Here is a 65,614-nt window from a genome sequence, read left to right as displayed (position 1 = left end):
TACTTGATTTTAAATAACATGAACTTATGACCTTATCTTTTGTAGAAAGTTCTACTCCTGAGTACAGCAGAAATATGCTGGCACTGTAGAGGATTATAAATATGAATCCAGACAGTAGCACAGCTTCCCATTGTTTGGGGTCAAGAGAGGAAAATTTAAAGGGATAGTTTGTGGTGTTTTTTTTTTTCAGGTCTGTTTTAAATCAAAATTGAGGTGCATGTAAGGACATTACAATGGGTCTGGGTCATTATACATTTTCCTGCTCTGCACATCAACCCCGAAGTTTGTAATCCAGAAACTGAAGCTGGAATTTATTGGAAGTTCTTTCCAGGAGATTTTACTCTGTTATAGCAGCAAAGGGACGACAATTGTCAGGCGTTTACATACTTTAAGAAAGCAAATTTGAAATGACTTAAGTGGAAGTTCTCAACTGTGGGAAACAACATCAAAAGGTATAAGAAACAGGATACGATATAAGGGTAGCACACAGAGAATTAGTTAACAATAAGATAACACATGGTTAAGCAACAGTCTTCTTACTGTTTGTTATGGTGAACTGATCTAAGCATCTACTGACTATTATAACTGCTGCTGCCACCCATCCTTATGCTGTTTACATCCTCCATTATAACATTTTTCAATTCAATTTTATTTATATAGCGCTTTTACCAATAGTCATTGTCTCAAAGCAGCAAATGACATGTTCATATATGCATATTTTTATTCTTATTCTTGGTACATTTTACTCTATTTGCAATTTTCATTTTATTTTAGCATGTATTTGTTTTAACTACCTTACACTAATTTTTATTTTTCTGGTCACTGGTTGTCATGTAAGCATTTCACTGCATGATGTTGATGATTGTGTATGAAACAAATAAAATGGAAAAATAAAATAAAATTAGCATTTAAAATAGTACTATATTTATGTGATAATGGTAATTAATAAAAACAACTATTAATAATGGGTTTGTTCATTAAAATTACTGTACTGTTAACTCTAATTGCAAATTTTATATTTTTCCCTTAATTGTAACATTGTAAATAAATATTAGTAATAAATATTGTAACATTGTAAATAAATATTAGTAATAAATATAGGCCTACTGGATAAATAAAGTGCAGGTACATATTGAATAATACAACAGGAAAGACAGGAAAATAGCCTAGTGTCTATCGGACACTACTGTACACACAAAAAGAAAAATACAAAACAGATGTTACACAGCTGCAAACCCAAAATGTCCAGGAAATGCCTTACTCATCCTCTTTCTTCGCACATCAAAAAATAAAACTTAAAAAATCAAGCATGATATTTTGCAACTTTAAAATGATATAGGTATGAAATAAACCATTTAACATACAGATTTTAATAAGTACTCACATATATTAATATGAATAGATCTGCAAATTAGGATTAACCAGACTGCCTGTAGTTACCAGGGTGTGCCCTAAGTCTCCTGGGATAGGCTCCAACATTTTTAGACAATACATTCCTGTTTAAATATTATTACAAAATTTATATACAAGATATTATATGCTCATTTATATTTAAAGGACACTTTAAGTAAAAGAGTTCTTCAAGGGTTCCTCAAGGGATTCTTTCTGTAACTTTTTTAATGGGTACTTTGTAAAAGGAAAGCAGCCTTTTTTATGATTCTACATAGGTCTAAAGCTTCCCAACAAAAGAAAAAACTTTCAGGCATTCTAGATTAGATTTTTGAACAGTGTAGTTAATCTTCTTCGATGACTAGATGTAGAGGTACTGTACAGTTAAATTTCAGAACTTAATGTAAGCCATCACAACATTTTTAACAGTTTGCTTTGTAGTCAGTTTTTCAATATGTTTCAAGAGATTTCACAATGTTTCAACGCTCTGGATCCATCAACCACCCCCTCCAGGATAAAGCAACAACTTTATGATTTAAATAAACAAACTGATGTTTGGTATTTGTAGGAAAAACTCCATGAATCCAGTGGGTCCTTACAAACTGAAAACAATTTAGGTGATTAGAAGTCATTCAGATGATTGATTGGATACCCTGCAATGGGTTGGCACCTCATCCAGGGTTTTTCCCCTTCTTGTGCCATACTGTAAATTTCCTGGGTAGCCTCCAGGCTCTCCGCACCCCTCTAGATAAGAGGATGGTTAAATGATTCATTTGAAGCTGCATTACAGATATTAACACTACTGAATGGTTTACATATGCGCTTCATTTTTTACACAAACTTCAGTGCATATATAGTGATAGTTTCAGGACATTGGAGAAATAGATTTTGCAAAAAGTAATATATTAAACATAATTCTTTCCAGCTAAATATGATACATTTTAATTCCTATAGGCTAAAATGTTGATATATTTCATTTTCTTACTAGGTCCTTTCCGTTCTTTACTCTTTCTCTATATATACATGGTTTTTATCTGAACAAGTATTTTTAACAGGTTTGCTCAACCCACTGTATGCGATTTTATTATGAGCCTTCCAGTTACGCCAGCTCAAAGCTATCCACATCAATACTAAACAGTTCTACATACCACTACAGTACAATCCACCCTTAAATAACATGAGATGTTTTTCTTAGCTGATGACTACATTTCATCTTTTCAATCATGGTAGAAAGGTTTTTAACAATTGTGATTTGTCTTCAACCATTCAATTTAATTCAATTTTATTCGTTTAACGCTTTTAACAATTGTCATTGTCGCAAAGCAGCTTTACACAATCAAAAGAATTACTTACATTTGTATGAAATGTGAATGTGTATAAATTAAAATGATAAGACTGTCCCTGATGAGTAAGCCGAGGAGGATAGCGACAGTGGCAAGGGAAAACTCCCTGAGATGGCAGCAGGAAAAACCTTGAGAGGAACCAGACTCAACAGGGAACCCATCCTCATTTGGGTGAAAACGGATAGCAGGGATTGATCTGCGTCATACTGTGTGAGACTGGAAGTTTAGCATAACAGGGGAAGGTTAAGTTAATATGGAGTCCAGTTCGTTATTGGAGGCTCAGGTAGACTGTAGGAAACTCCACTCCTAAACTGCATGAGTCCTCAGAGAACAGCTGTCAGCATCAGCCTAGGCCAGGACCGTCTTTGTGGAAAAGTGGAACCGTCTCCAGTCATCACAGGCATCCCAGGCAGATCACAAGGGGCATCCATGCGACAAGATCTCCAGCCAAAAGCGGGACACCAGGATGAGTCAGACAGGTCCAGGAAGCAGAGGGGGTCTGGATCACTGGCAGCTCAGGAGCGACATGTATAGCTCGACAGAGGGGCAGGGAGAGAGAAAGAGAGAGAGAGAGAGAGAACCATGATAAGCCACACCAAATTACAGTGGTACATCAGCATAAAAATATTCCACACTACAAATTTTCACCTTAGCATCGGCATATGATAAATTGTTTGGCAAATGAACGAATGAACCAAACTAAACATTGGCTAAGTCTCGTGTACGTCTGGAAGCTGTTTAGAACTTGTTTGCGTCAGTGAAAAGCCAAATGAACAGAGTTTATGTAATATTTTTTTGTATTTTGTGCAAGATTTAGTGAAGACATAGCACCACCTCATGGGTCCCAAGAATGTTGGCAACAATAGTAGCCAGAAGAAAAGCCAAGAAAAATCATAAATTAAGGTTAAGTGAGATTTAATGTCTATTTATTTTTATATTTTCATGGCCTTTCTAAATTTTTATTGTTTTTAGATATAAAAGTATGATTATAGTGTTGAAAATTGACACCTTGGTCAGACAAAGGGGGAAGTCATGCGCAAATTTGTGACAGATTATACACCACAAGATTTGACAGCGTACTGCGCATGCATCAAACTGTGGGCATCTTAAATTGTCCGCTGGGCAGAATTTAATTAGACTTTTGCACTTAGATATTTGCCAGAAGTTTACTCTGCACTCAAAATTAGACCAAAAAGTTGAGTAAAAGTGATTATGAAGGTTAGCCGCAGCAAGACGGAATACGTGTGTGAATGAGAGGAACCCAAGAGGAACGGTGAGGCTTCAGGGAGCAGAGGTAAAGAAGGTGCAGGACTTTAAGTACTTAGGGTCAACGGTCCAGAGCAATGGAGAGTGTGGAAAGGAGGTGAAGAGGCGGGTACAGGCAGGTTGGAATGGGTGGAGAAAAGTGTCAGGTGTGTTGTGCGATAAAAGAGTATCAGCGAGATTGAAAAAGGAAAGGTGTACAGGACAGTGGTGAGACCAGCAATGCTCTACGGCTTAGAGACAGTGGCGCTAAAGAAAAGACAGGAGGCAGAGTTGGAGGTAGCAGAGCTGAAGATGTTGAAGGTTCTCCTTGGGAGTAACAAGAATGAATAGGATCAAGAATGAGTTCATCACAGTATTTGGTGGTTTGGTGGCCAGATTGAGGTGGTTTGGACATGTTCAGAGGAGAGATTGTGAATATATCGGTACAAGGATGCTGAGGTTGGAACTGCCAGGCAGGAGGTCTAGAGGAAGACCAAAGAGGAGATTTATGGATGCAGTGAGACAGGACATGAAGTTAGTTGGTGTGAGAGAAGAGGATGCAGAGGATAGGGTTAGATGGAGGCAGATGATTCGTTGTGGCGACCCCTGAAAGGGAACAGCCGAAAAACAAAGAAGAAGTTGAGTAAAAGTGATGTTATGAAGAGTTATGTGCTGGATTTTATAATTTACTTTAAAATAAGTGATAATACTGCCATACAGGCAGACATGTACATGGGCTTCAACCTGAAATGATAATATCAATGATTACAGTACATTAAAGCTTATCAGATTAATCTTAGCTTTAACCTTTTAACTCTTTTACAAACTATTTTCCCGGGAATGACCGGTACTTATTTTTGGTGGGCTGGAATGGATTATGTGCTTTTACATTCTGGAGGAACGGATTAGATTCGTATGTCGAGGTAGCGCTGTATGACGAACACCATGGTGATCTTCCTACGATTTTCTGCACCGGTTCGGGTTCCAATTCAGGAATATGGGAAAGACACCTTTATGAGAAATGTTTCTGTAATATCATTTTGTGAAACATTTACTTCCTGCGCTGATCCAATAAATGGGAGGGGTGAAAAACCTAAAAGTTACCTCCTGCCACTTTAAATAAAAATCTGTAATCACCCGTTCAGTAGACTACCAATGAGCCGCGCAGATTCTGCGCAAGCGGGACGCAGTCAGTACGCTCATGAGCTCAGCGAGCAGCGGTACTCGCATGCAGCTGAACTGTACTGAGCACCTCCTCGCATTGCGCTGCGCTTCAGCTCGCGGCAGAGACCATGTAGTCCTGCTCACACTGAGGACACTGTAATGGCTACTCGCAGCATGCATGCGCTCACATAACACTGCTGTTTAACAATCCGACAACTATGCATCATGCATCTGACGCTTCTCTCCATTTTGCTCGTGAGCACCCTCGTTTCCGGGTTGCAGTCATCAGGGAGCACTGCAGCGCGCGGTGAGTACCGGAACGAAAAGTGCTGCTGTCACTCACACAGTTACAGCATGCTGGAGCGGCCGGCTAAACTCTCTCTCTCTCTCAGTGTGTGTGTCTGTATCTGTGTGTGTGTGTGTGTGTGTAGTTTTATTTTGGGTTGGGTTAGGGCAAGGACGTCCTGTATGTGGATGCTGCGGACAGTGCAGGAGCAAAGTGTCCTTAGTGAGGAAGGGAGGGAGACTTGATGCTTATCACAGCCACAATACATTTACCCTGTGTATGCAGCATGCATAAAACCTGTCCTGCAAAAATATGCATCAAATATGCATCAGTTCCACATATATACATTTATAAAACCTGTACCATCAATTAACCTGTTTTTATTGTTAAGAGATAAAACTAATCTGTAAAAAAGTTAATAACTGCAATGTTACTACTTCTAGTTATTATTATTATTATTACTACTATTATTATACCTGTATTATTGTGCATGTCGCCTTATCTGCAATCTTTGTTGTTGATTAATCTCCTCAAAAAGTGCGATGACTGTGCTGTTTTTGTTAATGTGTGAAATCATTTTTGCTTCTTAAATTGTTCTATATATTGTTCATCTATTATGACTCATAAGATTAACGGTGTGATCTTTGCTGTGTGTGTCAGTAGAGAATGAGTCTGTTGTGGATGTTGTGGATTCAGTGCGGGTGGAGCAGGATGCCACTGCACCATCTTCAACACACAATGGGAGCACCAAGGAGGCGGAGCACACTATCACGTACCCGTCTCGCCTCATTTACTACCTGAATGAGCAATCTGAGAGCACTTACCATAATCTGAACACTCAGGCCAAGATCCCGGGCCAGCAGGGCCAGGTGAGTGTGTGCATTATTGTCTTGTTTGAAATAATTGATGCAAATTTAATTTCCCGGTGCATTGTGGTATCTTTGTAAAAGCCTTGCTTAGATGTCAAGACTAGAGATATTGAAATAAGAGATTAGACTGCAGTATTTTTTTTTCCTCTTGGGGAAATCTGGCTTTTTTTCTGTTTGGTAGCTGGCAGCAGCTAATCTTCTTGGCAAGCTGCATGATGCAACGCTCAGTTTACTGCAACGCTGTAAAGTGTAGCTACGTTATGTTTAGATTTTGTGTTTCACTGGCTGTGTTAAATTCATCAGATGGGATTCTTGACTAAAAACACTTTCTTTTCCTGCTCACTTCTTTAGATCGTCCATTTGGCTCAAGCCAGTTTTCAGCTTGAGGCTTTTGGATCCAGATTCATACTAGACCTCATATTAAACAAGTGAGTATTAGCATGTATGGCCCTCTACTCCTAACTTACCGTTAAATCCTTGTTTTTATTCAAAGTGGTATTATGGCGTATTCTGTGTTGGTACATTTACTACACACATGAACTCATGCATGAGACATCTATTCTGTCTCATCTGTCTCATGCATGAGACAGTCTATTAGGTTTCACATTATCTCAGCTTGGTCAATACAAGACTGTCAATGTGCTGTGGCTCCACAGCTAAAAGACATGGTTATAGTTCAGACCTGCTGTGTTACAGGAACTGGCATTCAAATATGTCTGCACAGTGTACTGTTTGTTAGTTTTTATTGTACAGGGGTAAGTAAAAAAATTATCTACACTCGGGTTATATTAAAACTCCTGTTGGCCGCACTGTCTGATCAGCACTTTTGTTTCAAGGCTACCTTTTCACCAGTCACTGCTGTGCAGGTGTGAACATGCTACATCTGTACATTTGTAACGACTGTGAGAGCAAACATCTATGCCCCATGTGGTTTGACGGCGTACCTGGTGCTGAAACAACTCACGGAAGAGGATAAACAGAAGTGTTTGTATATCTACAAACTTAATTTAGACAGATACTCTAAGAAAGGTGAATGTTTCTTAAAGAGAATCATTACGAACCTGAGAGTAAATGGCAGAACATTGAATGGAAACATCCTCAATTGCATACCAAGAAAAAGCTTAAAAGTCAACAATCAGCTTGAAAAGTAATGCTTAAAGATTTTGGGGATTTTCAACGGCCAGTATTGAAACATTTTAAGGAAAAAGAAGAGCTGAAGCCTAAACCTTGGATTAAAGGCACAGGACTGCTATCCAAGGGTGTTGTGGTCTTGCATGATAATGCACACTTGTCCCCACTCTGTGGACACTTTGCCAAAACCTCATTTTGAGGTCTTAAAGCTGACTATAGTCCTGATCTTGCTCCATTAGACTTGCATGTGGTTCCCTGAATGCAGGCCTATGAGGAGAAGATTCACTTATGATGCAGAAGTGAAGACGGTGGTGCGTTCATGGTTTGCAGCTCGATCTAAAATCGAAAGCTTGTTGACAGATGGACAAAGTGCAGGTATATTGAAAACCATGGAGATTATGTCAAAAATGATGTATCCCCATAGTTTTAGGGTCAATCATAGCAGCCTGCAGTGTGTAAATAAGCGTGCTACCAAGCACTTCTGCTAAGAGACAGACACAGATTTGTGTTGCAATAGGAAAAGTTGTTTTATGTTGCAATAGGAAAAGTTACTCTGTAATTAAAAAGTGTTTTGTCCCTTTAAAAATAGCCCTGATTTTAGCAATGCAGTTGCAATATTTTTTAGTCATAATGTGAAGCTCTGCCGACTAAGCAGTATGCTTCTTACTTAAAGAATCCTTGATGTGGAGAGAGAAGTCTGAGTTAGACTCCATTATGGCTACATAATCACAGTGTTTGGTAATTTACAGATGCCACTCTGTGCTGAGATGACACTGAATCACTGAACATTGTAGTGTGTTTAGTGTTGAAAGTTGCAGTTCACCATGTAAGTGTCTTTAACGAGGCAGGCGCAGTGGATGCAGAGAAAAGACGGCACCCTCCATTGGCAGTTCCAGACTTGCATTCCTTACCTTCTTCTGTTTCCCATGTACTGTATAATATGCTGTTAGATGAATGGTTCATTAATAAACTGGAACTTTTAATGAGGTAGAAATGAAGTACAGGATCAATATTAGATGCTGCTGAAGACATGAATGATGATTTGTTCTTTCTTTACTTAAATGTCGCTCATATTCCATGCCCGTTATTTGTCAGAGCGAATGTGTGTGTGTGTGAGAGAGAGATGCTTTTTGCTGGTGTGAGGACTGCTGGCTCATGTCCTGAGACATTTTGAATCCTGCAATTGAATAGAGAATGAACCGTGTCAGTCCTTTGACTTAATTGATATGCAGAAGAGATGCTCTGAGGAAAGTGCTTTTTGATTCTCTGGTCTTTTTTTTTTTTCCTCAGGCTTTCTTGCATTTTTTTTTTAGTTATACACATGTATAGGAATTTGTTCCTGCATTTTATGAAAAGTTTGGAGGAGATGTAGTGAATAAGTGATATAATTATGACTTTATCATAATAATAATTAACATTACTATTTTGCTCTATTGTCACTTTGTCATAAATACAATTGTTCTTAGCATTGCACTAGTAACTGTAGGTAAGTTCTCACATTACCTTGTGTGTACTGACCGTATGTAAGATGCTGCCGGATGTCTGGAATTTCTTTCGGATCAATGAAGCGTGCATGCATCCATGCATCCATCCATTAGATATATGAAAAAAGGACAGATCTGCCATTTCCCACTTACAGGCTCACCTGTATTGTCTGTCAGTAGGTTCACGTAGTGGATGACAAATAAATCTTAGCGTGTGTATGTATAGTTTCTGAACACACTGCAGCAGCTGTCGAGGCTGTGCAGCAGCAATGATCTGATCTAAATATAGAAATCTCTGAACATGTATCCAGTGACTCCTGCTCTTATAGTGCTGCTCTGGCCTCCTCCCCTCACTGCACCTGTGCTGCACAATTCTGCTTAGTCCTACACATCGCGCCGCAGCGGGAACTGATATTACTATGCGTTCAGGCCTCTCTTCCGTCGAGAAACAGAGAAACTCTGAGCTGTTTTAGTTTTATAGCATGTAATTGGATCTTTCCTGATCCTGGTCCAGTCAGTGGAGCGGAGGGCTTTGTGTAGAATTAGAAGTGTGCCCGAAGTTAAAGTGGACGGTCTATTAATGCTGGTTTTTATGCATTTTTCCTGACACACAATGATAATTTCAGACATACTGTCCCATTTAATCCATTTTAAACCCGTAACACAGACAACAACAGCATCATCTCGTTCAGTCTTGTGCTCTCTTCCTCTTTTTACACTCACACACACATACTGTATGCACTTTGACCCTCAGGCTGCCGCAGAACTGATTCTCCTCACCAGCTTCCAACTTTAAAAACATCCTTAATCTGATCCAAATTGTCTAACACGCTCTACATTGGATACTTCGTATTTAAAGGCCACGATGTGTGAGGTCTATCTCTCATGCACACACATACACCCATTTTTTTTAAACGCATTTCTGCCCTGAAAACATTTACCCAAGGTTGAAGAAAAATGTATCTGGGTCCAAAAGTTCAAGTGAGAAGAAAGAGCTGGGTTTTTGTTTATGTGTGTGTGTGTGTATGTGCATGTGTGTGCGTGTACAGTATGTGCGTGCGGGTGCATTATGTGTGTGTGTGTTTGTGTGTGTTTGTTTGTACTCGCTGAGTCAGACACAGATGCCTGGGAGGAAGTGTTGGAGGACATAACAGCTGAAGGTGAATTCAGCACACAGCAGTCTCTGTATATTCCCGTCATTACTACATACCAGATGTAGCGTGGATGGTAATTCTCTCCTGGATTGGTTGTCATTTAGTTGGCTATGATGACTTCCTTGCTCGTCCCTTTTTATGATTTCCTGTCAGTCCCAGATTATTCCATGTTGTAGTAATGCAACTGCAAACTCCGAGATCTTCTGGATTAGATAGAGAAGCCCAGAATCTCATCAATGTAGGCGATGATGATTACTGAAAGCCTCTTTTCCATCCTTCACCTTCTCTGATTCAATCTAGCTTGTAAGCACATGGAGAAGGAGAATACACTGCAGCAGAAGGTGGATCGTTCTCCAGCCAGTGGTCGGACATGAATGAGTGTCCCAAATTAATGAGCTCACTGTAAGGGTCCACCAGAGGTCGCTGTGTTTTATTTGTAGTTTTTGTTGGCTGACTCAGTTTCCCAGCAGGCACCTCGGTCAGGTGATGCGAGTGCACACCTGAGCCGAGGTAGCCATTACTCCATCTATAAATAGCTGTTTAGACTGGGAAACTGGGTTGAGCATTTTTGGTATCACCACTGTCATTTGTGTGGGCATTTAGTTTTAGTTTTTGTTTTTTGTTTAGTTTATATTTTGATTTAAGTTGTGTTGACTTGGGCTCTCTTATTGGCAATGTTTCTGTGTATGTTCTGTGGGTCTTTGTGTGTGGAGCTGATTCAGTCCTGTCCTAGGTGTATGTATGTACTGTTTCTTGTCCCCTTGTTTTCATGTGTGTTTAGCTAGAACAGGTAAGTAGATAGGTGTGTGTTTGGCTAGAAGTGTGGGTAGCTAAAATCTAGGTTAAGCTAACTAGCATGCTTCTAGCCATAGCCCCTTTGTGTCTCTAGCTATTCTGTGTTTCCTGTCTCCCTAGTGTCCCAGTGAGCTTGGCCTTGGAATATCTCCTAGCCTAGCCACTGGGTGTCCCTTGTCTCTGTGTTTCTGTGCCCCAATTCCCTAGTGTGTGTTAAGCTATTAGGTAAGTGTAGCTTAGTGCATGTTGGGGCTGAAGACATGTTTAGCTAGGTGTATGTGTAGCTGACTGCCATGGTTAAGAGCAATCTTAACCATGTTTAGCTAAAAGCCATGCCTAGCTGACTGCCATGTCTTTAGCCCTAGTCCCCTCTCTCTCTCCAGTCTCTACGTGTCTCCCTTCTCTCTCTAGTGTCTCCCTCTAGTGTCCAGTTTCAGCTCCACGCATAGTTTGTGTGTACTGTTATGTGTTTGTCCTCCCTCTGCCTGTGTCCCGCCACAGGACGTGGCATGTGTCCCTCTGCCTGTGTCCCGCCACAGGACGTGGCATGTGTCCCTCTGCCTGTGTCCCGCCACAGGACGTGGCATGTGTCCCTCTGCCTGTGTCCCGCCACAGGACGTGGCATGTGTCCCTCTGCCTGTGTCCCGCCACAGGACGTGTCATGTGTCCCTCTGCCTGTGTCCCGCCACAGGGCGTGTCATGTGTCCCTCTGCCTGTGTCCCGCCACAGGGCGTGTCATGTGTCCCTCTGCCTGTGTCCCGCCACAGGGCGTGTCATGTGTCCCTCTGCCTGTGTCCCGCCACAGGGCGTGTCATGTGTCCCTCTGCCTGTGTCCCGCCACAGGGCGTGTCATGTGTCCCTCTGCCTGTGTCCCGCCACAGGGCGTGTCATGTGTCCCTCTGCCTGTGTCCCGCCACAGGGCGTGTCATGTGTCCCTCTGCCTGTGTCCCGCCACAGGGCGTGTCATGTGTCCCTCTGCCTGTGTCCCGCCACAGGGCGTGTCATGTGTCCCTCTGCCTGTGTCCCGCCACAGGGCGTGTCATGTGTCCCTCTGCCTGTGTCCCGCCACAGGGCGTGTCATGTGTCCCTCTGCCTGTGTCCCGCCACAGGGCGTGTCATGTGTCCCTCTGCCTGTGTCCCGCCACAGGGCGTGTCATGTGTCCCTCTGCCTGTGTCCCGCCACAGGGCGTGTCATGGAGTCTTTACGTATACTTTCCTGTTTACCGTCATTAAAAGACTCTTTTTTTGATTACACAACCCCTCTGCCTCTACGCCTGTTCCTTCCGCCCATGGCGTTCAACACCTGCCACTACACCCAGAGCGTGTCACTCACCTTATGACTGTAAACCTTGTTTCGGGGGAAGGCTTGTCACCTATTCCATTGGCATCAGGAGAGTCAGGAAACACATTGCATTTATCCAGGAAAACACTCTCCCAGTGAGTGGTGAGAGAAGCGGAACAGTTTTGTCTTTGCCAGACTTGATCTTTTAAAAAAGAGAGGTGTCAATGCAAACTTTGACACTTGTAAAACACTCAGCCATACTGTTCTTATCAGTGTAAGTGAAGAGAGACTCAAAGACGTAGAAGACTTTCTAATGGAGTGCGGGAATTTGCTGAACCCTGCTGTGTTGATGTTTTCTTCAGACAGAGTCTGCTGTCATAATGTGGCTACACAAATGCAAGTACGTGTTCTGGTTTCATTAAAACTGATGTAGCAAACCAACCAGAAAGCTAGGCAATGCTCAGAAGCCTAAGGTGGTTAAGTGAAGTAAAGCAGTTTATGGTCAAAACCCTAATCAGGATAGGCATACAGCAACTGCATGAAATAATTACAGAGACAGTGCTGGAGCCAGGCCTTCAAAGACTGTTTGCTGAGGTAGTAATTAGGGACTGTGAATGGGAATAGGAGTTTAACTGAAGTTCATGTGATGAGGTCATGGGCTGTTGTAGTCTGCATGGGCATGACAAACACACCTAATGTCTGGTATGTCAATGCTTTTAGGAGCACATTGATTTAGATTTACAGTACGTGTAGTAGCAGTAAGAGCTCTGGGGTGGTAGATCACTAGATCAACTCCTGGGATCTCCTGCTGTCAAATAAGCTTCTTTATGCACAGTCTGGTTATATAGACATACAGTAAATATAATAAACAATATTAAGGGGCTATACAGTTTTTGAAACAGTTTGTAGATCATATTCTACCATTAGAGGTTACCACCTACTAACCAGTTCTTCTCCTTTCCTTCATCCTTTCCTTTCCTTTCCACCATGATTGGTTAGTGTATTTATATGTACAGCATTATATAAGTTTTACATGCTTGCAGGATAACCAGCCTTGGATTACAAAGACTGCAGACATTTAAGATCTAAGAGAATTACATTTTGTACAATTTTTATACACTGATCAGCTATATCATTATAAAGCAAAAAATATGCCCAGTATCGTATGGGTTGCCCTTGGTTACCTGGGCAGCTCTGCCCACCGGGGCATGACTCCACAAGACCTCTTAGGATATGTCTGTGGTGTCTGGACATTACCAGTGGATCTTTTGGATGCTTTGGATAGCAAGGGCATGTTTATCTGGCAGATGGATCCTGGAAGCTGGGCTGGACTGAATTGGGTTTGGAATCTTTGCCTGCTGGGCCCAATTCAGTCCAGCCCAGCTTCCATGATCCATCTGCCAGATAAACATGCCCTTGCTATCCACAGCATCCAAAAGATCCACTGGTAATCCGTGACTGACTGTGGTGCAGTGTGTGTTCTGAAGCCTGTATATCGTGACCATAATTAAATTGTTTGCAAGTTGTACTGCATTGGCTTTCCCGTGGAATCGGACCTGATTTTGGTCTCCGCAGGTTCGGGTGAGACTTGGCTATACAATCCTATTCAAAGTTAAGCTGTTACAGTATGCCTTTTAGATCATAAATCAATAATACCTCTAATCTCAAAGATACCTTTGAACCTTTCCATAAAATATGCATGTTTGAAGTTCTACATGTGTTGCATTAGTGTGCAGGTACACACTGTTTTTGCTGCTGTCTGTTGTTGTATTTATAGGCGCAATTAAAAAAAAAAGTGGGCTGTGTATTTTTGTAAACTATGAATTACCTGTTTTATCAAAAATATTATAACAGTGTTTGATTGTTAATGAAAACATTGTTATAATGTTAACAACACCTCTACTTTGGTTCTGGCATTGCCTTGGCCGAGAGATGCTCTGCAGTATCATAACTCAGCAGAGGAAACACACAGCTGTAGGAAGTCGTAATACTTGTTTTCTGTCTGTGTTACAGTGACCTACTATCTTCCGATTATGTGGAGATTCACTATGAGGAAGGAAAACCCATAACATCCAAGGTAGTGCTTTATTTTTATAGCCTGTTGAGTTCATTTCATGTTTTTTTGGCTTGGACAATACGTTTTAAAGTTGTAACACTGTACATACGCTGTTTATTTAAAATGTATCATTATTACTGTACGTTGGTTTAAGAGAGAGAGTGTGTGAGAGAGAGAGTATGCAGATATATAAAATAAAGACGAAGACGATGAAGCCTCTGTAGCTTTGAGAAAATGGCCTAAGCACAGAAATAAGATCATATTCTTTACATTTTTGGCATCAACACAGGCATTTGTGGTATAGCTGCAAAAGTAAGGGGGCATAGCAAAGGGAAAACTCCATACCACGGTTTCTGTTGTAGAAATAACTACATTTGTGACTGATCTTGTTTTGAATGTTTATTTATGGTGGAGTATAGAGGGATAATCTATGATGCCAATCAATTGGTCAAGTATAAAACCTAGTTAACTGTTAAAAAAGACATTTATTCGGCTTTGAAAAAGATCAGATATTCTATGTACAGTATAATAAAAGCTGGTTGGCACTCTTTACAAGTGGAGTTAGGAATAGAGTACATTCATAAAACCAGAATGGATGAATTGTATGTTGTCAGGAAAATAATGTTTATGCATTGCATATGTGCTAATACTGGTCTCGGTAGGTGGTAATGTGAGCATAAGGGATTCTTATTCTGACCACGAAAATAGCAACTAAATGCAGGTGAAGACGAAAAGAAATTGGCTCTTGCACAACCGGGTACAACCTGAGACCGTAATGTATTACTCTGACTGATAAAAACCCTCGGTCTATATACTGTATAAACAGTATAGAGAGACTCTGAGAGACTAAATCAAAGCTCAGAACGAAAATGCATTAAAAAGAATGATGGCGAGAGAAACAAAGTGCTGAGTGAGATGAGAAGTAAATGACTAGTCACTGATTCAGCAGCGCCGCAGCTCAGGTCACATGACAACCAGACCTTGCTCTGCAGGAATAATGCAGTGTGGGAAATCCGGCTGTGTGGAAAGAGAAAATGGGTGACCTAAAGCAGAACAGAAGGGGGTTGTTATAGTGCGAGGTAAGAGAAGGTCAAATATGCATATCTGTTACGTCTTTATGCACAGGAAATATTCCACCCGTCCATCTATAGTGGGAACCTCGTGTGTGATTTATCATTGGATTTATGACCTCCGGTTAACATTCACACTCGCATTCACACACTTCGGTGTGTATATCTCTGTATATTTTCGAACCACTAAGTCACCGTGCCATCATCTAGGTAATATTTATTTTAATTAATAATCAGTGAACAATTACTGCATCACTCTGCCCTTATGTAGACCATCAGGCGTCTTAAGCTCGGGACGTTAAGAGCAACTCTACCATGTACGGCAGAAGAAAAGAAACTGCATTATGGAATATTCCAGGAGGAAGTGCTTCGTGCTTACATTACTCAATATGCAACTTATTGTAAGACTACTTACAGTTCTGTAACTTCATTACACACCACTATTTCAGTGCTGTGAGTATTTTGCCGTTTCACATTACCTTCACTGTGAGTTTTTCTTCACATTTCCCGTGTCCCTGGCTCTAGTTTGCTACTCCAGCCTCTCTGCTGAATCTGCTGCTCACAACCCGGCACATAAATCTGCTACACAGAACAATTGTCCGGAGAGGAATAAAGCAGCCTGCCTTCTACTCAGGCATGACTTTCTAATCACCGTTCTGTTTCCTGCTATTTTTACCCTGCTGTTCCTGCCTCAAAGAAAAACACACAAATAATATGAGCTACATCTTGATTTGAACAGTTTTATGGACAGTTATTGTGTGAGGGATTCATGATCTGTGAAAGATTGGGATGTAAGATTTGCAGGTGCCTGCAGTGTGAATTATTATTTTGTGTGTGTGTGTGCGTGCACGTGCATTCTCAGGGTGGGGAACATTGTTATTACCGTGGCCAAGTGAGGGGGAACGAGGTGTCTCGAGTAGCCATATCAACCTGTGATGGCTTACAGTGAGTATAAAAACTGCAGTTAGTCTTTATCAGAATTACTCTTTACATAAACCACTTCAAAAAGTGCTTTTGCTGCCTCTCAGTGCTATTTCTCTTCTCTTTCTATGGCTGCCAGTGGCATGTTTGATGATGGCGTTTATGTGTATTTTATTGAGCCTTTGAAACACTCTATTGTAAGTACTTTGTATAACCACTGACATTCTCAGAGAACTACAGTATGTAAGCATCTGCTACTACTGCTGTTTCATTACTGTATTTATCTTTACTAATATTCATTTGTTAATGTCGCTAATAGTTTTTCCAGCTGCTTCTAATGAACAGCTTGCTGCCTTTATGTACTACAGCAATGTGTTGCATTTTCAGTAATACACACAGAGTTATGGGTTATAAACATGGTTCAGTATGTCAGGAATAAAACACTTTGGGGGTGTGCGGTTATTGGAAAATAATCAGTGTGCAAAATGGAGACATTAAATACAATTTTCTACATCAATGCATCAAAATATTGAATTTCTTTCATATCACAGCAATCATATTTAATATTTAAATGTCCATGAAGCAGGTTAATTCCTGCTGGCAGTTAAATTATAACAATTATAACCAGACAGTGGTCCCCCTACCAGCCTCCCCTAACGTCTCTTAAGTTATTAGCTTCAAATCCTTTGTTTTAAAGTCTCTCTCATGGCAGAAACCATACTGAGCAATACAAGGGATAGGGAGAATATTAAAATCAGACCATATCAGTGATACAAAGCTTCAGAATATCAATAAGTACATTGTTTGTTTCTAGAACAGACAATAGACGTTTTTTTTTTAATCTGTTTATTATTATCAAAGATTATTTAGCACATCTGCCTTATAAATTCTTGTGAACGAGTGTAGAAACAACATATTATAATGAGCCTATTATTAAAACCTACAACTTGGCACTGCCATCAATGCTGACGTCATAGAAAACTAACCAGCACCATCTGACCAATCAGAATTGAGAATTCAACCATGCTGTGGTGTAGTTCCTATTGAAAAAAAAAAAAAACTCTAGTGTTCTTTGTAGAAACTTATTATTTGCATCATTTGTCCAAATTGCAATGTCTTTGCTTTAGGATGGAGCGGCCAGACCCCACAGACTGTACAGGACGCCTAGCTTTCTAAGCTCTCATGACCCTAAGGACACAGGTATACTCTAAAACACCTTGGAGATTTTAACATGCACAGTTAAAAACATGGGCGATGCTCATTCACTTCTATACTGTATAACTATATATATAGACAGTTCATAGGGTTCATTGTATTGCAAATAACAAAATAAAAAACACTTAAAATTGTGTCTGTCTTTGTTCCATTGGACCGAATGTGGGAAATATGGTAGCGTGTGTCAGAAAGCAGTAATTTGCTTCAAATAAGGTTTCCAAAAGTAGACAAAGTTGGCCAAAAGCAAGCTTGTGGCTCGTAAACATGAAGACATACAAATGCGCAGACCAAATAAAAAACACATCTAACTGGACATCTAACTTTGGGTTGTGGTACACAAGCATCCACATGTTTTCACAAACAGCATATTTAGTAATGCTGCACAGTAATATATGCTGCACATGTGCTCGTGCCCAGTGTTCCCAGTATAGGCGTTGGAGTGACCCAACTCTACGCTGAGGGTGAAACTTTTACAGAAGAAAAATAAATAAATGATGTATGTGTGTACAACCTAAATGGTTAGCTCTTGTTGGTTTACATGTTGCTTAGTTACGTATGTAGCATCCCACCAATGAGTCACTGAATTAGAAAAAAAAAAAAAAAACAGAATAAAAATAAAGATCAAAATAAAATTGCAGCAATGGAGCACATATTTAGCATGCTTGGTGATTTTATAAAATGTACCATATGTTTATAATTACATCTGTGTGTGTGTGTGTGTGTGTAGATGGGGAGGAGGACCAGCTGGATGACATGGCTTGGCTGCGGCGCAGGAAAAAGCGTGCTGTAAGGCTTGGTGGGGCCTTCCCCTGCAACCATGAGCTCACATAAACACAACAGAACTTTAGTCAGCGGAACATAGTATGTGGCATTCCCGAAAAAAAAGCTCGACTTGATTACGAGCTCTCTCTAACAGTACAAAACAGCCAGTGGACATCAGTCACCTGATATTGCACTCATTTAAACACATTGCTCTAGCATTGCTTTATGGGTTAATGATCAACCCTGATCAGCAGTACTGGTATATGTTCTGAATGGGATCTCATGAAACACAGTTGCAGCACGGGGTTAGCACCGTGGTCTTGCATCTCCAGCGTCGAGGGATCGATTCCCATCTCAGGTCTGTGTGCATGGAGTTTGCGTGTTCTCCTCCGGTTTCTTTCAAAGTCATGCACATTAGGTTAGTTGACATCCAGGATGTACCCCGCTTTGTGCCCTAAATCTTCTGGGATAGGTTCTTCTCCGTGACCAGGTAGACAGGATAAGTGATAAAGAAGATCAATCATGAATGAATGTCTGAAAAATAATCAATTATTTCAACATCTAGCAAAGTTTGAATACAACCAAAGTAAACATCTAAAGTTCTGGAACTCACTTAAACAGCCCTCATATATAGACAGTCTCGTAACTTTGTGGACTAGAACTTTAAAGAAGTGCTTGATCGTCTGCTCTCTGTCCTACACTCTCAGTATGCTATGTGACTTAAGTCGTACTGCTGCTGGGAAAGTCAGGATCATAAGATCAGCCTTGTGTCATTTTTTTATGCTTGGGTAAGGCTTTACCCAAAAATAGCTCCACACATGTTACACAGAAATGATGGTGAAATACTGTATGTGCAGCAACTGGAAATCCCTTTTATTAATTCTAGCTACTACATATTGTCATACACAAGACCAGCAGCAACCAGCTAAATGAGTGCACACATTCCCCGGACTGCAGAAATATTTAAAAGGCATTTTAGTAATGTTGTTTTTTTTTGGCTTTCATAGTATTAAAAAGGGGATCTGCTCTGGTTCATTCCTGTTACATCTCTTTCTTTTTCAGATGCCAAGGAATGTGTTTGAGGAAATGAAGTATATCGAGCTCATGATTGTCAGCGACCACAATATGGTTTGTGTTTGTTTGTTATATTGTGTTCCCATGGGTGGATAGTTGCCTTGGGGTGTTTGCGTGTGTAGGTGAATAAAGTTGGATGTGAGAAGTCACTCACTTGAGTTTACTCTCGAAGGGAACGGGATCCGGTTTATTATAACCACAGCCATTAGACTGGAATTCCTTCTGTGTGAGAGAAGTTTCTTGAGTTGGGTCTCCGTCTAGACACATGGGGTTTGTGGGCTGATAGTGGAAGGCACAATGGAAGCAGTGGCCACAGGAGGGCGCTCTGACCACTTTCTCAGATACATCACGTCTCTCATTTAGGGGAGCATCCAGCTTTACAATCCGTATAAATCTGCGACTGTAGAATTTTCCAAGTACACCCTAAATATTTTTTTTATTTTAAGTCTTTAAACGATTTAATACAGGAAAAAATCATTCAGAGAGGGTTGATAAGCTACAGCCATTAAACATTTAAAGGATTCTTGAGATTCTTTTTTCCAAGAGTGTAAAGTTCTTAAATCTTTTGGTTTGGACTCTGTGTCCCAGTTTTTTTTCCTTTAGAGGAGATCTTGTGGAGGATTTCTATTTAGAACCATACAACAGGGTTTAACATTTAGAAACACTACCAAAGAATTCTTTAATAGGCCCTTTTAACACAGTCACAGTTCAATATTCATTAGCTGGCTGTTTTAAATATAAGTTTTTTTTTAAACAGACAGTTTTTTTTATTCAAAATGTTATAATATTTTACTCCTTTTTAAATTTACACTTTATACTAATTGTCATATACTTTTCTTATTCTTATGATTGCTCTTTCCATTTATCATTATTTTGTGCCTATGCAAAACTCTAAATTCACATGCCATTCACCTACTGTACATTTAAATAGTGTTTTTAACTGTTACTGTTGTTGCCATTGTCATTGTTACTGTTATTATTGACACCACGCAAACACCTAGAGCTGCTTTCTAATCTTTATCTCTGATTTTTTTTTTTTATCTGACATGATTGGTGTAGTTTAAGAGACAAAAGACCAAACAACAAACACGTAACTTTGCAAAGTCTGTGGTCAACCTGGTGGATGCTGTAAGTTACTAGTACCGTTTATAAAATGCATGTTTTAGTTATGCAGCATGTGTAAAATAACACAAGTTCATATAAAATATATGTGTCATATAAAATGTTCAAAATCTATATACAGTAAAACCTTTTCTCTCGGTCTTTCTCTTTGTATATCATCTGATTCTTCCTGTTTTGTTGCTATATTACCTTTAACTTTCTGTCTTTCTCCCTGTCTATAGATCTTTACAGAACAATTGAATACACGTGTGGTTCTGGTTGCTATGGAAATATGGACAGATAAAGACCATATTCCAATCAGTGTGATGCCACTGGACTTGCTCCGAGACTTTGCCAAATACCGTCAGCAACACATCAGACAGCATGCAGATGCAGTGCACCTGTTCTCGTGAGTCCACCCGTTTCCATCCACTGTCTCTTATCAAACAGTCAGAGAGTTTTGTGTTCAATAGTACAGCCTATTGCATTAAAAAAACAAAAACATTTTGTGGTATAGGTTTAGAAATGATGGACTATTATATTTCAGATGCTGTGATCTTTTAAATAGTAAACTGCAATATTTGGCTCCCGTATATCGCTCTGACAAACATCTAAATTCCTCCCCGCTTGAAATTTTCCAAGTCAGTTTGTCACCAGCACATTCCTCAGCATCAGGAGTCTCCGAGCACATGTGCTTGCACACTCCTGTTATACTGTATTTTATGATGCACCCAGCGCTTTGCTACTGGATATTGAATATTGCTACGAATGCAAGTCATTAAGGTTATCAAATTAATATATTATATTCTGTCATTCAGCACAATAGCTTTGTTCTCTCCCACGGTCCTTGATCTCTGTTCACTGATGGACTCATTAGTAAAAAGAGCTCAGCCAAACCTTTTAAATATGCTGATCACACCAGAGTTATGGCTCTGATGTCAGGACATGATGAATTGGCATGCCCACAGGAGGTGGCCAGGGACTGTAACCTGACCTTATAGAAATAATCATAGACTGTTCAGAAGCCATAAAAACAGCCCATGATTTAAAGGCAAACCCAGTAAAATGCATAGACCGACATAGCAGCAAAATAACCCAAAAACTTCTCGGACTAGAATAGTTTAAGTAAGAAAGCAGCTGCTCTTAAAAATCTATTCGTGACATATACAAAATGTTTTGCAACTGCATATAACTGTCTGCACGGAGGTACAGTTGCTGATCAGTGTGCTGTACTCTCTATGTCAAGCACATCAAGAAAAAACTATAAAAGTCACCAATGAAGAGTTATCTGTCCCATGCAAAATTTTGTAAAACTCTAAATTTTATACCCCTACATTCCCGCAGATAATTTTAAACAATACAAGACATTTAAACAACGATTTCTTTACTCCAGCCATAATTGCACTTACAGTCAACTTTGGAATTATTGGCGCCCTTAACCACATTGACTCCAAAAAACTTATGCAAGTCCAGATTTAATATACATTAACATGCTTTAAAGTATACAACATAATAACAAGCTGGGGATTAAGACATTAAATATATAAATACACTATAGGTTTATTCTTAACACAATAGCTTTTGAGTCATAAACATCCGTTTAAGTATTTTGCTTCCTGCAATTCAAAATGGCATCCGGATAGAATACACTGCTCTGGCAAAAGAGTTTCCACCTGGATTAAACAAAGCAAATAGATAAGAATCTTCCATTGGATAAGCCAGTGGAAGCAGTGTTATAATCTGTGGTTGCTTCTGGTCTATGTTCAGCAATGTTTTGTGCTGCTGCCAGGTCACAAAATGCCTTGACATAGGTTTAAGTCTTTGAAAACCTCATTTAAAACATTTTTGAAGTTGCTCGTAGAGAGACCTGCGAAAAGCCAGAACATATTCATCTTAATCAATCGTTCAGTGATGCCTCATGCAATGGGGTTGGGGACCATGTCATACTGGAGGAGACCACTCTCATCTGGATATAATGGTTCATTATGGAATAATGGTCATATCCACCAGAATAACTTTGTAGTGATTTATAAAGAAGGAGAGGATTTGAGGCCACCTAGCAGGATGCCTCCTTTATTTCTCTCATAGATATATTTAGTTTTTTCCTTGTGTGTCATTCATTTTGCATAGAATGTGTTTGTGTGTGTGTGTGTGTGTGTGTGTGTGTGTGTGTATCTACAGTAACGTGACATTTCACTATCGTCAGAGCAGTGCAGCATTGTTCGGGGGCATGTGTTCACTCAGCCGTGGGGTTGGCGTGAATGAGGTGAGAAAGTCAAGGGGCTTTTCAGTGATGGATTCATTCAAAAGTCCAGGTTTACACTCTTCTGTATATGATTGAAAGTAGAGGACAATAATTCCACACAATATACATAATTGTATGTATGAATCATGGTGTGTGGTTATGAAGTATGTACAATAAAGAAGTTTTCCTGTATGTATGTATAATGTGCAGTATGGATCTGCATCGACTGTGGCTGTGTCACTGTCCCAGAGTCTGGCTCAGAACTTGGGCATTCAATGGGATCCGGCATCCAGTAAAAATAGTATGTACCCACATACATACAGTAGAGACCTTTCAAAACCACTTTATATGTTGTAGATTTCACATTTCCTATAAACTGTGTGTTGCATCTGCTTTCTGTCTCAGAGGAGTGCGGCTGTGTTGATTCATGGGTGGGTTGCATCATGGAGGACACAGGGTGAGTATTTAATCAACTGATGCACACACATAAACGCATTTCCACACCTGGGGTTATAATAAAAGGGGATGTTGTCAGAGGGGGTTCATAAAGACCAATGTTGTTATCTCGACACATCGTAATTATTTAGATATACCACATGTTTATCCCTTTTCCCCAACACATAATTGCCTGTATTCTGTGATGACAGGGTTTGATTGTTTAACCAGGTGGTTCAGAGACCATCAGCATGTTTAGCATCAGGAAGTAGGTGTCAAAGCATGATGAAACTCACTGTGCTAACAGTTTTAACAGCCCTGTTAATGATGTAGCACACTCCACATTTCCCAGACTATTGATTTCACATTTACACAATATTGGTTTTTATTTCCGTTTTGGTCCTGGCTCTCCATTTCCCCGCTTTCCTGTGCTATAGAGTGCAGCACCCGCGAAGGTTTTCCAAGTGTAGTGTTTCCGACTATAAAGAGTTCCTTCTGAAAGGTGGAGGATCATGTCTCTTCAACAGGCCCAACAAGGTAAGAAGACTTCACTCCAGCCGTGTGCTTTCATCGGTGCTGGACAGTACAGTACATTAATATGGTAGTGTATCACTTAACCTGCCAACAGTAGCCCTTTTAAGGGAATGTGGGACTGTAATGGATGCAAGTACATGGATAAGATTCTTCTTCCAGGCTCGATTCTTGTCTCTGTGTGCATGGAGTTTGCATGTTCTCCCCGTGCTAGGTGGGTTTCCTCCGGGAAATCCGGTTTCCTCCCTCAGTCCAGATATGCAGGTTAGGCAAATTGCCGTTCCCAAAAATTGACCATAGTGTGTGAATGAGTGTGTGAGTGTGTGTGTGTGTGTGTGCCGTGCGATAGATTCACACCCTGTCCAGGGTGTACCCTGCCTCGTGCCCTAAGCCTCCTGGGATAGGCTCCAGGTCCCCGCGACCCTAAATACAGGATAAGGCGGTGTAGAAGATATGAGATGAGTTGTGCGAGAAGTTCTCAGGTTTTCAGATAATCTTTTGGTTATAAGCATTTGGTTACATGTATCCACATACTGTATATACACAATGTATATGCGCTTTGTATATATACAGTATACCCTTGCAAATAAGAATGGAAAACCCATTATAGCTATTATTAATCTCTAGACTTGTACATCATCGATTTTAGCATGATGCATTTTATGCTAAGCATAACCATTTATCCACTTATCTAAAAACTTGTCCAACTAGGGACCATGGAGGCCATTTTATGACTGTGGTAGGACCTTTGGTCAACATTCAGACCCACATTCACACGCTATGGGCAACTTTGGAATGACACTTAGCCTAATCTGCATGGGAGGCACATGGACCTGAGGTGGAAACCCAGATCCTTGAGGTTCAATGTGATGTGATTATGTGATAAAAGAGTATCAGCGAGAATGAAAGTAAAGGTGTACAGTGGTGAGACCAGCGATGCTCTACGGCTTAGAGACAGTGGTACTGAAGAAAAGACAGGAGGCAGAGCTGGAGGTAGCAGAGCTGAAGATGTTGAGGTTCTCTTTGGGAGTGACAAGGATGGATGGGATCGAGAATGAGTTCATCAGAGGGACAACACATGTTAGATGTTTTGGAGATAAAGTCAGAGAGGCCAGATTGAGGTGGTTTGGACATGTTCAGAGGAGAGATTGTGAATATATCGGTAGAAGGATGCTGAGGTTTGAACTGTCAGGCAGGAGGTCTAGAGGAAGACCAAAGAGGAGATTTATGGATGCAGTGAGAGAGGACATGAAGTTAGTTGGTGTGAGAGAAGAGGAGGCAGAGGATAGGGTTAGATGGAGGCAAATGATTCGCTGTGGCGACCCCTGAAAGGGAACAGCCGAAAGACAAAGAAGACCCTTCTGTCTTCTTGCAAGTGAAAGGCGACAGTGCTAACCACTACGCCACCATGCTGCCACTAAGCATAACAACCCATTTCATTGGGGTAGTATCATTGCAGCTTACAGCTCGGACATGTTTGACAACTCAGAAAAAAACATCATTGTGCAAACATCAGCAAATAAATATTGCTGTATTTAAAGTAATCAGAAGAAAAGGAAAGCATCAGAGAAATACCGTATGTCCAATCCTCACTTTTATATTTGCAAACATTTGAATGATGAATCCTAGTTACACTGCATGACTTTCTCTGGAATTAAGATGGTGTACAAATACCACATTTATTAGATTAACTCTGTTATAGTCTTGGCAGCATGCCGTTTAGAGAACAAAGCACATGTGTTCAACTCATAAAATAAATAAGGGATTAGACATAAAGGAAAGATGTGCGGCCTTGATCATCCCCCAAGTCGCCCCTAAACCACACTCCGACTTGCTTCAAACTAATCTTTTCCAAGAAAGTGAGGATTGTGAAATGTTTAGACTAATCAAAGGACAGACGCTTTGGAATAGAAATGCAGAATTATGGAGAAATGTGCAAACTGAATGTGAATGCATGAGGTTTTAATACATAATATGTGTCTCTTTTTCCTGTGCAGCTGTTCGAGCCAACAGAATGTGGAAATGGCTATGTGGAGGTGGGAGAGGAGTGTGACTGCGGTCTAAGAGCTGTGAGTCATTGATTTGCTGTGGGGGGTATTGCTTTTTCTGTTAAAACTGAGTGTTATATTGTTATCCAGACATGTAGCTGTTTATTTACTGCCTGAAGGGGAAACACTATGATGAAAAGAAATGTTTTTTTTTTTGTTTTTTTTAGAATTGTCCTTATGTTATGAGTGAATTGCTCTTTATTTCTTTGTTATGTATGTTGTAGGAATGCTATAAGGAATGCTGCAAGAAGTGTTCTTTGTCAAACGGAGCACACTGCAGTGATGGACCTTGCTGCAACAACACCTGTCTGGTGAGTGTTCTTAACCAATCCTTGTTCTACATTACTTAGGGAACATCAATCCATTCCATCTGTGGCTTCATCTGGGTGTTGAAAAGATCATTTTGATATCTTATCTTTTTAATCTTTTGCATCATTCCCCCCCTTTCTCTTACAGTTTTTCCCAAGAGGCTATAGCTGTCGCTATGCAGTGTCTGACTGTGATATTTCAGAGACCTGCTCAGGAGACTCTGGACAGGTTAGAGACAGCGTGCCACATTCACTACCGTCACCTTTTGTACTCTTTAAGCACCCGCTTCCAGTTGCTAAGGAGCTGAACATCCATAACACTAAATCGCAAAATAATACTGAAATGCATATTTTATTGCACATATGACTGTGTTATTAAATCTTTCAGCTGCCAACACTCCCGACATGATGCAACTCCAATAACGTTATAATAACACTGTAAGGCAGAAAATACACTTCATACATGCACATGCACGACCGAGTTCTAATATTCCACCTCCATCGATACGGCTTGCTCACATTTCATGCAGCTTCACATTTTTTCATTTTTTAATCCTTTAAGCCAGCAAAGCACATTGACTGAAGCTGATGCATCTTTCTGTCTGCAGTGCCCTCCTAACCTTCACAAACAGGATGGCTCACTGTGCAATCTTGACCAGGTATGACAAGCTCTAGCATTCAATTTTGAAACCAATATTTGGTTACATTGAATATTTATAAGCATGTTATCCATCTGTGAATGATTAGTGAATTCATTTATGGCTTTAATAAGCAAAGCGTTATTGGCTCTATTTTAAAATAAGAAATCAGGATTGTTTTTTTTTTTTTATCCACTAACAGGGACGCTGCTATAGTGGAGAGTGTAAGACCAGAGAAAACCAGTGCAAATATGTGTGGGGTCCGAGTGAGTGATGTGTTTTTAAGATAATGCATTAAGCTTTATTTCTATTGTGTGTATATTGGATTGCAGTGTCTTGTGTAACATGGAAAAAAAGTTTTACCACTGGTCTCAAAATCTGTACCTTCAAGGCCGAATACAGTTAAAACAATCCAGCATTCTTTTGCAAATCTTCTGTCTATTTTCATGTCATGTACACTCTGTCTCTCTTACTTTCTTTCTCTCCTTCTGTGTGTGTGTGTGTGTTTCCGACTTCTACATGTAGAGTCTGGGGGGTCAGAGAAGTTTTGCTATGAGAAGTTGAACACAGAAGGATCTGAAAAGGGGAACTGTGGGGAGAATGGAGACAAATGGATCCAGTGTGGAAAGCAGTAAGCGACTATTAAAGTTCATTTATTTATACTTTCTGATCGTCACTGGCTGTATTGTGTAATTGTTGTAACTTTTTTTGTACTATATGTCATTACAGTTCATGGCTGTTTTCTTAAAGCCATGCAGAGTTTGCAGATAATGTACTTAACTTTGATAATATAAATGTGTTTCTCCAAAAACTATAAACAGTGTCTCTGATCATGCTGTTCTTACCTTTTAATCGAATTTTATGGGAAAATACACTCAGGGTTGGTCCTGGATAGGGTGCCGATCCATCGCAGGGCATACACACTAATAAAATCATTCACACATTTTGGCAATTTGAGAACGCCCATTAGCCTAATCTGCATGTCTTTGGGCTGTGGGAGGAAACCGGAGTACCCAGAGGAAACCCACCAAACTTGCAAATTCCATGCACACTGACACAAGGTTGGAAGCCGGACCCTGGAGATGCAAGGCGTCAGTGCTAACCATTAATCCAGCGTGCCGCCAGGAGAAGGCATAATTATGTAATTAATCCTGGCCCAAATTTTATGACAGTTTTTGCCAGTGAAGGTCCATTAGTATTTGGACAGCAATGCAATTTTTACATTCCCCCCACCATACATCACCACAATGCATTTAAAATAAAACAATCAATATGCAATTGCTTTCAGTTTAAATTCATGGGGCGTAACAAAAATATTGCATTATAGACATTTTATACACAGTCCCTTCATTTTTTTACAAGCCAAAAGTAAATGGACAAACTATGAACAACCTAAATCTAATGATTATTTTAACTGCGTGGATGAAAAGACTTTGCACTTAATAACTGCCTGAAGTCTGGATGTCTGGACATCACCAGATGGGTCGCCTCCTTTCCTGTTTGTCTAGGTTCTTAAGTTAGCCTCATTCAGCAGCTGCTTGTTTATCTTGTCCTTCTGCCTTCAGTTTTATTTTCATAGTTAGAAAAGCATGCTCAGTTCGGTGAGGTCAGGTGACTGTCAGCCCTTTACACAGCCCAACCTATTCATTTGCTTTAAGTTGCTTCTGGGGTGCTTACATGGTATGCTTTGTGTGATCTGTAATGTGAAATACTGTCCCATCAATTTTGCAGCATTTAACTGAATCTCAGTAGAACTTATAACTCGGTTGACTTTAGAATTCATCCTGCTACTTCTATCAGCAGTCACACCATCAATAAACACCACAGTTCCATTGGCAGCTGTATAATACTGCCTATATCATATTTGACAGATGATGTAGTACTCTTTGGATCTCCTATTTTTTCCAAATTCCTCTCTTACAAGGTAATCTTGGTTTCATCTGTCCAAACAATTTGATTCCAGCACTTTTTTTAATGCTATCTGGCCTTTTAGACCTTAAGTGCTACCAGCGGTTTGCATTTTTAGGTAAGCTGTCTGTATTTATTTCCATGAAGGTTTCTCTTGATCGACTTTGAAACAATATGCTCAGCTTTTCCAAGATGCCATTTGACTTGATTAGATGTTGTAAAGGAATGTTTCTTTCTGATGGAAAGAATTCTGTGATCATAGTCTTTATCTTGATTGCTTCATTTTATTCTCATTGTGGTGGTATACAGATGCAAAACTGGAAACATTTTAACATGGTCCAAACACTTTTTAAGCTCACTGAATTTACATTCCAGAATATACAGCACATTTCGGTGTAGCATGTTGTGGATACATAAAAACATCAGACATGCGCTGGATTTAATATTGTTCCTGAGTTTAGCCAATAGTGCATCAGGTCCGAAGTCTGATTTGTGTAAAATTTGGGCACGTTCTGAAGTCTGTTGTTGTGTTTAGTTTCTGAATATCATATTTCAGTAAATGTGTTGCCTCATCTCTGAATTTGGTCCTCTGTGCCTGCAGACTCCTCATCTTCTTCTACTAGGGGTGTTATGTGTATTACTGCTGATGTTATCTACATTGACTGTATGGGTTTTTTCTGTCTGATGTACCCCTTTGTATATCTCTCTGCTTACAGTGATGTGTTCTGTGGGTATCTTCTCTGCACTAATGTTGGGCCAGTTCCCCGTATCGGAAGAATAAAGGGAGAAATTACTCCCACATCCTTTAACCACCAGGGCCGACTGATTGAATGCAGGTCAGAGGAACATGCATCCAGGTTTGACCCTCTGCCTAACTGGATGAACAGGATGTTTGAATTTGCTCCATTATTTCTGCTTCCCAGTGGTGGTCATGTGTTATTGGATGATGACACTGATTTGGGTTACGTGGAAGATGGGACGCCATGTGGGCCTTCCATGATGTGCCTTGACCGTAAGTGTCTGCCCATCCAGTTTCTCAACATGAGTGCCTGTCCTACTGGCCCCAATGGCCGCATCTGCTCAAACCATGGGGTAAGAACTCATGGTATCTATCCAGCATTTATTTTATATTTTTTTTGCTAATTTTGTGCATAAATAAATAATTCATTTAAATTCTATTTTATTTGTATAGCACTTTTATCAGTTGTCATTGTCACAATGCAGATTTACACAAATCAAAAGAAGTTATGGAAATTTGTATAAAAAATGTGTATGAGTCAAATTGATAAGCATCAAATCTAAAAATGATAAAATGAATAAATAATGAAGGTTGCTGGATTGTGCATAAAGTAAAAAAAGCAAGTGCATTGAATTTTTTAGAAGAACTGCAGATTCTTAATGATTTTCAATAAATCATATATATAGGTTATAGGTTTATCGTTGGACAGTGGATATACAGTACAGTGGAACCCCGGATTACGAGTAACGTGGTTTACGAGTGTTCCGCAAGACGAGCAAAGATTTTTAATTTATTTTGACTTGAAAACCGAGCATTGTCTTGGTTTACGAGCACTGAATATCGTGTATTACGCATGTGCTTATTGTTGACGTGATCACAACTGAGCCAACTGTTTTTCTCTCTTTCGGGCTGCGGAATTGTTGTTAATCGTCTCACCTGCTGGGTCTTAGCGCTCGTCTCTTACTGGTATAATCAACATCCGTGCACGCGTGTACTGTTTACTACAGCACTGTCAACACGTGTGTGTGTGTGTGTGTGTGTGTGAAACATATTTTATTTTGTGTTTGTAAGAGCAAATCTCATTAGAGGGTAAAGATCCATTTTTTTCTCTCTGTATCAGCCTGTCGTTTCTCACTTTACCTTTGAAAAGAGCAGAGTTTCTGTGTAAGGCAGAGAGTGTGTGTGTATTTGGGAAGCCGACAGGATGAGAGGGTGGTAGGGGGGCTATAAAGTCACAATTCTTTTCTAAGGTAAAGTGCCAGTTCATTTAAAAAAATATATATTTTTTTAAATTTACTTTACAGCAGTGATTCCGCTCACGCGAGTGTGACTTGCTGTTCCTTGCTAATTTTTCCAATAAAACAGTCTCTCCGTGAATGTAGACAAACACCCACAAACACACACACACACACACACACACACAGCGCCTGCATGCACAAACGGAAACACTTCTGTTAGGTTAAAGTGCAGGTTAATTTGTTTTATTTTTATTTTATATTTTGTATTAATTATTTGAATATTAATTTATTTTTTTGGGCTGTAGAACTAATAATTTGAGTTTCCATTATTTCTTATTGAAAAAAATTAATTTGGTTTACGAGTGTTTTGGAATACGAGCCCACTTCCGAAACAAATTATGCTCGGTTCCACTGTATATATATTATATTATGTAGTTATAATTTTCATGAACTTACAACCAAATATTTACCAATTGTAGTAAATATCAGGAAACCTGATTCCCTTAAAAGCTCTTCTCAATGCTGTCTGACTGACAGGTTTGCAATAATGAAGCGACGTGTTCGTGTGATGTGACATGGGCGGGGACTGACTGCAGCATACCCGACCCTCCGAAAAAACCTGCTTCCAATGAAGAAGAAGAACCAAAGGGTTTGTCGTTCTGTCATTATTTCTCACGTACTCTTACGCATAAACACACAATGTGTGTCAAACGTTCCTAACACACATTTGGGTTTAAAGTTTTGTTTGTAAATTGATCTGACGCCCCATGCATATAGAGCATTCTTTAAGAAACCCTCACGGATAAAGCTGTTCTGTGACAGAGCAGAAGCATGGTTAGTAATGACGCTCCCTCTCTCTCATGCACAGCAAATGTGGCCACTAACAGGCTGATAGGGGCTCTAGCAGGGACAGTTCTGGCCCTGGGGGTTCTGTTTGGAGGAACTGGGTGGGGACTTGAGTAAGCACTTTTTTTTCGTGGTGCTGCTGCCCTGTGTGTGACAGTGCAGTGACCCGCCTATGCTAGTGTGTGATTGTGTTTATGTGTACGTGTAGTGGCTGTGTTATGTAGCTTGTATCCATAGTCATGTGATTGAGTGTTTTCCCCTAAATCTGTGTGGTATCCTGTGATTGATTGTAAAAAAAACGTTTCAACTTTCTTTTCCATTTTTGTCTTTTGACTATTGTTGTATATCCCATACTGTTTTTTGAGAGCATAGATACTGCCATTCATATAAGTAAATCTAATCTCACAACTCAACATACGTACCGCACCCCCCCCTTGTTGTCATAGGGTTTTTATAAGGAACTTGGGGTAAGTGAAAATCCACTGATACCCCGAATAGACAGAAACCAACTGAACAATATATGGAATTAAGGGTCTTCCTCAAGAGTTTGGCAGTGCTAGGATTTGACCTTGCAACCACAGCCCTCTTACAATTTAATATTCAACAGTAAAAAGTGGTTGGTTCATGTTAACTGTGACTTTAATTTCCCTACCAACAGGGATTTTAATTATTTACATTTTTAAATAATTTAATTTTGCACATCTACAAGCATTTTGTTAATGCTTAAGGAATAAGATTGTCACCAAGTTTTTGGTTGCATTCAACAAAAATATATTTTTGGAAACTGACAGTACTGTATATACAGTACAGCAGCCTGCTGCTTTCGCTTTCTGACCGTGATATTCATATCACAAACAGCTAAATCTGTACAAATGAAGGTTACTTTTGTAATGTTTCTTTTTTTATTAGTATAAATATTTTCTATATAAGTATAAGTGCACTTACAAATACTGTATAATTACAAGCCAAGGTTAATAATTACAAGACAAAGAGGTTAACCTGCTTAAAGAAACAAGCATAACTGTGTCTTGCAACTTGTTCCTTTTTATAATAATGGTAATAAACAACAGACAGAATAAAATAGGCAAATTAAAAATCTATATTTTCCCATGCTGCCCCTCCACAACAGGACCTAGTGCCACCAACCTGATCATTGGCTCCATCGCTGGAGCCATCCTGGTGGCAGCCATAGTGCTGGGAGGGACAGGCTGGGGCTTTAAGTAAGGACTGGCCTGCTTGTGTTTATCTTGCAGATTATAGCGTTATAATATTGTATATAATATTGCATCTTACACACACCAGGAGTTGGGCTTCTGCTATAGACAAAACAATCAAAACTTAAATATGTTATCTATCATGGAGCCATTTGCTGTTATTTCTAATGATTAGGAATGAGGAAAATCTTTAAACTGTGGCAGAACCTCAAACGAACTGGAAATTTGTGGTTAAAAGCTTGATATGCATGCTAAATATGACACTTCAGTTGCGATATGTGCAAGCTTTTCTACATGGACGGCGAAGTACAAATACAAGAAAAAGTAGTTGATACAAAAGCTTTGGCTTGATTTCATTTTTAAAGCTTATTTTGTTATAATGACAGAACTGTCCATTATCATTTGCCTCTGACCTACAGTTTTGGGTTCACTGAGCATTTTATTGTGCACTTTGGCCAGTGACCGTTTATTAATATGGCTGAGGCCAGTAAAGACGGCATATAATGACTTCTTTTTTTCTCTTTCTCCTTATGAAGTCATCAAAAAAAATGCTTCATTGTGCCTTCTTTACTGGGTTGAAAATAATGGTATTGTTCTGGATGTCATTTGAACACATGGTCCCTCTCAGCTTCCATGTGAATGCCTTTCTTTCCCAATCGTCTTAAAAACGCACTGTTCCTCCTTGTAAGAGTATTGTTTTGTATATTTAGTACAGTTATGCTGCTCTACACTGTAAGCTTTTTAGACAAAACAAATAGTCACATTTGGATCAACACATGGCTGTATACAGTATATAAGGCCTTCCTTTGCCTTCATCTCAGTGCCAATTCTCTCAGGTCCGGATTCCATGTGTGTCCTAAGATCATTATTTTTCATTTTAGTCCGCTCATTCTCTCACTGGTACAAATCTAAATTTAAGCACCGTGCATGCTTCAGCATATACAACTGCATGATCATGACCTCCTAAAAGCGGGTGTAAGTTTATGGTTTGTGTGTAGCTGGTAAAAGAAAGAGGATGAAAAAACTGAACAGTGGAATCTGCTAGAATCATCATATATCTAACTCAATTTCTTTGTCTGTTTTTCTCTTCCATCTCAATTGCAAGAAACGTCAAAAAGCGAAGGTACGACCCGAACGCAGCCGCCATCTAGTGGAGACAATGGACAATGATCCTCAAAGGATCCTTAAGTACTCTACAGCTGGACTAAAATTTTGCTGCTCTTTCTGACATTAGTTATAAAATATTCTACAAAATAAAATATGAAATCCAGTAGATAACAAACCATATCTTAGTTATGTAGAACTACCGCTTCTTGGCTCTGGCCTGTTTTAAACCCCAAGCTTACTGACTGATGTGGTATTATTTCCAGGCCTCTTCTTTCATGACGAGCAATCCCACTTCATCATTTTATTACACCACAGAGCACCAGCTACTCTGACACCCTGCCCAAAGGGCTGCATGGCTACCTATGCTTACTGATATGTAATAGAACAGAGCAGTACTCCCTCTGAAAGGGAAAGGAGCCCTTTCACGCCTACCTAGGAGAAGGCTAAGTTCCGCTCACTGAACTCCAGTTACTCTGGGATCGATGTGAATTACTGTAATACTGCAACTTCCTCAGAGGTTTATTACATCAAGTTGAACAAAGCTGCATATAGGCCTTAACATACTACACATATCACATAGAGACATGGAGTGGACTGGGCTCTACTGCTCCACAGGCAGAGAATGAGTTAAGGTGCTGATCTATGAGATCATTTTACACTGACTGTTTCAGCATTATGTTTTGCTTTGGATAGAGCATGTTGTATAGTAGGCATAGTTTGAAACAGTCAAACGACCAATTTTTCTCATTCATGCTTAACTCAAATATATAAGTGTCGTTTAAATTTAAAGATGCATTAAATGCAGGTATACAGTATCTCAGATAAGGGGTTTCTGTGGGTGTGAAACTGGATAAGTTTCATCTTGACAGTGATTTAAAGCCAAAGAAATATCTGCTAATGGAGAACACCGTTCCCTTTGTAATAGACATGGTGGAAGCTTTCGATTAAACACATGCAAAAAATAAATAAATAAATAATTAAATTCAAATAAAAAAGCTGACCATTGGCCATATCACATTCTTGGGAGAGGTTAAATAACAGTAAGCTTGAAGATGTTTCATTACTCATCCATTTCTGAACTGATTTAGTTGCCGAAGCCATCATGCCGAAGAGTCGAGAGAACTTCTTCAAAGTTACACTGTAGGTCCTGGCATTTTGACTTACTGGTGCTAAACAACTCGGTGCCCATAATAAAGAGTGAAAACCTTCCAGACATCCTGGGGTAATGTGTACTCACACAAACCCGTACATGTTTCATTATGACCGTAGATTAAGTCCAGTACCTAAGTTGTTGCACTTCATCTAGCTCTTTCTGCTAAGCCTGTAGGGTGCAATTGCTTTGCTGCATGCATTCACAATACAGGATGTTCCAAATGTCCCCATACATAGGAAAAATTAACACCTCCGACAGCTGTCCGATGCAGCGATGAGAATGATAGCAAGGTTGTTCTTTTGCCGTTCAGTCTAAACGGGTATCTGAAAACATCTGAAGACATTCTGTCAAAAAAGTGTGGTAGTTTCTGCTACATATGGAGACTTTTGGGACACCCTGTAGTTGACTTTTTACTATATAAACTGGTCCCCAAACCAATAATAAACTTATGCTACAGAAAGATACATGTGCATGTCAGCTATAGAACATCAGACTTTTATTTACTATGCAAAGATATATATATATATTGCACAAACTCGAAGAGTTGTTGGATGTGATAATAAACTCAACACCATTATACACAAAAAAAGGCCCGTAAGGCCCATCTTTTTTTTTATTTAAATTTTTTTTATATTGGCCAAACTATTAAATGTATTGTGCTTCAAACTGAAAAAAAAGGATGGTTGACAGAATTCATATGGGTACTGAATGAATGTATTTTACTTTTATGAGAGTGAATGTATTGTATCGGATTTTGGGGGGAAAATCTGGTAATTATTTACTTGACTGATATTTCAGGTGAGGTTTTAAGATCTCACTTTTTAAAAATGTGATGCTTTATTTTTCATTAATTAATGACTAGTCCTCTATTGTGAACAGAGGACAAACCTTGGCTCACAGTACATGTACAGAAGTTCATTCAAATACAAAGAAAATATGATCAATAAACTTATCATGTTTCAGGACCTGTCTGTTTCTGTTTATTTTGTTTGCACAGTGTTTTCTTTTGTATTTACTTAATTACAATTGTATATAAATGCATCGACACCAAGGCTGATTTATGAACAAGTGGGTATATATTTTCTTCGTTGCCTAAAATGAAAAAAAAAATTGTAATGGAATACGGATTCAGTTGTAAATCTTAGATTCTCTGACTGTCCATATTGGAGGAGCCCGAGGACCCTAAATGGCCAAAGTCAAATTTATAATCAACTTTATTAAAAGCAAAGAAATTATGGAACTTTGCTAAAACCATGTTCACTAAGACCAGAGGTAAGCATTTTTGAAGTACCCACAAGAAATTTTTAGAAATAAAGGTACCAAACTGTAATTATTCTGTAATAATTGAGGTGGTGACATCAATTGAAATTTTTGTACTTTTATATTAATAAAAAAACATATAAAAAGTTTACAGACCCCTATTCTTTATGACTTGTGTCATCTCAGATGTTTTTCTTGTGATATAGAAACCAACAAAATTTAAATGAAAGATACACTTGTCAGCAATGAATTTTCTAGTATTTATCAGCCTGTTGATGAGATTTTTATAAAACATTGGCTGTCCCATGGAACACAGTGAACTTCATCATCAACAAGTGTAGATATAAGTGTAGATGTGATATATAAAAAAAAGAAGAAGATTATAATATACCAGATAGGCTCCCGAAAAGAAACCTACAGCAATGTTAAAGGAGCTGCAGGAATTCTTGACAAGCACTGGCCACTCTCTCATCGCTCATATTTATCACCTACTGTGTCTGTAAACCCTTTCTCACAATTATTTATTTATTTATTTATTTATTTATACCACCAGGCCTGCCTACATTGTTGTCCAACACACACACACACACACACTCACATACTGTACATACAATCACCCTGGTCCCTAACGCTCTGGTAAAACCTTTTGTGTGTGTGTATAAAACACTAAAAATATGTGTGGTGCAAATACAAGACAGCGTATCACACCAATAATGTTAAGACCTACAATAAAGTATCGTACTGACAACATTGTTCTACTGGACACCACCTCCTAAGCTAAGGCTCATGCCAAGAACCATGGATAGCTCCAAATACCCTGCAGGCCAAACAAACAGATGAAGAAATTTTACCTTCCAGTATGATAACCCAAAGCACAAATACAAAAAAATGGCTTTTAAATATAATAAAAAATTGTTTTGCTACTTTTAGGAAAATCTGACATAATTTACCTTTTTTTTTCTTACATCATATTTTTACCACTAATCAAGTTCAAGTAGGCTTTTATTGTCATTTCATCCAAATACAGTTAAGTACACAGTGAAACGAAACAACGCTCCTCCAGGACTAAGGTGTCACATACAACATAAGTTAACAACATGTATAAAAACTAACTAGCTAATTAAGAAAGTTTTTGGCAATAATGAATTAACACTAATTTGTTAGCAATAATTTAAGTTACATAATTACACCTGAAGGAATTATAATTCGTATGCAAATTAAATTTACATCATATGTCAAAGAGACTTAACGTCTTTATGATGTGATTTGTGACTGGTGTGCGGCTTATTACAAGGGTGGCAAGTGTCATTATGCATCTACCCATGTAGCTACACCTCTGCTTTCCTGTTCTATATTGTTCTATTTCTAGTTAGACTGCACGTAAATACTATAGTAGACCTGGTACGCACTCTATTGTTGTTCCAGACACTTGCTGTGAGTGTTGTCATTGTTCTTTCCCATGATAAATGTGACCTTATCATTTGCTGCCAAATTGAATGAATGGATATTCCGGTGTTTTAGCCCATTTAAACATTCGGGACAGAAAAAAGGGTTTATACACGTGTAGCAATGGGACTTCTAATGCACTTTTATAGGCCATTGAGAGGCTTTCTAATCCGATGCATGCAGCCTCGTCCTTAGGCAGTAATTATGCATCCATCACTCATTCATGTGGCATTTTACTAAAAGCATGAATGTGACACACACGCGCAGTGTAAGGCAGAAGAGCGCAAACGCCAAAGGGGGGCTTTCACTACCTCCTGCTATTAATTGCGCACTTACTGCTTCACTCTGCGGGACATGGGTGGGGAATCTATGTCATCGCCACACGCAAAGTGTGAAATCTGTATCCTTATCAAGATAACTCTTGGTAAATTCAAGTCCTTAGAGATATATATTCAGCATAAATTTTGAGTCTAAAATTTTCGTGTAAGACACACATGCTTTTATGCAGACATAAAAAAGCTGCATGGTTGGCTTTAAAAGTGCATGACCTTTGGCACTACCCAAATCAGAAGTATTGCCATTATTTCTTTGTGAAAAATCAGCATTTCACAACATTTATTTACATCCAGAGTTCAACAAATGTTTGCCCAAGATCTTTATCGAAGTATTTATTGTGGAAAAATTTAAACTACTTTGTAAAGTCTTTTACAGAGACTTTTTCCTCCATTTGCTTCCCAATTTCGTTGTATCCAATTCCTCCCACATTACGGCTTCTACTACGTACCAGTCAGACAGGGAGGGCGGATGGCTATCATGTGTTCCTCCAAACACAAGATTGCATCTTTTCAAACTGCTCACTAACGCACCGTTTGGGTCGGCGTAACACACTCGAAGGACACCACTATTCGTTATTTGCGTGAGCTCACAGGCGCCCAGGTATGGCTATGGAGCTGTGATTAATGTGAGAGCACTATGTGCCTCTAATCCCACCCGCTGAGAGAACCAGGCCAATCAGCTTTCTCTAGGCCCTTGGCTGCGAGAGGCTTTAGCATCACCCCGCAATCAAACCAGCGATTCAATCTTTAATTAATCCTAGTTAACATGAACATGAGTTCCCTCAACCATATTGCATAATGCATTAAAGTGCCCCAATTATGCCATTTTAAGGTTGCTAATATTGCTTAATGAGTCTCTTAAAACAGGTTTACATGTATGCACGGCCAAAAAACACTTATTTTTCTCCAAAAATAGATTTATTTTACCCCATTTCTAAACGATTCGTAAATGACTCGTGTGAAGCAGTTTGAAGATTCAGTCTGTCTAAACCCCTCATTTCCGTGAGCCCTCACTGCTGTGATTGGTCAGATGGCGCGGTGATTTATGACTGGTCAACCGCTACAGCGTGTGTCGGAAAAAGAAATGCCCATGACCATAACTGAACGACGGCTCTGGAGACCCGTCAATACGTGGAAAAGATGGTGTCGGTTTTACCGTGTAACGACCAGATGATTGTATATTAACTGTGGCTACCAAAATCGAGAGGTCTTTTATCTTTGTGTCGGTGTTGGTTAAAAAGGCCGTTGACCAAAAAGGACAAACACAAAAAAGTAGATAAACTTGTGTAACGTGTATTATAAAAAACTAAATAAAGTAAATACAAAAGGTGCACCACAACTAAAAAAAGATATAAACAATATTTACAAACTATATATAATAAACTGTATGTGTGCGAGTGAGTGGAAAATGTCCGAAGCCCGTGTTTATTGTATGCGTGTTATCCAAGTATACCGAGTATGGTTCGGTCTCACCAGGGTTAATGAAGTCCGGAAGCCCGATGACGGAGGGTGAGAAGGGAATACGTCCAGTCAAAGATAATCCGGTTAAAAACTCTTCGAAAGAAAATGATCCACAACAATCTCTCCTTCTCTCGTCCAAACAAATAACTTACTCTTCGCGTGCACGCGTGTGTGTGTGTGTGATGCGCGAAGTGCGCATGCTCTGTGCCCTTACTCTTCAGCATTTTTTCCCTCTGGGCTTGCCGTAGATAGGTATGCGCACTTAGGGAGTGTTGTAGTTCAGTTTTGGTGAATGGTGGAGAATAAACAGTTTAAAAGGATTTCGTGTGTTTTTTTATATTACAAACTGTTTAAGCGAACCCGGCAAGAATGCTCGGCCACAGAGTGTGGTCACGTTAATTGTAAGATGACGGGCAAGTTGTTCGTGATGTAGAATGTGGGCGGACATTATGCAAATATGTTACGGAGTGACGTGGATCCGTAACAGAGTAAAAATATATTTGCTAACGACTCGTTTAGGCGAATGTGAGCTAATTTTTTTTTTTAATAGACAAAAACTCCATTTATCGTGCACTGTCAGTGTCACAGATGGTGCAGATAGTTTATGTTCACATACAGCTACATGACACACTACATCACAGAAAATATTTAAAAAAGCATGATAGTGGAACTTTAACTTTCCATTTTATGTTAATTTGGGTGATTTTAAGGGATACAACACTGGAACAGGTTCTCAGATGAGCCTATTCAACAGAGGAAAAGTGGGGACATACAGTTAAATACACCACTGGCCACATACTGTAGTACCAGCAAGAATTCAAAACCACTTTCACCCCAGTGATACCCTGGTCATTTAGTACATTAAGGTAGCTAGCTGACTTCATTTTATTGCTACATAACGTCTAAACCTAAACAAATGAAGCAACCCTCATTCATAACTGTATGCAGAGGCTTGTACAGTGGGTGTGTATATGTAGCCTTAGGGCAGGAGGCATGGTACACCCTGGCCAGGGTGCCAATCCATTGCAGGGTACACACTCACGCACACGCCAATTAGCCTAATTTGCATGTTTTCGGACTGTGTGAGGAAACCATATCACCAAGAGAAAACCCACCAAGCATGGGGAGAATATGCAGACTCCATGCACACACAACCTGAACCTGGACGCTGAAGGTGCAAGGCTAACCACTAAGCCAAGATGTAAGCAGGAAGCATCCTATATTAAAAAAAAAAGGAGAAGAAAAGAAAACTGTATAATGCACAATATTGCAACAGCAGGTTTGCCCACTAACTCAAGATGGATAGCATATACAGTATCAGATGCAGTTACATATTGCAGTTTGCATTCTGAGCAAGGATGTTTATTGATAGTTTTTCTGCAATGTATTGCCCTGCACTGTTGTGTACTTTACTTTGAGTCTTGTTTCTTTTACGTGTCTTATGTGCATGACGTGATTGCTATTTCTAATGGTTTGCACAGTTCAGAATTTTCATGCAAGCATTTGTCTGTGGTATATATGTGTGCATATAAAGACTTTTAAACTCATCATGAAAACTGCATTTTAAAATCTTCACACACTGTGGTGACAGGCTGCAAGCTCATATAAATGTCATATGAGCAAATGTCATACTGTATGTCATATTAGAAAAGGTAGTATCCGCTCAAATATGCACATTCTTGCAGGAAAAACAATACCCTCTAAAAATTTTAGCCAGGTTTCAGGTCATATCATAGTACAGAAACTGCACTAGTTAAAATTGCAAATTACTTGTTTTTAGCCTCGGACCAAGGCTGCATCTCAATACTAGCCTTTAATTGATCTTAGTGCTGCATTCGACACTATAGATCATAATATTCTTATAGATTGCTTTTCGATCGAAATTACATAGGTATTCAGGGACAGGGATTAAAAGTTTAGTTCATACCTGTCTGATCGATACTATTTTGTAAACCAAATGGAGAACTGTCTGGTGTAATGCCAGTAAAATATGGGGTCCCACAAGGGTCAGTTTTAAGACCTCTGCTGTTCTCAATATACATGCTTCTCTTGGGTAACATCATTAGAAGACATGGGATTAGTTTCCATTGTTATACTGATGATACCCAATTATATATCTCAACAAAACCAGACGAAATACCCAAGTTGTCTAGACTAATTGAGGTTGTCCAGGATATATAAGATTAGATGACCGATAACTTTTTTTTTCTAAATTCAGATAAAACAGAGATATTACTTATTGGCCCCAAAACCAGTACACAACAGCTCTCACAATTCAGATTACTACCAGCTCAACAGGGAAAGACCTGGGTGTAATATTAGACAGTAACTTGTCCTTTAAAAATTATATCTCCAAAGACAGCCTTTTTTTTACCTTAGAAATATTGCCAAGCTTAGGAACATCTTATCCGTATCTGATGCAGAAAAGCTAGTTCATGCATTCATGATGTTCAGGCTGGACTATTGTAATGCATTACTAGATGGTTGTCCTGCATCCTCAATAAACAAGCTACAGTTAGTCCAAAATGCAGCAGCCAGGGTTCTCACTAGATCCAGAAAATATGATAATATAACCCCAATATTATCATCCCTGTACTGGCCACCTGTTCAGTTTATTTATTTTCATAATTAATTACAAAATAGTATTACTTACATACAAGGCTTTACAATAAATGGTTTAGCTCCCACATATCTAGCCAGTCTTCTGATGCACTATAATCCACCACGTTCCTTAAGATCACAAAACTCCGGATTTCTTGTAATTCCCAGAATATCAAAATCTACAAAAGGGGGCAGGGCATTTTTATAGTTAGCTTTAAAGCTTTGGAATAGCCTTTCAGACAATGTTCAGGCTCAGACACAGTTTCCCAGTTTAAAAGCAGACTCAAGACGCATTTCTTCAATCTGACATACGCGTAACTCATCCCATAACCTTATACTCCAGTACATCTATCCTGAATGGCAACCACTCTTATTCTTTCCATCTGTTCTTTATTTTTCTACCCTTCTCGAGGCATCTGGAGATTGTGCCAGCTTCAGTAGACAGAGGCCAACCCTGCGAGGATCCTGAGGCATCCAGAGAAGGACCAGCTCCAGCTGGATTCTGCTTTATGATGGTTGGAGCTACACATCCTGCTCCTGTGCTCCCAGTGATCCAGACCCCACCTGCCCTCTGCACCTACTGACTGGACTTCATGTTAATTTAAATAAGCTCTGTTATATTTAACTTTCACCTGCATAACACACTCACATGATGTTAAATAATTTCTATCGTTATCACCCAAATGAGGATGGGTTCCCTGGTGAGTCCAGTTCCTCTTAAGGTTGCTTCCTATTGCCATCTCAGGGAGTTTTTCCTTGCCACTGTCAGAGACAATTTCATTATTATCTAGACACATTTTTCTCACACATACACACTTCCATAAATTTTCGATTTTTTTTTTTCATTTTTGTGAAGCTGCTTTGAGACAATGATCATTGTTAAAAACGATATATAAATAAAATTGAATAGAATTAAACTAAACATGACCGATTATTCTTTTTATAAAAAGTTGGGACTTTTTAGGCTAAGATAAATGACTGAAATAGACTCAGGCATGCCTTTGGTGCGCATCGCCATCAGCTTGAGTGGAACAACAGGGGTTCAGTACAGTGACCACCCCTTAATCAATTTGAGGTTGTAAAGGAGGGGTTACAAACAAATCCTGCCAGTTTACCGTTGCGCCTCAAAGGTAAGCAAATCCTCTTGGTGTACATGTATATAATACCAGCATAATATTTGCAAATGGAAAAAAATTGTATATGAACATTTGAATAATATCGACCATAAATATCGATAAAAGTCCATTTTGCGTGAATAGTTTAAATGTGTGTTGAAGAAATAACTTGTACGTGTATGCTGCTGTTTTGCTATTATCTGCGTATATGTCCTCTGGGACATGTACAGTATAGACATGTGAATGAATGGTGTTACTCTAAATAGAAAGAAATTCCTAGAGTCCCTTGCATATGTGTGAAGTTGGAAAGAAGGTATTTAGTTCATTTGGATGGTTTTGTTCACCAACTTTCATGACTATCAGTAGATATACAGTAGCAGTTGTGGTTGTTTGTGATCTTTCAGGACTAACAGCTGACCCGAGTGTCTAATGCACCGATCACTCCAGCAGATGATGGATGAAGTTGTCCTGCGCGCGCGTCTGTTCCTGTTGTTGCTCGTGTTGGTGCACGCGCTTTCAACGCGGAACCAAAGTTTGGGTCACGTGGACCCGTTAACACTGACCCGCGCGGACCCGCACTGCTGGGAGAGCGCCTCTGCACTGCTGCTGGAGATGCGAACGCCGCGGATCGCGCACTCGGTGCCGGACTTCTGGGACCTCATGGTGTTTCTCAAGTCCTCGGACAACTGGAAACACAGCGCGCTGTTCTGGGACCTGGCACAAGTCTTCTGGGACCTCTACGTGGACTGCATCCGGTCCCGGAACCATGGGCTCGGGAGGCGGCACGTCATGCGGACAAAACGGCGTCTCACGGTCGCGCGCTCTCTCTCCGCGGACAGTAAGTAGGCTACGAGATTCTGACCTACATCAGGGATGAACTAATTACACATATTTGGATATATTCTCTCAGTAATAGGGCAAATCTGAGGAAATCCTTATTACATTTTTATGCAACTTACTTAGTTCCCAATTTGTGATACTTAAGTTATAGTTATAGTTAAGGTTGTGCGAAACGAGCTGAGTTATATATATATATAGTAGATATAGTGCACTTTTTCAGAGGATAACAAATAAATAAGGAGAAGTGAGCTTCAGCCAGGTGATCCTAAAGGTCAGGGAGTCCTGTATATCTTGGACTACACACTCCCAAAATCACTAGTCACATAGCTATAATTTAATTCATTATTACACATTAACAACCATAGTGGGTGGCACAGTGGCTTAGTGGTTAGGCACTGTCGCCTTGCAGCTCCATGCAGGGTCCGGATTTAGTTCCCTGCCTCTGGTTTTGCATGTTTGGTGGGTTTCCTCAGTCCAAAGACATGCAGATTAGGCTAAGTGGCGTTCCCAAGTTGCCCGTAGTGTGTAAAAGTACGTGTGAATGTTGACTGGAGGTCCTACCAAGGTTTAGAATGAGAGAGATACAGATCAGGTTAATTGGCATTACCAAAATGCCCATAGTGTGTGCCCTGCAATGGATTGGCACCCTGTCCAATGTGTACCCTTGCCTTGTGCCATAAGTCTTCTGAGATAGTCTCCCTGCGACCCTGTATACAGGATTAAGCGGTATAGATGATGTATAGATGAGTAAATGAGTGAGTGAGAATCCATAGTCTTTTTATTTGCCACACGGCAACTCTTTATGCATTTACACAGGCAGTGTTTAAATGGCGTGCAGTCCTTAATTTGCTATTAAAGAGCACACCACACATTAAGCCCTGTATACCACTTTAGTCCTGGCTTTGCCAATGACTATGCATCGAATTAAATTTTTATATTTAAGAACATTTTAATCTGTGCACCCAAAATAAGTCTAAGTTCTCAGAGTGAGTATATTGGATTTGTCAAGGTTTTATTTGGGGTAAGGGATAAAAGCAATTTTTGAATACCCTTCAGGATATCTACAGTAAGATTGCTGTACAGATACACCTCGAAAATGTAAAGATGTAAATATGCCTTACAATTTTCATTGATATGGTGTGTGGAAAAGCTTTAGCTGAGTTTTACAGTGGGTAAGGGAGGTGCAAGTAAATGGATGGAAGAGTAAGTAAAAGCCATATTTCCTGGGAGAAATGGACAGAGAGCAGAAGATAGTGAGTACGCACGTAGGCGTGGCCAGACCATGAAGCTGAAATTGAAGTGTGATTGCAGCATGTAATGCGTCTTGTGAATCAGCTTTAAACAAACAACAAACAGCTTTATGTAAAAGTTTGTACATTTATTTTACGGTGAAATTTGAATTTTTAGCCATTTCGAGTAAATACACATGATTCAACCTGTCTAATATATATCTGAAAATGCTAATTTAGCCCTTGTGAATGCCTAAACATATTGATTGTGTGTAAAACATGACAATGTGAAAGAATTCTCGGATTCTTTTGTATATATATATATTTATTTTATTTTTTACATGAAATTGGCTTTGTCTTTTTCCTCTAGAATCTTTTGTGCAAGAGTCAGAGAACCATTTTTCGAAGTTAAAGAAGTTCACTCGAGCCTGGTTTCAAATTCAGGTGCAGCAGGACGGACCACGCAGCTTGTACAGTGATGCTTATCCAGAAACCAAGGCTTCAGTAAAAATGTAAAATTTTTATTTATGAAGATAAAATATTTTTACCTATGACATGTTTTTCTGTTTAATAAAATAATTTGCACCACTTCTTTAGGCTAAGACTTTTTTATTTTAATTTTGATTCAGTGAGTGTTTTAAGCCAGACTCATCCCATTATACACTGGTCACAGACAATGTGGACATCATCTAACTCAAACAAAACTCAAAATAGGATAATGACGTTTTTGTGGAAAGCCACAGACAAAACTAGCATGCATGAATTCTAGTTAAAGTAATAAAATAAAAATAATGTAATGAAATATGAGTGGTCAATAAAAGAGGTAACTGGTATTTCAGAATAATTTAACCCATATAAATAGTGGGGGGTTTGCTCCTACCTGTCCTTTATATAGTAGCCACCTCTGCCTTTTCTCCAGATCTATTGTTTAATACTTTTTTTATCTTCTGCAAACTAAAAAGTGAAAAAAATTTCTTTTACCTAATTCTTAATTCTTAGTTCATAGACATATAGCCTTTTGGTAAACTGAGATATTTGGATGTGTATATGGATTTCAGGTTAAAACTAACATGAATTTAGAAATGACTCTGATTCTCATATTCATAAGACACTCTTACATTTCTAGTTTTACAACTGCAGAAGCGAATTATTTATGACCACAATATCCTGAGTGACCACTATATATTTTTCGTGGGTTGCTCATTTACCCTTCGGTCTAATTTAGGGTGTGTGGAGTGGTGTGTAATGATTCAAGGATTCAAGATTCAAATAACTTTTTTTAATCCCGGAGGGAAATTGTTAATTTGCTTTTCAGACCTCATGACTTTTTTCTCGCTTCCTTCTGCTCCCTAGCAAAGTGAGTTTTTTTTTTTAATTGCCTCACTGATAAATGTTTTTCTTAAGGCTACACAGCTGTTTAGTCTCAATCCATTGAATTCATTTCACATGTGTGTGCGGAAATGCGTTTACTTTCACTATATATTCAATTCAATTCAATATTAATCTGTATAGCACTTTTAACAATTGTCATTGTCGCAAAGCAGCTTTACACAATCAAAAGAATTATTTAAGTCTGTATGGAATGTAAGTGTTCATGAATCAAGATGAGCAGATTGTCCCTAGTGAGCAAGCTGCAGGCGACAGTGGCAAGGAAAAACTCCCCGAGATGGTAATAGGAAGAAACCTTGAGAGAAACCAGACTTAACAGGGAACCCATCCTCATCTGGTTGAAACAGAGAGCAGGAATTGATCTGCATTTATACTGTGTGTTAGGTGGCAGGCAGATCAGCTATAACAGTTGATGTTAATTGATGTAAATATGGAGTCCAGGTAGTTATTGGAGACAATTGCAATCTTGAACTATCGAGCAACCGCAGCCAAGTCAAGTCAAGTCCTCAGAGAAACAGCTGCCAACACCAGTCGAGGCCAGAACCATCTTTATGGTAAAGTGAAACCATCCCCAGACACCAGACGCATTCCAAAGAGACACACGGGACATCCATGCGACGAGACCTCCATCCAGAAGCGGGGCACCAGGATGGGTCAGACAGGTCCGGAGGGCAGAGGGAGTCTGGATCACTGGCAGCTCAGGAACAACATGTGTAGCTCAACATGGGTTAGTTGTCACATTGTTAATATTTTCACCACAAGAGGGTGGTAGTTAAAAGTAGAATCCTAGCACACTGTGGTGAGCACCAATTTGCCATTTCTAACTGAACCAATCCAGGCCCAAGCACTAACCCAGCCATTCCTGTCCCAAAACAAAACAAGGAAAACAGCTATTTTTACTGTCTTATCAGTAAAGGGGGAATTTGAGTCTGAAAGGCAGGCACAAGGTAAAAATGATCTCTTCCAAAGGAAATAGAGGGCAACCAAATCAGAAGGAGAAGGCAGATGCCTCTTTATCAGAGAAAGATGACTACCTGTGCCTGGTTTGTGTGGAGCCATTTGCGAACAGCTGTCCAGGAGAGACTTAGGTTTGATTGCATGAAATGCAAACAGTGGACTCATGTGGAGTTTATCTCCGGCAAAGCAGTTAGTGAGCACCAGAACTGTCATTCTAACAAGTCTGACTAGTGAAGTTTGACACATGATTTCAGATTTGTTGTTAAGTGTTTAACAGGTTTTATTTGAAAATTTAACTGAACTAATTTTGAACTAGTTTTGACTGAACAACTACCAGTTGTAGTAATTTAAAGGCCACGTTCTAGGATTTTTTCGATTTCAGTTATTATTCAAGCTTTTTCTGTAGCTGAACTAAATTTGGATTTAAAATAAATAAAAAAACAGCATTAAATAGGTTCTTGTTCATATGTTGAAACATCCTGTGTGACTTCTAACCCCACATAGTGTGACACTTTAAAGATGTTCATTCAAATTTCTGGATGTATAAAACATTTTTGGCTGTAAAAAAACAAAGAAAGATAACTATAGTCAATAACAAGTGTTTTAAAGATCAAACAGAGGAAAAAAATATGGAATCACACAAATCTGAGGAAAATTATATGAAATCACCATGCACTTTGCATTTCTAAAACAAACACCTGTATCTGATTACGTACAACTGCTAATTAGTCTGCAGTTAAAAAAGAGTGCTTGCACACATTAGTGATGTGTTGAACCAAGATGATTGACATAACTCATGGTTCCAACACGAGAGATGTCAGTTGAAACAAAGGAGAGGATTATCAAACTTCTTGAAGAAGGTAAATCTTCACGGAATGTTGCAAAAGATGTTGGTTGTTCCCAGTCAGCTGTGTCTAAAATCTAGACTAAGTACAAATCAAATGGAAAGGTTGTAAAAGTAAAGCGTACTGGTAGCCCAAGAAAGACATCAAAGCGCCAAGACAGAAAACTTAAAGCAATATGGCTTGAAAACAGAAAATGCACAACAAAACAAATAAGGAACAAATGGGCAGAAAGTGAAGTCAATGTTTGTGATCGGACAGTAAGAAATCGCCTAAAAGAAATGGGATTTACGTACAAAAAAGCCAAACGAAAACCATCATTAACATCTAAACAGAAAAAAACAAGGTTTCAGTGGGCTAAAGAAAGACAATCTTGGACTGCGAATGACTGGATGAGAGTTTTATTCAGTGATGAATCACAAATTTGCATTGGGCAGGGTGATGATGCTGGAACTTTTGTTTTGTGCCGTTCCAATGAAATTTATAAAGACAACTGCCAGAAGAAAACATGCAAATTTCCACAATCATTAATGATATGGGGTTGTATGTCAGGTAAAGGTATGGGAGACATGACAATCATTGCATCTTCTATAAATGCACAAGTTTATGTTGAGATTTTGGACACTTTTCTTATTCCATCAATTGAAATGATGTTTGGTGATGGTAGCATCTTTTTTCAGGATGATAATGCATCGTGGCATAGGGCAAAATCTGTGAAAACATTCCTACAGGAAAGACATATAATGTCAATGGCATGGCCTGCAAATAGTCTGGACCTTAATCCAATTGAAAATCTGTGGTGGAAATTAAAGAAAATGGTGCACAACAAGGCTTCAACCTGCAAAGCTGATCTGGCAACTGCAATAAGACAAAGCTGGAGACAGATTGATGAAGTATACTGTTTGTCTTTAGTTAAATCTATGTCTCAGAGAATTCAAGCTGTTATAAAAGCCAGAAGTGGTGCAACAAAGTACGAGTAGTGTTTTTTTTTTTTTTTTGGTGATTCCATATAATTTTCATCAGATTTGTGTGATTCCATATTTTTTCCCTCTGTTTGATCTTTAAAACAGTTGTTATTAACTATAGTTATCTTTCTTTCTTTCTTTCTTTCTTTCTTTTTTTTTTTTTTTACAGCTACAAGTGTTTTATACAGCCAGAAGTTTGGATTGTTGAGTAAAAAATAGTTTTGTGGCATGTATGTGCTTGTTTTTTTTTCTTCCACACAAGTAAAAATCTTCTGAGAGTGGTGATTCCATACATTTTGCCAGGGGTTGTATTGTTTAATACTAATTTTTTATGTTTTGCAAATCAAAAAGTGCAGATGTTTCAATCTTTCCTGAGAGGTTTCACAGAAAATATTACTGCAGTGATTGCTGAGTTTCAGAATGAATCAAACACAGCGTAGGAGGAAGTGGATTAGCTCTGACCCCATCCCCTGCGCTCTTAGCTCTCTTACGATGCTTAAAATGATTGTTAAAGTTAAACAAAAGTATAAAGATAACACTTACATCAATTGTTACACAGCCACAATGTTTATTCATCAAATATTCGAAAATGTTGTCTTCCATTGTTTACTGAGACAACAAGGTGCACCTTGTCTAACTAGCTATGAAGGTTTGCTAACTAACAGTTAAAATTCTGCAGGCTCTCAGAGATGAGACAGGCAGCAAATAATGACCAACTTAGCCTACAGTATCTGAGTGAGGTCTTTGGACACTGGATGCGAATAAACTTAAAAAAAATTTTTTTTTTAACTAATTCTTAATTCTTAGTTCATAGACATAAAGGGTTTTGGTAAACTGAGATATTTAGATGTGTACAGTATATAGACTTCAGGTTAAAACTAACATGAATTTAGAAATGACTCTGATTCTCATATTTCTGATTTCTGGTTTCACAACTGCAGAAGGGAATTATTTATGATTACAATATCCTGTGTGACCATTATATATTTTTCTTGGGTTACTCATTTACCCTTCGGTCTAACCCTAAACCTAACCCTAACCCTAACCATGGTGTGTAATGATTTAAAGATTCAAGATTCAAAGATCTTTTTTAATCCCAGAGGGAAATGACTTATTTTTGGTTACAGCTGCTTACAGTTGTTTTGCAGGAGGAAAGGAAAAGAGTAATAAAAAAAATCATATGTAGATGCAAATAATGTAGAACGCAGTTTACAGTGTAAATATAAAAGAACATTTATTTGTGTTAATATAAGTTACTTTTAGTTAGTTTTTAGTTTTTCTCCAAAGCAACCAAATGTTTGAACTGTTAATTTGTCCCAAATGTGCAGCTCAAATTAATCAACAATGATGTCCTAAAAGACTCATGCCATCCAAATATGAAATACAGATACTTCTTTACCTGCTGATTGGGCAACCTGTTACATGTTCACATTCACTATTTAAATGCTTATCGGTTTGTACTAAAAAAAGATATGAATATGAAATAAATACAAAACATGTACCTGAGTCTATATATAAAAGATATGTATGTAGTGAGAAGTGGGACAATATGCCCCTACATGTAATTTGTAAGCAGTCCCTAAATCGCACACGGTGTAACTTGTAATCGGCGACATATCTATCGCAAGAGCAGATATACCTTCCAAACCAATTGTGTTGCATAGAGAGGGAAGTGAAACCTAGTAACCCAGTACCCCAGTGTAAAGATACAAAATAAAACTCAAAATAGCATAATGTGGTTTTTTTTTGTGGAAAGCCACAGATGAAACTAGCATGCATGAATCATACTTAAAGTAACTTTTAATATAACTTGCTGCAGCAGTTCCCGTTTCGACCAGAAGGTGTAATAAATGTAATAAAAATAATTTAATAAAAATACAGTATATGTGGTCAATACAAGAGATAACTGGTATTTCAGAATAATTTAACAATTTATGGATTAAATGAGGATTTTATGAAGTATATAAATATGATCAACTGCCTATATAAATTGTGGGGGGTTTGCTCCTACCTGTCCTTTATATACAATAGCCACCTCAATAGCCACTTTTTCTCCAAAATCTACAACCCCTGGCAAAACGTATGGAATCACCCCTCTTAAAAGATGTTCATTCGAATTTCTGGATGTATAAAACATTTTTGGCTGTAAAAAAAAACAAAGAAAGATAACTATACTCAATAACAAGTGTTTTAAAGATCAAACAGAGGAAAAAAATATGGAATCACACAAATCTGAGGAAAATTATATGAAATCACCATGCACTTTGCATTTCTAAAACAAACACCTGTATCTGATTACGTACAACTGCTAATTAGTCTGCAGTTAAAAAAAGAGTGCTTGCACACATTAGTGATGTGTTGAACCAAGATGATTGACATAACTCATGGTTCCAACACGTGAGATGTCAGTTGAAACAAAGGAGAGGATTATCAAACTTCTTGAAGAAGGTAAATCTTCACGGAATGTTGCAAAAGATGTTGGTTGTTCCCAGTCAGCTGTGTCTAAAATCTAGACCAAGTACAAATCAAATGGAAAGGTTGTAAAAGTAAAGCGTACTGGTAGCCCAAGAAAGACATCAAAGCGCCAGGACAGAAAACTTAAAGCAATATGGCTTGAAAACAGAAAATGCACAACAAAACAAATAAGGAACAAATGGGCAGAAAGTAAAGTCAATGTTTGTGATCGGACAGTAAGAAATCGCCTAAAAGAAATGGGATTTACGTACAAAAAAGCCAAACGAAAACCATCATTAACATCTAAACAGAAAAAAACAAGGTTTCAGTGGGCTAAAGAAAGACAATCTTGGACTGCGAATGACTGGTTGAGAGTTTTATTCAGTGATGAATCACAAATTTGCATTGGGCAGGGTGATGATGCTGGAACTTTTGTTTTGTGCCGTTCCAATGAAATTTATAAAGACAACTGCCAGAAGAAAACATGCAAATTTCCACAATCATTAATGATATGGGGTTGTATGTCAGGTAAAGGTATGGGAGACATGACAATCATTGCATCTTCTATAAATGCACAAGTTTCATATTCCACAAATACTATAGTTAAAGCTAGTCTTAAGATCAGGACCCAATTTAGGCCACACTTTGTACTCCAGGCCATACCTTTGTCATCTTCCCTACACTTAAATCCTTTATTCCCTCCCTCTCTTACAGATAAAACCTTTGGGATTTGGAAAGATTACGGGATTGTTTCAGTAGAGCATCTGTACATTAATGGTATCTTTGCTTCTTTTGACCAATTAAAAGATGCTTATCATCTACCGAACACTCACTTTTTCAGATACTTACAGGCCCGGGATTTTACTCGAACTAACTTTTCCACATTCCCTGCTATTCCTTCTTCCAACCCACTTGATTCTGTTCTTAAGTTGGATCCTAACATTAAAGGTGCGATCTCAAAATTATATTCTATTGCCCTCTCAATTCATTCTTCCGCTTCAGACGGTCTGCGATATGTTTGGTCCGTAGACCTTGGTATTGATATTAGTCCTTCGGTCTGGCAGCTAGTCTTGAAAAGAATACATACCTCTTCTATCTGTGCTCGTCATGGAGTTCTGCAGTGCAAAGTGGTGCACAGAGTCCACTGGTCCAAAAGTAAACTGGCTCGTATATATCCTGGCACTATCTCTAACTCTGATATATGTCATTGTGATCCTGCTGATCTCATCCATATGTTTTGGTCATGCCCGGTTATATTCTCATTTTGGACATCTGTCTTTGACTCTCTGTCAGCCATTACCTCAGTTAAGATCCTCCCGGAACCTTTGATTGGCCTGTTTGTGGTTTTACCCAGTGGATACTCCATGCCCTCTTACTTTGTTAAACTTGTTGCATTTCTTACTCTCCTGGCAAGACGTGTTATTTTAATGCACTGGAAGGGCTCTAACCCCCCTACTCGATCTCTCTGGATAAAAGATGCCCTTACTTTTATGAAGTTGGAGAAGATTAAACATTCACTACGTGGTACTCAGGTTAAATTTTCTAAAATTTGGCAACCTGTTCTTAATTATGTTGAATCTCTTCGGTTCACCGATTCTGCAGTAGCTTAGAAGACTTTGGCATGTATGTCTGTGCTCCATCACCCCCCCCCCCCCCCCCCCCCCGCTCCTTTATTTTTATAAAAAATTTCTTGTCTTCTTTTTCCCCCCTTTGTACTCTGTTTCACTTGTCCTTATAATGCTATTCATTCCAATATTATTGTTCCTGTAATTTTCTCCATAACTTTTTATTGTTGTGTATCTTTCTAATGTCTTGTGTGATTGTGTTTTTTGTATGTTTCGATTGTTTAGTTTTTTTGTGTTGTGTGTTTGTTATAAATAAATCATACATAAAAAAAATGCACAAGTTTATGTTGAGATTTTGGACACTTTTCTTATTCCATCAATTGAAATGATGTTTGGTGATGGTAGCATCTTTTTTCAGGATGATAATGCATCGTGGCATAGGGCAAAATTTGTAAAAACATTACTACAGGAAAGACATATAATGTCAATGGCATGGCCTGCAAATAGTCTGGACCTTAATCCAATTGAAAATCTGTGGTGGAAATTAAAGAAAATGGTGCACAACAAGGCTTCAACCTGCAAAGCTGATCTGGCAACTGCAATAAGACAAAGCTGAAGACAGATTGATGAAGTATACTGTTTGTCTTTAGTTAAATCCATGTCTCCGAGAATTCAAGCTGTTATAAAAGCCAGAAGTGGTGCAACAAAGTTTGGTGATTCCATATAATTTTCATCAGATTTGTGTGATTCCATATTTTTTCCCTCTGTTTGATCTTTAAAACAGTTGTTATTAACTATAGTTGTTTCTTTCTTTCTTTCTTTCTTTTTTTTTTTTTTTTTTTTACAGCTACAAGTGTTTTATACAGCCAGAAGTTTGGATTGTTGAGTGAAAATAGTTTTGTGGCATGTATGTGCTTGTTTTTTTTTTCTTCCACACAAGTAAAAATCTTCTGAGAGTGGTGATTCCATACATTTTGCCAGGGGTTGTATTGTTTAATACTAATTTTTTATGTTTTGCAAATCAAAAAGTGCAGATGTTTCAATCTTTCCTGAGAGGTTTCACAGAAAATATTACTGCAGTGATTGCTGAGTTTCAGAATGAATCAAACACAGCGTAGGAGGAAGTGGATTAGCTCTGACCCCATCCCATGCGCTCTTAGCTCTCTTATGATGCTTAAAATGATTGTTAAAGTTAAACAAAAGTATAAAGATAACACTTACATCAATTGTTACATAGCCACAATGTTTATTCATCAAATATTCGAAAATGTTGTCTTCCATTCTTTACTGAGACAACAGGGTGCACCTTGTCTAACTAGCTATGAAGGTTTGCTAACTAACAGTTAAAATTCTGCAGGCTCTCAGAGATAAGACAGGCAGCAAATAATGACCAACTTAGCCTACAGTATCTGAGTGAGGTCTTTGGACACTGGATGCGAATAAATTTCTTTTACTTAATTCTTAATTCTTAGTTCATAGACATAAAGGGTTTTGGTAAACTGAGATATTTAGATGTGTACAGTATATAGACTTAAGGTTAAAACTAACATGAATTCAGAAATGACTCTGATTCTCATATTCATTAGTCACTCTTACTGTACATTTCTGGTTTCACAACTGCAGAAGGGAATTATTTATAATTACAATATCCTGTGTGACCATTATATATTTTTCTTGGGTTACTCATTTACCCTTCGGTCTAACCCTAAACCTAACCCTAACCATGGTGTGTAATGATTTAAAGATTCAAGATTTAAAGATCTTTTTTAATCCCAGAGGGAAATGACTTATTTTTGGTTACAGTTGCTTATAGTTGTTTTGCAGGAGGAAAGGAAAAGAGTAATAATAAAAAAAATCATATGTAGATGCAGATAATGTAGAATGCAGTTTACAGTGTAAATATAAAAGAACATTTATTTGTGTTAATATAAGTTACTTTTAGTTAGTTTTTAGTTTTTCTCTAAAGCAACCAAATGTTTGAACTGTTAATTTGTCCCAAATGTGCAGCTCAAATTAATCAACAATGATGTCCTAAAAGACTCATGCCATCCAAATATGAAATACAGATACTTCTTTACCCGCTGATGGGGCAACCTGTTACATGTTCACATTCACTATTTAAATGCTTATCGGTTTGTACTAAAAAAAGATATGAAAATGAAATCAATACAAAACATGTACCTGAGTCTATATATAAAAGATATGTATATAGTGAGAAGTGGGACAATATGCCCCTACATGTAATTTGTAAGCAGTCCCTAAATCGCACACGGTCTAACTTTTAATCGGCGAAATATGACAATTCCTTTATGAAGTTTGGGCTGTTTATTATTATTTATTTTTTTACATATCTATCACAAGAGCAGATATTCCTTTCAATTGTGTTGCATATAGAGGGAAGTGAAACCTGAGTAACGAACTTCGAACTATTTTTACCTCGAAATGATACAACTCCGAATGCGTGCTGCAATCAAAGCAAAAGGCGGTATAACGAAATATTGGTATGTGACATTTTTTTGGCCGTGTTTATATCCTGTATGACAAGACCCGCCTTCATAAGACCCGCCCACTGGGAAAAGCCCCGAACTTCCCACGAGCGCGTCTCGATCACACCTCGTGTATGACGTAAACGCGCAACTGACTAAAACATCATCAGCGTGGTTACATAGACCTGAGTAAATACTTTAACAAAACTACTATTTATGTTCGTACAACCTTTTCCCCCATAGGAACATAGACTCTTGCGCACAAAGGCACAATTCACCCTAAACAGCAACCTGTGGCTATTTCTAGAAAGATCTAATCCAAATCAAGACATAACCCTTGTGGCAATATTTCCAATAGTTCGGTTATTTACTCATTCTTATAAGAGTAGCACAATAACTACATTCCCAAAACATAATTCCCAGAAATTCCTGATTTAATTTAAGTTCCCGCCCTTCTGAAGTCCTCCTACTTTCATTATTGCCGGAAAAAGAAACCAACATAATTCGTGAGTCAGATCATTTGACTCAGCTCTTTCAAATCGGACAGATCGAGGCTGTTTACAAGCGATTTCTTCGAACTGATTAAAACATAGCAGACAAAATAGCAGGAGATCCTTCAGTAGCTCCAGAGCAGAGCTAACCGGCCAGAGATCTTCCCTCATGGAAGGCCAGGTAAGTGTGGAAGAAACTTTATCTCGTGTTGTTGCGATACCTCTAACTAGAGACAGTAAACAATAAGGCATTTTATAAAGTCGCATGTATTGATTTTAAAGGTAACAATTTGACGTATTGGTTGAAAGATTTTTGAACTTCACGACAGCATTTGTCAGTAGAGCGAATGTCATGTTATTCGCCTCGAACATAACAAAAGGTTTTTGCCTAGTTTCATTCCGTCTTTGGAAAAAAAGCCCGGGGCATGCAATGTTCGTCACTGCAACGAGAAAAGCAGGTCTATGACAAGTGCTATCCTCTGGCAAACCTGGACAAATAAGCATTTTTAATTGACTTTATAAATAGTATACAAAAAAAAAAAACTTATTTCTATTTATATGTTATTTATTTCACTTTGCATTAATAAAACTAATTTAAATAGTTGAAATTGAATTTTCATTAATTAAAAAACAGCTCTTTATTCTACTAGGTATGATGAAAGGAGACAAAATATTATTTTGTACTCTGTACTTTTTCAAAGCGATAACAATAACATGGCTTAGAAAATCCTCTTACCAAGGCTTTTCTAAAATTCAGTATAAACAGGTACAATAAACAAATGTTTAAAAACATACGTAAGTAATAAATTAAAAAAATCTTTTTCTTTTCCTTTAAAATGTTTTTGCTTATTCATGTTTGTATAGTTCTGCAGCACGGTGGTGTAGTGGTTAGCACTGCCAGGTTCGATTCCTGTCTCTGTGTGCATGGTGTTTGTATGTTCTTCCCGTGTTTGGTGGGTTTCCTCTGGGTTTCCCCGCTTTCTTTCCATACTCCAAAGACCTGGAGATTAGGCTAATTGCCGTTTCCAAATTGCCCGTAGTGTGTGTTTGTGTGTGTATGTGTGTGTGCACAATGGATTTGCACCCTGTCCAGGATGTACCCCCCTTGTGCCTTACTGTAAGTCTCCTGGGATAGGCTCCAGGCCATCTAAAACCCTGAATAGAGGATTAATACACAATGAGTGAGACAATGTTTGTATATTTGGTTAAAATAAAATAACATTCAGTTCATCAGAGACTATGTACTCTGTAGTGCACAATCCTGAGCCCTGTATGTGTTTATTAAAAAAAAAAGAAAAACATAGCTAAATTACTCTGAAATTTAAGAGTTAAAAAACATTGAAATGAAAACAATCACTAAGTAAAAATCTCTGCAAGCACCTAAGCCAAGTGATGTTCTATATTTTCTCTGATTATGTTTTTTTAAAAGCTAAATTTAATGCAAATAAAATTCATTGTCTGTTCACATTTACTCTTTCTACTTATTATATTTTAAGACTGTCTGAATTTACCTGATAATTTAATGATAAATGTCTGTACATGATTTTAACTAATTATATACTTATTTTTATTACAAGAATACATGGAAAAAACAACTAATAGGAAAGCATATTTTAAGTTTCCTCATGTTTCGGGTTAGCTTTGAGACCAATGCTGGCTACACATTATTAGTTACATTCACACAAATGAAGTCATGTTAATCAATTCCACTGCAAGAGTGTAGTAACATAAGTTTCTACTTTAACCTGACAGACTAGTAAATATAATATGGTATGTCCCACTGTACCCAAATTCTTATTCATTTAATTTAATTTTTACACCTAGTCACTTTTAGTATTGGATTTAATAGTGAAGTGTTTAGAACTGGTGATGGTAAGGTTTAAGTTCTAGATTGGTAATTTTTGCAGGGATGAATCCTAAAATATATATTGAATTGTCCTGTCATATGTGTTTTTCGTGAACAAAAGCAGAGTTCCAAAGTTCCAGAATTCCAGGAGATTTTGTTGCAGGTTCAAAATGCATTGAGCCTGACTGAGGTACAGGAGCTTGTATTCCTCTGCACTGAAATGCTCAGTAAGGATCTCAGCAGTGTAGACACAGCCAGTAGGCTGTTTGTTCTGCTGCAGGATCATGACCTGTTATCCGCTGAAGATTTGTCTCTGCTTCTTGAACTACTGAAGATAATCAAACGTGATAAGCTTATCCGAGACCTTCAGTTAAATCCACGTCAGTTAAGCAGTCGCGTTTCCTTATACAGGTCAGTGCAGCACTTTGGTGGGACATTTTGGTACGTTCTTGCTGCTCTGTACTTCTCACTGGTTAGCCTATAACAGCAGCTTGAAATATTATTTAAACATTATGGTTTTAAATATTAATCTAATTCAATATACATCTTTAGCTACGGAGTCTTTATATTTGTATGATTTTTTTAAGGTTTCCTTCTTGACAAAAAGATCTCTGTTTTTTATCTGTCTCTTTAACATTTAGGCAGATGTTATTTGAATTGTCTGAGAACATCTCAGATAATGAACTAAAGGATATAAAATTTTTGCTGCATGAGACTTTACCTCGCAGGAAACTACAGAAAGAAGTGGTGAGGGTCTATTGATGTAAACACATACTAACTTGGAAACTTTATTGTATTTGTCTTTGTCAATACTCTTAACACAACAATGTTTTTACAGTACTAAACTAGTACCATAAATTACAAATCCATAATCAATAAAGAATAAATAGGTATAGTCACCATGTTATTATATGATGTTATAACATTATTGATTTAATTACACATTTGCAGACAACACTGCAATTGTTTCTGGAAATGGAGAAGGAAGGCTGCATGGGTGCTGATGATCTTAGCACTATAGAAAAACTCATTGGAAGTGTATGCCCTCGTTTAAAGAAAATAATCAGTGTTTATCAGATGAATGGTAAGTAAAAAAAATAACATGATATATTTCACTATTCAGCAAGGGTAAAGGAATTTAGCATTATTTTTAGACTAATTATAAGTCACCCATCAAGAGGGGAGGTTTTCCAGGAGTAAAAGTTTTAATAAAGTATAAGTAAAATGTAAAAATGCATTTAAAAAAGACACAAACAGGTTCGTGCACTTAAACTATTCCAGTAAGGGAAAAAAAAACACTGATTAGATCTACTTCTAGGACATCCTTGTGCATAGTTGCTAAACATGCCATTACAGTGTATGTTAACTCTATACAGTATTTTTAAAGACAGCCTCTTCTAACCTTAAGTGTGTCAAAGGTTGATGGGAAAATCATGCCTACTGTATTAATGTGGTGAGCTAAACCAAAACAACCGCACTATTTCTTCAAATGCTCTTCAGTATGTTAGAAGAGCTCTTCTTTTCCTTTAAAATGTTTTTGCTTATTCATGTTTGTATAGTTCTGCAGCACGGTGGTGTAGTGGTTAGCACTGCCAGGTCCGATTCCTGTCTCTGTGTGCATGGTGTTTGTATGTTCTCCCCGTGTTTGGTGGGTTTCCTCCGGGTTTCCCCACTTTCTTTCCATAGTCCAAAGATCTGGAGATTAGGCTAATTGCCGTTTCCAAATTGCCCATAGTGTGTGTGTGAGTGTGTGTATGTGTGTGTGCACAATGGATTGGCACCCTGTGCAGGATGTACCCCCCTTGTGCCCTACTGTAAGTCTCCTGGGATAGGCTCCAGGCCATCTAAAACCCTGAATAGAGGATTAATCGGTATAGACAATGAGTGAGACAATGTTTGTTTATTTGGTTAAAATGAAATAACATTCAGTTCATCAGAGACTATGTACTCTGTAGTGCACAATCCTGAGCCCTGTATGTGTTTATTAAAAAAAAAAAACATAGCTAAATTACTCTGAAATTATAGAGCTACAAAACATTGACATAAAAACATCACTAAGTAAAAATCTCTGCAAGCTCCACGATCCAAGCACCTAAGCCAAGTGATGTTCTATATTTTCTCTGATTATTATTATTAAGCTAAATTTCATGCAAATAAAATTCATTGTCTGTTTACTTTTCCTCTCTCTACTTCTTATATTTTAAACCAAAACTACAGCACTATTTCTTCAAATGCTCTTGAGTATGTTACTTGTGTTAGGGGTTCATGGCAAAGTTTAAGCCTTTTCTGATAGTGCAACTTATCTTTTTCGAAGGTTCTACATAGAAACTTCTAAATACATCTACATAGAAAGTTCATCCAGAGGGACAGCTATTTTTGTTCATGGTATAGCTATATCTTAAATCTATATGGGCATTTAATTACATTTCCGTTTCCTCTACACTGGTCTAATACAGTTAAAGTTTAAGAAGTTTAATTAATATTACTGTAAGGTAAGCAAGCTGCACTTCCAGGTTTCAGAGTTTTTATTCCAGATTCTTTTACCATGTGTTTTTTGTTAAATGCCTAAGGGTTAGAGAGCATTTGAAGGGATTTGAAGCATTTTTTCGTTCTATCTTTATTTAAATCCCACCTATTAATGATATGCCAAAATGGTAACATACAAATTATAGATAAAATTAAAAGAAATAAAGAATTGCTAGACCAAAACTAATCACAGGCTAAATTAAATTTACTCACTTTCTATTAATGTCAATTTTCTTGACAGGATAAGCCTTAACCATTGTGATCTGACTAACTGCTTAACAAAAGGGTCCAGTATCAAGTCCTTTGTTCTTATTGCATCTTGTTTCCTAATTAGGTTTGAGCATCTTATCTGCTTGAAAAATTATAATGTCTGATTTCTTGGCTGTTCATTTTGTAGGTGTCAGTGTCCCTGAAGATGTGAAACGCAAGGACAAGTCTAATAACCAGGACACCTCAATAACCACCAGACCAGTTCCGGTAGTATAAGAAACTAGGCATTATTGTTCTCACAATGAAATTGTGCTTCATGATTTTTTTTGTTAGACAAAGTTTACTGTCAAAAAAAGGAAAACCTTTACAGTTGACTCTGACCCCTGTTCTTGAGATTTGACTATGTGTTCTCAATTTTATCTTGGTTAGCCTGAGGACACTGCATGTGCTACATACAACCCAGGTACAACTTCACACTAAGGTCTGTAATAGGTTATATTACTGAGATTAAGCTAATATTAATGAGATCCCTGTTTTAGATTTGACTGTTTCTGAAGAGCTGCTGCCTCCTTCATATTTTAATCAGCTACCATCCACTGAGGTTGGTTAACACACCACTGTCTATTCAGTAGGATTTGTTTACTGAGTCATCACATTTTGAAAACTTTGTCTGTTTCACAGATGCGTTCTGGACTGATGTCTATCTCAGGTACGGAGTGGAAGCTTGTGAAAAAAAATTCGTTCCACAAAATTGCTATTTCATAAAATTCAAATAGTAATAGTAGTTTTCCAACAGTGTATCCAGAATGCAGATTTGGTTGTATTTTTGTGTGTGTGTGCAAGCTCAACTAGTTGTGTGATCTCTGTCATGTGGCATTCAGGTGATGTACAGGACCAGGTTGCTCACTTAAGTCTTTCTGAAAATCAAAATCTCACCCAAGGTGAAACAAACCCGAGCTTTCCTGAGACAAACCAAAATACATTGGTAACTTTCTCAGATTTAGTAATTCTGAAGTTTTGTTGTGTGTGGTCTGTGCCTGGTCTGGGAACAGCTTGACATCTTCACTTTGTGCTTTAGACCCTGAGGCAATATGACATGAATGGAGATTGGAGAGGATTCGCTTTGATCATCAGTAACTATGATTTCTCACATTCTCACATTTTATCGTTGAAGAACAGAGAGGGGACGGACGTAGATGAGAGTAAGCACAACTAATAGATTTAAACTATTATAAAATATACATATACAAGTTCAAGTTCACTTTAATGGTAATGATTTTTTAATATGAAAATGTTTAATATAAAATTTTTTGGTGTTGAAATTATTTTAATGTGACACGGACAAGCACATTCATGCAGTATAAATGACAAGAGACTAAGCACTGTGCCAGGAAGCATAATTTTTCTTTTTCTGGTGTGCTAAGTCAGTCATGTTTAGTTTTATATTTCCAAAAAACTTTCTCTCAATGCAATTTATATGCATTGATGCTTAAAACTGATTCCAAATAATTTGTTAGTCAAATGAGATTACAGTGAATTCTATTTGTGTGTGTGTGTGTGTGTGTGTGTGTATGTGTGTATGTGTGTGCCCACACAGAAAGTTTAGCTGATGTGTTTCAGTGGTTGGGGTTTGAAACTATAATAAAGCAAGACTGCAGTAAGGAGAGCATGCTGAGTGCTCTAAATGAGCTGCGCAACAAAGATCACACTAACGCTGACTGTGTGGTGTGCTGTGTGCTGACTCATGGCTACGAGGGTGGCCTGTATGGGGTGGATGAAGGGAAAGTCTTGCTAAAGGATCTGATCAAGTTGCTGGATGGCGAGCATTGCCCTTCCCTTAGACAAAAACCCAAACTTTTCTTCATCCAGGCCTGCCAGGGTTCTCAGGAACAGCAGGTGGTCTTTCTACAGTCGGATGGTCCTAATGACACTTCAAACATGGACATGAGCATTGAAAGTGATGCTCAGACGCCCACACACTCCATACCTGTTGGGGCCGACTACTTGGTGGCAATGGCGACAGTGCCAGGTTATGTCTCATTCAGAGAAAAACACAGAGGATCATGGTTCATACAGTCACTGTGTAAGAAACTACAACAGCTCGTGCCAAGGTGAGCATGCACAGCCTACACCCTGTTGTTGTCTCATAATTTACTTAAGCCAAAGACTCCAAAGGCAAACTAGTCACATACATACAGTGGTGTAAAAAACTATTTGCCCCCTTCCTGATTTCTTATTCTTTTGCATGTTTGTCACACTTAAATGTTTCTGCTCAGCAAAAACTGTTAACTATTAGACAAAGATAACATAATTGAACACAAAATGCAGTTTTTAAATGAAGGTTTACATTATTAAGGGAGAAAAAAAAACTTCAAATCTACATGGCCCTGTGTGAAAAAGTGATTGCCCCCCTTGTTAAAAAATTACTTTATTAAAAAATAAATTATCACACCTGAGTTTAATTTCTGTAGTCACCCCCAGGCCTGATTACTGTCACACCTGTTTCAATCAAGAAATCACTTAAATAGGAGCTACCTGACACAGAGAAGTAGACCAAAAGCACCTCAAAAGCTAGACATCATGCCAAGATTCAAAGAAATTCAGGAACAAATGAGAACAAAAGTAATTGAGATCTATCAGTCTGGTAAAGGTTATAAAGCCATTTCTAAAGCTTTGACTCCAGCGAACCACAGTGAGAGCCATTATCCACAAATGGCAAAAACATGGAACAGTGGTGAACCTTCCCAGGAGTGGCCGGCCGACCAAAATTACCCCAAGAGCGCAGAGACAACTCATCCGAGAGGCCACAAAAGACCCCAGGACAACATCTAAAGCACTGCAGGCCTCACTTGCCTCAATTAAGGTCAGTGTTCACGACTTCACCATAAGAAAGAGACTGGGCAAAAACGGCCTGCATGGCAGATTTCCAAGGCGCAAACCACTTTTAAGCAAAAAGAACATTAAGGCTCGTCTTAATTTTGCTAAAAAACATCTCAATGATTGCCAAGACTTTTGGGAAAATACCTTGTGGACCGACGAGACAAAAGTTGAACTTTTTGGAAGGAGCGTGTCCCGTTACATCTGGTGTAAAAGTAACAGCATTTCAGAAAAAGAACATCATACCAACAGTAAAATATGGTGGTGGTAGTGTGATGGTCTGGGGTTGTTTTGCTGCTTCAGGACCTGGAAGGCTTGCTGTGATAGATGGAACCATGAATTCTACTGTCTACCAAAAAATCCTGAAGGAGAATGTCCGGCCATCTGTTCGTCAACTCAAGCTGAAGTGATCTTGGGTGCTGCAGCAGGACAATGACCCAAAACACACCAGCAAATCCACCTCTGAATGGCTGAAGAAAAACAAAATGAAGACTTTGGAGTGGCCTAGTCAAAGTCCTGACCTGAATCCTATTGAGATGTTGTGGCATGACCTTAAAAAGGCGGTTCATGCTAGAAAACCCTCAAATAAAGCTGAATTACAACAATTCTGCAAAGATGAGTGGGCCAAAATTCCTCCAGAGCGCTGTAAAAGACTCGTTGCAAGTTATCGCAAACGCTTGATAGCATTTATTGCTGCTAAGGGTGGCCCAACCAGTTATTAGGTTCAGGGGGCAATTACTTTTTTACACAGGGCCATGTAGGTTTGGATTTTTTTATCCCTAAATAATAAAAACCATAATTTAAAAACTGCATTTTGTGTTTACTTGTGTTATCTTTGACTAATAGTTAAATGTGTTTGATGATCAGAAACATTTTGTGTGACAAACATGCAAAAGAATAAGAAAAAAGGAAGGGGGCAAATAGTTTTTCACACCACTGTACATATATTACTGTGATCAGAGATGACGTACATGCTTGGTAAAGTTGCATTGTAAAAAATAGACAGTAGCAAACAACTATATTTACTCATGAAAGCAAGACTATTTCCCCACACAGTAATATAATATAATATAATATAATACAATACAATACAATACAATACAATACAATACAATACAATACAATATAAATATAGGTATTTAAATAAATACTAGAGTTAGTACCCATCGTTGACGGGAAAAGAATTTGTAGAAAGAGTTCAAATGTTAAGCTAAATATCAGCTGATCAGGTTTAATGCAATCAGTGATATCATTTCAGGTCAAAGCCCATGTACATGTCTGCCTGTTTTTATGTATGGAGAAACTCTCTGCCTAACATAGTAATACAAAGAAATAAAATTTTGTTAGAGTGAATATCTTACGCCTTGTTTACACTAAGTTATACATCTTTGTCATCAGCCTAATACACTCCCTGTTTACATATTTGTTCCCCCCATACATAGCTATCATGGTCACCATTCACACAAAAAAACAAACATTTATTATTATAAATTTAAAATCTAACATTAACTACAGTATCATGTGGTATTATAAAAGTGCAAAACCATATTTGGGTTTAAACACTTTCACTTTCAGTCTGAAGAAAATATGTCATGACTTACCTGTAAAGTTATGAGGATAAACAAAGATAGATTATCCACTCATTTTTATGACTCATTAAACTACAGTTTCTGCATTATTACACACATGTCAAATTGGATGTTTAATAAACAGAATTTACTACATAATGTGCTTTGTAACACACACACACACACACACACACACACACCTTATTTCTTCATATTACTTTAAACGATGTAGATTAAATAAACAAAATTAGAACAAATGTTTTACTGTGACAGGCTGTAAAGTGCCTACAGATGCAATTTTAAAATGTGTTGTTTATGTAACAGGATGTTAGAATCCAGCATCACCAGTATACTAACCACTGGCCTGATCGTCTGTCAGCATCTGTACCTGTTTCTCACT

The 65,614-nt window shown here is 38.4% G+C and overlaps 3 protein-coding genes across 8 annotated transcripts in view; all 3 read left to right on the top strand.

Moving 5' to 3' along the window:
• The first annotated feature begins 5,196 nt into the window (after positions 1–5,196).
• On the top strand, positions 5,197–35,716 carry LOC128524022 (disintegrin and metalloproteinase domain-containing protein 23). 4 transcript variants are annotated; one of them, XM_053496290.1, is made up of 26 exons: positions 5,197–5,448; positions 6,091–6,296; positions 6,648–6,724; positions 14,156–14,219; positions 16,131–16,213; positions 16,329–16,386; positions 17,317–17,389; positions 18,132–18,190; positions 19,229–19,294; positions 20,300–20,368; positions 20,584–20,750; positions 22,523–22,607; positions 22,797–22,887; positions 22,992–23,043; positions 23,459–23,558; positions 25,550–25,621; positions 25,825–25,911; positions 26,057–26,137; positions 26,517–26,567; positions 26,749–26,812; positions 27,072–27,177; positions 29,171–29,290; positions 29,378–29,546; positions 30,969–31,080; positions 32,407–32,497; positions 33,597–35,716. In XM_053496290.1, exons 1-26 carry the CDS (start codon positions 5,367–5,369, stop codon positions 33,640–33,642), a joined length of 2,331 nt encoding a protein of 776 aa, XP_053352265.1. In that variant the 5' UTR covers positions 5,197–5,366; the 3' UTR covers positions 33,643–35,716. The 4 variants fall into 4 exon arrangements, 3 of the variants coding, with proteins under 3 accessions (XP_053352265.1, XP_053352264.1, XP_053352266.1); XM_053496289.1 differs by having other exon boundaries at positions 6,088–6,296; XR_008360486.1 differs by lacking the exon at positions 32,407–32,497 and having other exon boundaries at positions 6,088–6,296; positions 30,969–31,390.
• Positions 35,717–43,398: 7,682 nt separating this feature from the next.
• LOC128524045 (protein FAM237A-like) lies at positions 43,399–45,554 on the top strand. The gene is made up of 2 exons (XM_053496325.1): positions 43,399–43,807; positions 45,409–45,554. The coding sequence occupies exons 1-2, from the start codon at positions 43,399–43,401 to the stop codon at positions 45,552–45,554; spliced, it is 555 nt and encodes a 184-aa protein (XP_053352300.1).
• Positions 45,555–56,178: 10,624 nt separating this feature from the next.
• The window catches only part of casp10 (caspase 10, apoptosis-related cysteine peptidase), a 10,252-nt gene continuing 816 nt past the window's right edge, over positions 56,179–65,614 (top strand). Inside the window, exons 1-11 of one of the 3 annotated variants that reach the window (XM_053497358.1) lie at positions 56,179–56,368; positions 58,158–58,444; positions 58,675–58,780; positions 58,985–59,117; positions 60,957–61,036; positions 61,199–61,232; positions 61,309–61,370; positions 61,451–61,478; positions 61,651–61,754; positions 61,848–61,971; positions 62,367–62,880. In XM_053497358.1, the coding sequence (XP_053353333.1) occupies positions 56,357–56,368; positions 58,158–58,444; positions 58,675–58,780; positions 58,985–59,117; positions 60,957–61,036; positions 61,199–61,232; positions 61,309–61,370; positions 61,451–61,478; positions 61,651–61,754; positions 61,848–61,971; positions 62,367–62,880 (1,484 nt within the window). In that variant the 5' untranslated portion in view covers positions 56,179–56,356. Of the gene's footprint in view, positions 56,369–58,154; positions 58,445–58,674; positions 58,781–58,984; positions 59,118–60,956; positions 61,037–61,198; positions 61,233–61,308; positions 61,371–61,450; positions 61,479–61,650; positions 61,755–61,847; positions 61,972–62,366; positions 62,881–65,614 lie in introns of all 3 variants that reach the window. The other 2 variants (XM_053497357.1, XM_053497359.1) reach the window with 2 other exon arrangements.

Source organism: Clarias gariepinus, chromosome 5 (assembly GCF_024256425.1).
Source record: "Clarias gariepinus isolate MV-2021 ecotype Netherlands chromosome 5, CGAR_prim_01v2, whole genome shotgun sequence".
Lineage (NCBI taxonomy): Eukaryota > Metazoa > Chordata > Actinopteri > Siluriformes > Clariidae > Clarias > Clarias gariepinus.
This window is presented reverse-complemented; position numbering and strand designations above follow the sequence as displayed.

Bases quoted from the DNA above. Each gene is read 5' to 3' on its own strand.
- LOC128524022 (XM_053496289.1), top strand. From the start codon at position 5,367: ATGCATCTGACGCTTCTCTCCATTTTGCTCGTGAGCACCCTCGTTTCC. The intron at 19,295-20,299 runs GTTTGTGTTTGT...TGATTGGTGTAG, and splicing joins TTGTCAGCGACCACAATATG to TTTAAGAGACAAAAGACCAA. The intron at 32,498-33,596 runs GTAAGGACTGGC...CTCAATTGCAAG, and splicing joins GGGACAGGCTGGGGCTTTAA to AAACGTCAAAAAGCGAAGGT.
- LOC128524045 (XM_053496325.1), top strand. From the start codon at position 43,399: ATGCACCGATCACTCCAGCAGATGATGGATGAAGTTGTCCTGCGCGCG. The intron at 43,808-45,408 runs GTAAGTAGGCTA...TTTTTCCTCTAG, and splicing joins GCGCTCTCTCTCCGCGGACA to AATCTTTTGTGCAAGAGTCA.